The sequence below is a fragment of the Hyla sarda genome, chromosome 7 (genome assembly GCF_029499605.1).
Source record: "Hyla sarda isolate aHylSar1 chromosome 7, aHylSar1.hap1, whole genome shotgun sequence".
NCBI lineage: Eukaryota > Metazoa > Chordata > Amphibia > Anura > Hylidae > Hyla > Hyla sarda.
In genome coordinates, this window is record NC_079195.1 from 56165943 (window position 1) to 56238031 (window position 72089).

The 72089-nt window shown below is 42.6% G+C and overlaps 2 protein-coding genes across 6 annotated transcripts in view; both read right to left on the reverse strand.

Annotated features, from left to right (window-relative positions):
* Positions 1–15294: 15294 nt before the first annotated feature.
* LOC130281729 (short/branched chain specific acyl-CoA dehydrogenase, mitochondrial-like) lies at positions 15295–47212 on the reverse strand. 5 transcript variants are annotated; one of them, XM_056529266.1, is made up of 11 exons: positions 46991–47065; positions 45692–45854; positions 40907–41007; positions 34427–34633; positions 33557–33727; positions 31720–31845; positions 30404–30496; positions 28405–28494; positions 24588–24725; positions 22072–22171; positions 15295–17048 (listed from the first exon to the last, which is right to left on the reverse strand). In XM_056529266.1, exons 2-11 carry the CDS (start codon positions 45705–45707, stop codon positions 16978–16980), a joined length of 1113 nt encoding a protein of 370 aa, XP_056385241.1. In that variant the 5' UTR covers positions 45708–45854; positions 46991–47065; the 3' UTR covers positions 15295–16977. The 5 variants fall into 5 exon arrangements, with proteins under 5 accessions (XP_056385241.1, XP_056385240.1, XP_056385239.1 ...); XM_056529264.1 differs by having other exon boundaries at positions 15296–17048; positions 47002–47132; XM_056529267.1 differs by lacking the exon at positions 46991–47065 and adding an exon at positions 46794–46825 and having other exon boundaries at positions 15296–17048.
* A 5334-nt stretch (positions 47213–52546) lies between these two features.
* LOC130281728 (short/branched chain specific acyl-CoA dehydrogenase, mitochondrial-like) overlaps positions 52547–72089 on the reverse strand; it is a 23938-nt gene continuing 4395 nt past the window's right edge. Inside the window, exons 4-11 of the mRNA XM_056529262.1 lie at positions 68854–69060; positions 65997–66167; positions 61226–61351; positions 60259–60351; positions 59339–59428; positions 57494–57631; positions 55770–55869; positions 52547–53288 (exon numbers count right to left, since the gene is read on the reverse strand). Coding sequence (XP_056385237.1) covers positions 53218–53288; positions 55770–55869; positions 57494–57631; positions 59339–59428; positions 60259–60351; positions 61226–61351; positions 65997–66167; positions 68854–69060 — 996 coding nt within the window. The 3' untranslated portion in view covers positions 52547–53217. The remainder of the gene's footprint in view (positions 53289–55769; positions 55870–57493; positions 57632–59338; positions 59429–60258; positions 60352–61225; positions 61352–65996; positions 66168–68853; positions 69061–72089) is intronic.

The window sequence follows — 72089 nt, forward strand, 5'->3', positions numbered from 1 at the left end:
CTCCGCCCCCAGGTTGTTGTGTTATTGATCAATTTTGGCGATTAAGCACCAGGAGCAACCAAAATGCCGTTTGTGAGGTGAATTTAAATTTGCGCAATATTTATTAACCCCTTAACGACACAGGATGTAAATGTACGTCCTGGTGCGTTGGTACTTAACGCACCAGGATGTACATTTACGTCCTGTACATGACCACAAGCATCGGAGCGATGCCCGGATCATGCGTGGCAGTTCCCGGCTGCTGATAGCAGCCAGGGACCCGACGGTGATGGCCGACATCCGCGATGCCATGATCAATACAGATCACGGCATCTGTGGAAGTGCGGTCAGAAAAATGCATGGTCGGATGGCCCGCAGCGCTGCCTCCGTCCGTCTCCCGGCGTCTTCTGCTCTGGTCTGAGATCGAACAGACCAGAGCAGAAGATAGCCGATAACACTGATCGGTGCTATGTCCTATTCATAGCACTGAACAGTATTAGCAATCAAATGATTGCTATAAATAGTCCCTATGGGGACTAAAAGTGTAAAAATAAAAAATATAAACATTTGGTATTGCCATGTGCGAAAATATCCGAACTATTAAAATACAATGTTAATCATCCCGTATGATGAACAGCATGAACGTTAAAAAAAGAGTCCAAAATTGCTGCTTTTTTTCTAACATTTTATTCCCCCAAAAAATGACAAAAAATGTATTAAAAGTTTTATATATGCAAATATGGTATAAAAAAAAGTACAGATCATGGCGCAAAAAATGAGCCCTCATACCGCCGCTTATACGGAAAAATGTTAAAGTTATAGGTCAGCAAAATAGAGGGGTTTAAAATGCACTAATTTGGTTAAAAACTTAGCGATTTTTTTAAGCAATACAATAATAGAAAAGTATGTAATCATGGGTATCATTTTAATTGTATTAATGCACAGAATAAAGACAACAGGTCTATTTTACCGTAAAGTGTACAGCATGAAAACAAAACCTTCCAAATTTAGCAAAATTGTAGTTTTCTTATCAATTTCCCCACACAAATAGTATTTTTTTGGTTGCGCCATACATTTTATGGTAATATTTGTTATGTCATTACAAAGGACAACTGGTCGCGCAAAAAACAAGCCCTCATACTTGTCTGTGGATGAAAATATAAGAGTTATGATTTTTAGAAGGCGAGGAGGAAAAAACGAAAATGTAAAAATAAAATTGTCCTTAAGGCCCAAATGGGCTGAGTCCTTAAGGGGTTAAGGTCTGTGGGCCTTTTTGACAAATTAGGTGTATAACAGCAAAAAAATGCGCAAAAAAAAAGCACTCAAAAAAGAACTTTGCATAATGATAAATCTCCCCCTTAGGGACAGAAAAACATCAGTGAAAGCCCAAATTTCACCTTGTCGTCACTTTGAAGGGTTAATATAACCGTTTGTGACCTAATGGGAGACATATTAGTGAAGGCGGTGATTGCTGGCAGGTGCTAGAATGCAGATGCTGTAAGAGACCTAGGCTGTTTGTGCTGCAACTATATAATAGTCCTGCCTGACCCAGAAGCATGTTGTACCGGTCTCACTCACCCCTTTACGTTGTCTTTTGTCCTAGAAGTTCACTCCCTCCAAATATGTCAGATATGGAGTAAAACTATATAAGGTGTGCAAGTAGATACATCCTTGATTAATATTTATGGGAATCTGACAGCAGGGTCATCATAACCTGAATATGTACCGCCCCGGTCATGCAGTGAGATTGCCATCTGCTGCTTGGAGTGGAACTGGAGTGGAATTAGGACTGAATTTGACACGGAGTTATAAAGAGATCAGGAGGAGGATTGGAACTACAACCACCAATGGGCTGGCTTGTTGATTTTAATGGGCTGTTGTCCGCGGATTCTGCAAGAAGAAAGGACTTGTTCAATCCTCTAGTGGAATACAATTTTGCATCAGAATTTAATCCGCAAAAATTCCTCAGTATGACTGAAGCGGTGGAAAGACTGTTAAAGTCAACGGAACTTTCATTCAAGGCAGAAATGGAGCAGAATTCTGGCACAAAATTATGCAAGTAAATTCCTCATCAGTTTCTCTGTGTGAACATACCCTAAAGGTAGTGATTTTTATATTCTTGCTTATACCTGCAGGGATGGTGGGTTAACTCTGCTGCCTATACCTACAGGGAAGGGGGGTTAACTCTGCTGCCTATACCTACAGGGAAGGCGGAGTTAACTCTGTTGCCTATACCTACAGGGAAGGGGGGGGGGGCTACATAACTATATACCTGGATGCCTAACTACTTACCTACATACCCAGCTACCTAATTATGTACATACCTGGCCTTCATACATGGCTGCCTAACTACCTAGCTAGCCCTCTACCTACCTGGCTTGTCACCTACATACATATCTGGCTTCCTGATCTACCTCCCTATTATCTGGCTACCTACCTACCTGCCCTTTTACTTTGCAGGACACCAAGGAGGGCATTATTACAGTTTGGGGGCCTAAACATGGAAAGATTGTGTAGAGGAGAGGAGGGCACTGGAAAAATGCAGAGTCTGACATATTTGTCCTGCAGATGTTAAGAGATCCACATGGCGGTCTGATCCGGACGGAGAAGAAAAGGAAAGAGGATGCCGCTGATCAGAAAATACGTAATTGTGAATCCCAAAATGTAACTGTTATCACATCTATGGTGTACAGATCCTGTGTGCAGCTGATATCTACCGCCATATGGTCCTGTATATAATCACTTATATTGTATACAGATCCTGTGTACAGTTGTTACCTGCCTCCATATGGTCCTGTATATAATCACTTATATTGTCTACAGATCCTGCATTCAGCTGTTATCTACCTCCATATGGTCCTGTATATAATCACTTATATTGTATACAGCTGCTATCTACCACCATATGCTCCTGTATATAATCACTTATATTGTATACAGATCCTGTGTACAGCTGTTACCTACCTCCATATGGTCCTGTGTATAATCACTTATATTGTATACAGATCCTGTGTACAGCTGTTATCTACCGCCATATGGTCCTGTATATAATCACTTATATTGTATACAGATCCTGTGTACAGTTGTTACCTACCTCCATATGGTCCTGTATATAATCACTTATATTGTCTACAGCTGCTATCTACCGCCATATGCTCCTGTATATAATCACTTATATTGTATATAGATCCTTTATAGTATACTGGTCTGTGTCTAGTGGTTTTATTCAGTACAGTATGGCGGTATTATCCAGTTATTGTGTGGTGGTATACATTTACTCCTTGTATACCAGTATTATTGGTCATGAAAATGTACCTACATTAAAGTGTTTCTTACATATATCATTTTTAGTTTATTGTGTGTGGGATTTGGGTGGAATAGGGGTGTGGCAGAAGATTGACGAGTTGCAGAGCCTAGCAGGGGCCCTTTCCTTTTTTTGGTCCGGGTGCCCCTGAGTGTTGTCAGTCCGCCCCTGGCACCACACCTGTCCTCAGGTTGTGTGTTATTGTAGCTTAGTTCCATTAAAGGGAAAAGTTGTAATACCACACACAACCTGAGAACAGGAGTGATTCTGTTTTTTGAACACCATAAAGATGAAGGGTGTACCTGTATGCCCTTGTCCTGCTCCCCTTCTATGACGCGGGCTCAGGTCCCAACTGCTGTCATGCAAGTTATTATTTTTTTAATAGAAGTAAAACAAAATCAAACCTATATATAGAATAAAGATAAGGTGTCATTTTTACAGAAAAGTGCACTATGTAAAATCAGAAGCCCCCAAAAGTTACAAAATGGCTTTTTTTTTTTTTTTCAATTTTGCCCCACAAATATGTTTTTTCTGTTTTCGCCGTAGATTTTGTGGTGAAATTATTGAGGTAATTACAAAGTTAATTTTGTGGCGCAAAAAACAAGCCATCATATGGGTCTGTAGGTGGAAAATTGAAAGTGTCATGATTTTTAGAAGGCGAGGAGGGAAAAGAAAAAAACTTGTGATCCTTAAGGGGTTAAGAACTAAACTCTGTTTTTCAAATCCTGGACAAGCCCTTTAAGGCTGGGTTCACACTACGATTTGAACTACGGTTCCCGTATACGGCTGGGAGGAGGGGTGGGCGGGGCTTAATCGCGGTGCCCGCACCGTATAGGGGAACCGTGTTTAATGTATGTCTATAAGCCGACCGGAGTGAACCGCAGCCTCCGATTGGCTGCGTTTTCGGCCGTATGCATTTTCCCGACAGCAGGCAAAAACGTGGTCGACCACGTTTTTGCCTGCGGATGGGAAACCGCATACGGCCGAAAAAGCAGCCGACCAGAGGCTGCGGTTCACACCGGTTGGCTCATAGACAGGCATTAAATACGGTTCCCCTATACGGCTGAGTGTGGGCGCCGCAATTAAGCCCCGCCCACCCCTCCTCCCAGCCGTATACGGGAACCGTAGTTCAAATCGTAGTGTGAACCCAGCCTAAACATAGACAATCCTAGGCCTCAGCCTGTTTTTTTTTTTTTTTGTGAAAATGAAAAGTGTTGAGTATGGTGCATCCTACTGTACTTTCTGGCATGGTAAATGAGGGCTATTGATTTTAGGGGGAACTTTTCAAGGCTCTATGGTAATTTGCAAATTTTTGCCAAAACTACGCTTTTGCATGAAAATTAGCTTTCTTTTTTAGTTTTTTTGTTACCTTTCTGTGCCTCCATGACACTTTTAGGAAAGGTGACTGTGGCACGGCCTGTCATGTATGACAGAAATTGTCATTAGTTATTCCAGAAATCCACTCCAGTTCTTTCATTTTTCAGAGGCCTTTTTAAAAATGAAAGAAGCAATCTGATTGGTTGCTATGGGCAACTGCACCACTCTTCCTCTGCACAGGTTTTGATAAATCTCCCACTAATACTATGCTCACCCGCAATATTTCACTCATCCCACCCGTGTCACATCTATAGTCACCAGGAAGCTGAGATTGGAGGACTGGTTTGTTATAGATTTTATAGATAACAGGTAAAGTCATTTGTATTAAATATTCACTAATCCAGAGCAGATTTTTTTGCATATTAACCCTAAGATTAATATTCTTGGTGGGTTCTTGTTCTTATTATTTTTGTTTTTATACTACCAATGTTTTACCAATCCATCGAAAATCACTGAAGACCACAATATTCCCCCCTTGGCATAGCCAGGCACAGGGATGGCTAAAGAAGACCTACCAGTGCCATCCTCTAGTACCATGTTCCTATACAACAGATACGTGCCAATCCAATCTGGTGGAACATGTATGTGCCAGAGTGGAACCATGAAAAAAAGGTTTTTAGGTCACTTATGTGACTGTACTCAAATCCAATATTGTCCCACACGTCACATCTATAGGAGTCCAGGAAGTTGACACTAGTGGAGTTGTTTGTCTGCATCATCACTGGAGTATCCAAAACCTCTAAACCGTTTTCCCTATTAAGAAAAGAAAGATAGTTTCAGATGGGGGAATGGCTATGATGAAATATGTGGATGGACATGAAATGAGGCATGGGTAATAAAAATGGGAGAAATGGTAATGAAATGGGAGAAAAATTGTCATGAAATGGGGAATTAGATATGAAATGGGAAGAAATTGTCATGAAATGGGGGAATTAGATATTTAATGTTCATGAAATGGGGAATTACCGTAGATATGAATTGTGGGGGGGTGGTCATGAAATGGTGGATTAGATATGAAATGGGGGGAATGGTCATGAAATGGGGGAATTAGATATGAAATGGGAGGAAATTGTCATGAAATGGGGGAATTAGATATGAAATGGGAGGAAATTGTCATGAAATGGGGGAATTAGATATTTAATGTTCATGAAATGGGGAATTAGATATGAATTGAGGGGGGTGGTCATGAAATGGTGGATTAGATATGAAATGGGGGGAATGGTCATGAAATGGGGGAATTAGATATGAAATGGGCAGAATGGTCACAAAATGGAGGGGATGGAATGGGGGGGATTTTATCATTTGTTTATTATATCTCAATTACAATATTTACCTCCATAATTGCAATATGACATTTTCTCCAAATCGTGCCGCCCTATTTGCCATCATGGTCTGGGTTTCTGAACATCATCCCTAGGGCACTATACATATATGGATACTGATTGCAATATGGTGGAATTGGTCTTTCATTTCCAGAGAACACAAATGGAAACCACCAAACCGCCCAACCTGTCATACATGGCTCCCTCCATCCACCCGACTACATAATTACATAACCCAAAATACATGAAAATTAAAGGCCGCTTCTAACAAGCCATCTGAGATCAATCATAAAATGAGATTACTATGAAGACTGCAGGAAGTGCGGTATTATCTCTGACAGTCCCTGATCATGGAGTGGGGGAGCACTGAAGACCCCCCCCCCCCTCTTCCCTTGCTTCAAGATAGCAAATTGTTTGAGTTTTCAGCAGGAAATTAATGTGTAATCTGTGCATTGTTCCCTGCTTGCCTGCACTCTTATTCCTCGCTCCTCCTGACACCCTACGCCATTGTGCGGGGGCCACTTGATAGGAGAATAATTAGAGGCGAGAGGCTCCGTGTTTAAAGAGAAAACCGCTTTGCCACTGTAACGTGTGATCAGAATAATAGTATTTTCATGAAAGACGGCAATTACATTTATTAACTGGGACAGGCCTGGCAGTGAGGAAATTAAGTAAAGGGTGAGTTTATAAAAAGACACAAAAAGAGCCCCCTTCCATATCCACACCGCTCCCACTGGGCTCCTTTCATCTGCCTCTCACGAGCTGCAATGCTCCTGCCGAGACGTAACTGGAACATAAATATCTGCAGCTTACCAATAAAGCCATCTTAACCTTTGGAGATGAAGGATCTGGATATAGGCTCCATTGTGCTCCAGTAACTGGGGGTTCACTTTTTATGCAAAAAGACAAAAATCTCTTTTCCAATTCATTCACCTGAATATTGCTTTCTCTTCACTTGTAAAACCCAGATTCCTAATTGACTGTTTAGAGAATTGTCTCATTGGGATTAACACGTCCCCCTCCAAGTATATTTCAAGGAGGTCTTAGGTGTATTCTTGTCTATGGATCAACAGGAACTTGTCAGAATAAAAATCGGAAACAATATTTTTAATTAACAGTCAGCAGATAAAGGTTTTAAAAATTTTTTTTTTTAATGGTGCACTGAGGTGCGACACAATGTTCTAAACTTAACCCCTTAAAGGGGTACTCCGCTGCTCGAGCTCGTGATGGCATAGCCCCGCCCCCTCAATGCAAGTCTATGGGAGGGGGCAAACTGTTGAAACGCTGGAGCCGGCAGCTCGTGACGTCATAGCCCCACCCCTCGTGATGTCACGCCACGCCCCCTCAATGCAAGTCTATGGGAGGGGGCGTGACGCTGTCACGCCCCCTCCCATAGACTTGCATTGAGGGGGCAGGGCGGGACATCATGAGGAGGCGAGGCTATGATGTCACGAGCTCCCGGCTCGAGCGTTTCAACAGTTTGCCCCCTCCCATAGACTTGCATTGAGGGGGCGGGGCTATGCCATCACGAGCTCCCGATTCCGATTCCAGTGTTCGGAACAGTTTGTTCCAAACGCTGAGCAGCGGACTACCCCTTTAAGGACATCGGTATTTTTTATTGTTTCCTCTTTCATTTTTTCCTCCTTGCCTTCTAATAGCCATAACGCTTTCAATTTCCACCTACAGACCCATAGGAGGCCTTGTTCCCCCCCCCCCCCCCCCCACAAATTTTTCTACGTAATGGCATCACTCATTTCACTATAAAATCTACGATGAACCCAATAAAAAAAAACATATTTTGGGGAACAAAATTGAAATTAAAATATAATTTTGCAACTTTTAGGGCTTTCTAATTTATTTATTTTTTTTTGGGGGGGGGGAGTTTTTTTTTTTTTTTACAAAGTGCACTTTTTAGTAAAAATTACTTATGTTTTTTCATTAGGTCCATATAGTAAAATTATAACCAATTTATATAGTTTTTTTTATTACATTATTACTTTTTTTCGGACACCTCTCTTTCACTTTTCCATATATGGGAGTTCATCTTTTGCACCGTGATCTGTAGTTTTTATCGGTACCATTTTTTTTTTTTTGATGGGACTTTATAAATTTTTTTTCTGGTATATGAAGTGACCAATATACAGCAATTTTAGACTTTGGTATTATTTTACGTTTACGCCATTGACCGCATGGTTTCATTAACCTTATATTTTAATAGTTCCGATATTTACGAATGCGTAGATACTACATATATTTATGTTTGATAATGCTGCCTACTTTTCACTTGAATTCTCTGGCTGAGGGTGTGGCAGTTGATCACTACATCTGGTAAACTCATCAGGCTGCTAGGGCTGGAGCTTACCCAGGTGAACTCAATAGACTCATAAGTGCGTTGAGGTCAGTTCACACAATGTGGAGTCTGATGTATTTTCTTATTCAAAGTGTGTTTATTTTTTTTATTTTTTTAAGAACTATTGCCATCAGGCAAAAAAATGTTGACCTATAATCACGATTAAGGTGTTTTAAGAAGGATGGAAATCTTTAGGCTTTCTTCGCACATTTAATTTTTAAAGCATTTTTCACACATTACTACCACATTTTGTCTGTTTCTGCTGCGATTCTCTTAAAATTGATGTAAAAAAATTAAAATAAAAAATTTCTGTCATTTGCGTAATTGTGGTAAAATAGCATCTTTATTAAAGTGATTTTTTCTGTATCAACTGGCTCCAGAAAGTTAAACAGATTTGTAAAAAAAATCTTAATCCTTTCAGTACTTATGAGCTACTGAAGTTGAGTTGTTCTTTTCTGTCTAAGTGCTCTCTGATGACACGTGTCTTGGGAACCGCCCAGTTTAGAAGCAAATCCCCATAGCAAAACTCTGTGCAGTTCCCGAGACAAGCAGAGATGTCAGCAGAGAGCACTGTTGCCAGACAGAAAAGAACAACTCAACTTCAGCAGCTGATAATTATTGGAAGGATAAAGATTTTTTAATAGAAGTCATTTACAAATCTGTTTATCTTTCTGGAGCCAGTTGATATATAAAAAAAATGTTTTTTCCTGGAATACCCCTTTAACTGATTTGAGAAGAAAAGAAGCTACCAGGAACCCATTATCCTCCAGTGCTGTTCTATTTCAAAACGGTAACCTACCTGGAGTGGCCAAAAGTACAAGGTGTTTAGTTCTCAGGGACATGGCCAAGGTAAGGAAGGGTAAAACCCAAGCACCATTGATCAAGACACATAGGGTGAAATGTAAAGAGGCAGATTTTTCGAAGGTTTTATGGACTGGATCAGTAACAGACACAGAGCTCCAATTCAGTTGAGATACCAGCAAGGTAAAGGTAGGGTACTAGTTAAAAAGACCTTTATTGGGTTGAAGATGGACTCAAAATCAACCTCCAAACCTACTGCCAAGTTTAAGAAGACACTTTCTTAAAGCAGTCTGTATCTTTTAAGACCATTATCTTTATGCACCGGACAATGCTCCATTGCATGCAACAAAGTACTCCACTGCATAACTAGCCAGTAAAGTTCTTAAAGGGGTACTCCGCTGCTCAGCGTTTGGAACAAACTGTTCCGAACGCTGGAGCCGACAGCTTGTGACATCATAGCCCCGCCCCCTCATGACGTCACATCCTGCCCCTTCAATGCAAGTCTATGGGAGGGCGGCTGTCACTCCCCCTCCCATAGACTTGCATTGAAAGGTGGGGCGTGAGGTCATGAGGGGGCAGAGCTATGACGTCACAAGCTCCCGGGGCCGGCTCCAGCGTTTGTTCCAAACGCTGAGCAGCGGAGTACCCCTTTAAAGATAAAAAAAATTATTGTCTACAGGTCAAGAAACTGACAGACTCCATCCAAGGAAGACTTGTGACTGTTACTGAAAAGAAGGGTGGCTACATATATTGGTCACCATTTTGTTTTTTTAATATTCTCAATTTATCGGGAGAAAATAAACCGGTGAGATGGCAAAATTTCAATTTTTCCTTTAGTCGCATAATATTTGTGCACAAAATAGATAATCTATTTAGATTATCTAAATAATAAAGCCAAAACCTCACTTTTAAAACGTGTGTAGGTAGCTACAACCAGACAATAGATACAATAGAATTGTTACCAGACGAGTACTAATGAGAAAAGGTTGTGTATCCCCTACAACCTGCAAATGTATGTAGTGGGGGTACACTTTCCTCAAGTATGGGCTTGATTAAAACCAATGTATCCAAAACCTCACTTTTACTTTCTATAATGTTCAGGTTTAAAGGGGTACTCCGGCCCTAAGACATTTTATCCCCTATGCAAAGGGGCCGGAGTATCGTGACGTCACGACTAAGCCCCGTGTGATGTCACGTCCATGACGTCACGTCATGACGCGGAGTCATGACGTCACGATACTCCGGCCCCATGGTCGGCACCCGGCAGTTTGTGAGCTGGCAGCACGGCGTGCAGCTTAAAGAAGTGGGTGCCGAATGCAATATTGCGGGGGTCCCCAGCGGCGGGACCACAGCGGTCAGACATCTTATCCCCTATCCTTTGGATAGGGGATAAGATGTCTTAGGGCCGGAGTACCCCTTTAAGGTTTATAAACATTTTGGATTGACGGACAGCAAAGTATTTGTTCAATAATAAATGAATATAACAATTATAAAATGAATCTCCAAATATACAACTTACTTAATTACTGTGCATATGCAGTTGATGATACTCCATATTCTCAGAGACACCATCGGGCCCCCGAATGCGGAAAAAGATAACCCCTTCCACTTCTCATGCGGTGGGCCTGCACAGAAACTGAACACTTGCGGTTTTCCCCACAGATTACAGCTGACCGCTGGGGAAGCCTACTAATAAATGGGAATTGCCCAAAGTAGAGAACCCATTTTAGTCATGTCCCTTGGTTCTCAACCTTGCTTTAAGGGAAAGAAAAAGTAAAAACAGAGGACACGCACCCTGTGAAGCCTGTATGGACAGATAGGCAATGAATGAACGTTAGTGATGCACTCACCGGATTGTGTTGTGCTGAGAGAACAACACCTGTAATGGTAAGTGAGAAAATATCCAAACATGATGAAGGGTCCGATCCCTGGACCAGAAGCGCGTTGAAGTGTGCCCAATAGAATCACCTTGTACTTTACCATACCATTGGGTAATTTATTTGGAGGAACAGCGCCTCATCGATCGCATTGTTTGCCCTTTTGGAAGGTTAACCTGGCTTTAAGAGAGCTTTTTAGGTTTTTGGGGCATCACACAATGTCCCAACATCTGACAAGTGAGGAGAACAGCATTCCGACACTGTTCTCCTCAGCTCTATGCGGGAGGGGAAGCGGTAGCTTCCAGTCCCTCTCGCCTCGTTCTCCATCAGATGAGCCCAGACTGACTTGATTGACAGCCAGAGAGCAGAGGTTTTCCCATGTACAGAGCTCACTCTTCCCAAAACTGGATACCAGTCACAGTGGGCCCGGTTTAAAGTTGTTTTATTGCTCTATGCAGCATGGCATAAAGCTCAAGAGAATGGCATTGAAATGCTGTCTTCTCACCGGTCTGGGGCTAAGGCTGGTGCGTGAGGCCCCTGGGACCAGATAGGTTCTTTTTCAATTCCATCACTAATTTGGTCTTCTCCCCTCCCACAATGCATATAAAAGGACTCTCAAACTCCACTCAGAATTTTTTTTATTTCAATTTTCTCATTGTAACAAAGATAAATTAATTAAAATAAAGTGCTAACAATTGTAGAAAGTACTGCCATGCTTACAGTGAGACTGCCCAAAAATGTCCTTTTCTTTTAGTTTTGTTAATATGACAGTAACAGACAAAACCCAGTGGCACTCGTCCTCAGGATGTGTGTGGGATTACAACTTAAATGGAACTGGACTGCAATACCACACACAAAATGAGGAGAAGTGTGGTGCTGTTTTTTGGAAAAAAAAAGTAGCTGTATTTCCATTCCTGGATTATCCTCTTTAAATGTATGCTGCTCAAAAAAAATAAAGGGAACACTTAAACAACACAATGTAACTCCAAGTCAATGACACGTCTGTGAAATCCCACTGTCCAATCAGGAAGCAACACTGATTGACAATCAATTTCACATGCTGTTGTGCAAATGGAACAGACAACAGGTGGAAATTATAGGCAATTAGCAAGACACCCCTAATAAAGGAGTGGTTCTGCAGGTGGTGACCATAGATCACTTCTCAGTTCCTATGCTTACTGGCTGATGTTTTGATCACTTTTGAATGCTGGCGGTGCTTTCACTCTAGTGGTAGCATGAGATGGAGTTTACAACCCACACAAGTGGCTCAGGTAGTGAAGCTCATCCAGGATGGCACATCAATGCGAGCTGTGGCAAGAAGGTTTGCTGTGTCTGTCAGCGTAGTGTCCAGAGCATGGAGGCACTACCAGGAGACAGGCCAGTACATCAGGAGACATGGAGGAGGCTGTAGGAGGGCAACAACCCAGCAGCAGGACCGCTACCTCCACCTTTGTGCAAGGAGGCCTGCAAAATTACCTCCAGCGGGCCAAAAATGTGCATGTGTCCACTCAAACGGTCAGAAACAGACTTCATGAGGGTGGTATGAGGGCCCGACGTCCACAGGTGGGGGTTGTGCTTACAGCCCAACACCGTGCAGGACGTTTGGCATTTGCCAGAGAACACCAAGATTGGCAAATAAGCCACTGGCGCCCTGTGCTCTTCACAGATGCAAGCAGGTTCACACTGAGCACATGTGACAGAGTCTGGAGACGCATGGAGAACATTCTGCTGCCTGCAACAACCTCCAGCATGACCGGTTTGGCGGTGGGTCAGTAATGGTGTGGGGTGGCATTTCTTTGGGGAGCCGCACAGCCCTCCATGTGCTTGCCAGAGGTAGCCTGACTGCCATTAGGTACCGAGATGAGATCCTCAGACCCCTTGTGCTGGTGCGGTTGGCCCTGGGTTCCTCCTAATGCAAGACAATGCTAGACCTCATGTGGCTGGAATGTGTCAGCAGTTCCTGCAAGAGGAAGGCATTGGTGCTATGGACTGTCCCGCCTGTTCCCCAGACCTGAATCCGATTGAGCACATCTGGGACATCATGTCTCGCTCCATCCACCAACGCCACGTTGCAGCACAGACTGTCCAGGAGTTGGGGGATGCTTTAGTCCAGGTCTGGGAGGAGATCCCTCAGGAGACCATCCTCCACCTCATCAGGAGCAAGCCCAGGCATTGTAGGAAGGTCATTCGGGCACGTGGAGGCCACACACACTACTGAGCCTCATTGTGACTTGTTTTAAGGACATTACATCAAAGTTGGATCAGCCTGTAGTGTGGTTTTCTTCTTTGATTTTGAGTGTGACTCCATATCCAGACCTCCAGGGGTTGTTACATTTTATTTCCATTGATAATTTTTGTGTGATTTTGTTGTCAGCAAATTCAACTATGTAAAGACGAAAGTTTTTCATACGATTAGTTCATTCATTCAGATCCAGGGTGTGTTATCTTAGTGTTCCCTTTATTTCTTTGAGAAAAATTTAAATTACTTTTGTCTGTGGATTACTCACCTTTTGCTATATTTAGTGTTAAAAGGAGTTTTTTTCCCCACAAAGACAACTATTTTGTAAAGACACATTGAGGTGCATTTACTAATCTTTTACTATGTAGTCTGGTTTTTACCCTGTTTTTTTCTACTTCATTTTTGACTATGTGCGACAAAATTACTAAATTGTTGCACGGTGTTAATAAATTTGGCACACATAGGCAAAAGTGGGAAATTTACTTCATGTAGTAGAAAAAATAGTCTTGTTCCTTTTTCCTGCTGTCTGAATAGGTTTGGCTGCTAGGTTTCCTTCTGGATCTTTTGTTTTTGAGTTTTTTTTTTAGCTTTTTCACCACATCTAAATAATTCAATAACTAAATTGTAGTCATGGCTCAGAATAGTGGTAAAAGGCGTTTAGTGTGTGTGTGTGTTTATTACATTTTTTTAACACTGTTTTTTCTCCCTAAATGTACTTACTCTTTTTTTTGTTACTTCTTCTACAGATCCTTGTATCCTGTGGACTCCTTCGGATTCGGTGGACTACTTCAACGACCAGCGTTTTTCTTTGCTTGATGTTAATAAAATGGTTAACGAGGGCTTGTTGGGGAGTGTTTTTTTGTAATAAAATTTTTTTTAAACCTGCTTTTTTTTTTTTTTTTTTACTTGACTGGACAGGCTTAGTAGTGGAAGCTGTCTTACAGACGGAGTCCATTACTAAGCCGGGCTTAGTGTTAGCCACAAAAACAACTAGCGCTAACCCCCAATTATTACCCCGGTACCCAACGCCACAGGGGTGCCAGGAAGAGCCGGTACCAACAGGCCCGGAGCGTCAAAAATGGCGCTCCTGGGCCTAGGCGGTAACAGGCTGGCGTTATTTAGGCTGGGGAGGGCCAGTAACAATGGTCCTCGCCCACCCTGGTAATGTCAGGCTGTTACTGTTTGGTTGGTATTTGGCTGAGAATAAAAATAGGGGGGACCCTATGTGTTTTTTTTTCCAATATTTAATCATTAAAAAAAAACAAAAAAAAACGCATAGGGTCCCCCCTATTTTTATTCTCAGCCAAATACCAACCAAACAGTAACAGCCTGACATTACCAGGGTGGACGAGGACCATTGTTACTGGCCCTCCCCAGCCTAAATAACGCCAGCCTGTTACCGCCTAGGCCCAGGAGCACCATTTTTGACGCTCCGAGCCTGTTGGTACCGGCTCTTCCCTGCACCGCTGTGGCGTTGGGTACCGGGTAATAATTGGGGGCTAACGCTAAGCCCAACTTAGTAATGGACTCCGTCTATAAGACAGCTTCCACTACTAAGACTGTCAAGTAAAGTAAGGAAAAAACACAACAGGTTTAAAAAAATTTTTATTACAAAAAACACTCCCCCACAAGCCCTCGTTAACCATTTTATTAAAATCAAACCAAGAAAAACGCTGGACATCGAAGTAGTCCACCGAATCCGAAGGAGTCCACAGGATACACAGATCAGAAATGAGAAGAAAAAAAAATGGGTTAGTACATTTATTATCACCTGCTCACACATCTCACGCCACGCACGACTACAACTGCCAGCATGCCCTTACAGTAAGGACATGCTGGGAGTTGTAGTTGTGTGGTGCAGGAGATGTGTGGGCAAGTGACAAGCTTGTCCGCTGCCCCCAGCTGCAGGACTACAACTCCCAGCATGCCCTTACAGTAAGGTGGGGCGGAGGGCATGCTGGGAGGGGCCAAAGGCTGTCCAGGCATGCTGGGAGTTGTAGTCTTGCAACAGCTGGAGGCACCCTGGTTGGGAAACACTGGCCTAAAACAGTGTTTCCCAACCAGGGTGCCTCCAGATGTTGCAAAACTACAACACCCAGCATGCCCTGACAGCCAAAGCCTTTGGCTGTCAGGGCAGGAGCCCGGGCTGACATTACAGTGCAGCCACCCGAGCTCCTCATACTGCCTCCCCGCTACCCACACTTATGGGGACACTGATATACATCCCCCCCTTGTCTCCCGCCCGCACCGCTCAGCTCCCGCTGCTACAAGACTACAACTCCCAGCGTGTCCTCACTGTAAGGGCATGCTGGAACTTGTAGTCTTGCAACAGTTAGCAGACAGATGGGAGTTGTGTGGCGCTGGCAGGTGAGAGGGGGGGGGGGGATGTAAATCACTGCAGTGTCCCTGTAGTGAAGTGAGGGTAGCGGGGAGAAAGTATGTCGGAGCCCGGGCGGCAGTAGCTTTTCCTGCTCCATGTTGGAGCTGGAGTAAATTTTGTCAATTTTTACAACCGTTGCGACTGTTTACTGCGCAGCTGCGACTGTCGCAGTTAATAAATACCTGACCACTACAAGTCAAAAATGCAAACTAGCGTAAATCAAGCGGGAAAAAAATTTGACTTTCTAGCTCTTGCTAGAGAAAGTCGCACGAAAAATAGGGTAGGCGCAATTGCGACAATTTTGCGCCAAAAATAGTCAGAAAAAAATGACTAAACCCCTTAGTAAATGCCCCTCATTGTCTCTTTGGGAACAGATTTCTGTGCTGGTCATAGTTGGGGTTCTGTGCAGAGAACCCCTCTGTATGATGTCAATAAGCCCTAATGAGGCCATAATGAGACAACCTGTTTATGGTGTCAGAAAGTATAATAAAGCAACTTACTACTATAATGTTATTAGCCATACTGCACAGATCTCTCCATATCAGCTCTGCTCTCTCCCTTGTAGCTGTGACATCACATCCTACAGAGCTACCGGCCCTGCTCCCCCCTCCCCTTCTGTCTGCTGAGGACCAGGCGAGTGATGTGAAGGAGGGGAACTCATATTACTGCCGAGTAGGAAGCCTTTTTCAGTCACAGTAGTTTCAGTCAGAACAGGCTAACTGCTGTCTTATTTACAATGCTTCCTGTTGCCCTAAAATCTAATAAGCAGTAATAGGAGTTTCCATCTTCACATCAATGGTCTTGTCCTGAGCACACAGGAGGGGTGTAAGGAACAGGGACGGGAGCGGTATGTGATGTCACAGCCACAAGCCAGACAGCTCAGCTGATAATGGATCCGTATAACTAACAACATTATATTATCAAGTCGCTTTCTTATACTTTTTGACACCATACACCGGTTGTTTCTTTTCCTGGACAACCCCTTTAGGGTCTAGACATGTAACATTAAAAGGATTTGTGTAAAAATTTCCTTAACAGGAATAACTTGAAAAAAATAAAATCTAAAAGTAGGAGAGGAGGATAGAGGTTGCAGTAGAAAGAAGACACTGATGAGGATATTTCTGTTCATCCAAGGTTTACGGGGTAATTGGTAGAGAATTCCTTAAAGTGCAGCAATAGCTGTAGATTGTACTGACTAGGACTTTCAATTATCATCTACAGCAGATCACAGAATGAATCACTGAGGAGGAGGCAATGATCAGATGCGTTGGTAGATTGTGATGATTTTTCATTGATAAAGATGTGGACATTCATGGTTGAGATGGATCAGATGCTGCAGCGCTGCTTTTCAGTTCTCCTTATCTATCATCCTGGCGATTGTGTTCAGCTGGATGATGGAGGTTCCTTCATATATTGCACCTGGAATTTTTTTACACAATTTAACAGGGTTATTAAAGGGGTACTCCACTGGCTAGTGTTTAGAAGTAAATGTTCGGGACGCTGTTTTCGTGCTGTGGGTGTTGGCCATGCCCACGCCCCCTCAATGCAAGTCTATGAGAGGGAGCGTGCCGGTGTGAGGTGGTTTTTTGCGCCCCCGTAGATCCATGCGTCCGCTCCTCCCCCAGCTCTCCGAACATTTCCGAAGCTAGAACTGGGGGAGGGCAGAGCAAGGGGAGAGAGATGGTCCACGCCCCCTCCCTCATCTCCCCTCCATGAGCTCGGCTGCTCGGCTGGACGCAGATCTCTACGGCACGCCCCCTCCCTGAGGACATAGATCTCCACGGCAGGTCCCTCCCTCATCTCCCCGAGCTGAGGACGTAAATCTCCACGGCAGGTCCCCTCCCCGAGGACGTAGAGCAGTGCCCCCAATGAGCTCTATGTGTAAAGGGGGACATACTGTACAGGCTAAAGGGGGACATACTGTACAGGCTAAAGGGGGACATACTGCAGGGGCTAAAGGGGGACATACTGCAGGGGCTAAAGGGGGACATACTGCAGGGGCTAAAGGGGGACATACTGCAGGGGCTAAAGGGGGACATACTGCAGGGGCTAAAGGGGGACATACTGCAGGGGCTAAAGGGGGACATACTGCAGGGGCTAAAGGGGGACATACTGCAGGGGCTAAAGGGGGACATACTGCAGGAGCTAAAGGGGGACATACTGCAGGGGCTAAAGGGGGACATTTAGCCCGTGCAGTATGTCCCCTTTAGCCCGTACAGTATGTCCCCCTTTAGCCTGTACAGTATGTCCCCCTTTAGCCCGTGCAGTATGTCCCCCTTTAGCCCCTGCAGTATGTCCCCCCTTAGCCCCTGCAGTATGTCCCCCTTTAGCCCGTGCAGTATGTCCCCCTTTACACAGAGAGCTCATTGGGAGCACTGCTCTACGTCCTCGGGGAGATGAGGGAAGGGGCGTGTACTTCTCCCTCCCCTTGCTCTGCCCTCCCCCAGTTCTAGCTTCGGAAATGTTCGGAGAGCTGGGGGAGGAGCGGACGCATGGATCTACGGGGGCGCAAAAAACCACCTCACACCGGCCGTCACGCCCCCTCCCAAAGACTTGCATTGAGGGGGTGTGGTGGCCGAGATGTCACGAGGGGGCGTGACCGACCCCCACAGCGCGAAAACAGTGTTCGGAACATTTACTTCCGAACGCTGGCCAGTGGAGTACCCCTTTTTGAAAGTGAAATACAAAACATTTCCATATACTAGAAGGTAGCATATATACAAGAAACATGACTGTACAATGGCAATGGCTCAGTGGTTCATATGAAGGGAATCTCAGTGTTCCCCAATCTTTGGCCCTCTAGCCTCCAGCTTTCTGTAAATATTGTTTAGCAATAGCTGGAGAGCGACAGGTTGGGGAACACAACAGACATCAGCTATACAATAAGATTTAATAAAGAAAAAGCACCTGTCAATCTTAAAGCACAACCCCTATGTTGGTCCGGCGGTAGGATAAATGTTTACATCTGTCGGCAACATTGAAGCCCAAGACGGAAGTTCCTTAGACTTGCATGGGACTTCCGAGCAACACGTATCCTGCTCACTTTAGTCTTGGGCTATAAAAAGTTACCTGTAGATTTGAACATATACTGTATCCTGCCATCAGACCAACATCGGAATTGCACTTTAAAGGGGTACTCCACTGGCCAGCGTGGAACTAAATGTTCCGAGCGCTGTTTTCACGCTGCGGGGGTCGGCCACGTCCCCTCGTGATGTCAGGGCCACACCCCCTCCATGAAAGTCTATAGGACATAAACTTGCATTGAGGGGGTGTGGCTGTGATGCCGTGAGGTGGGCATGGCCGACCCCCGTAGCGTGAAAACAGCGCTCGGAACATTTAGTTCCACGCTGGCCAGTGGAGTACCCCTTTAAGGGTGTATTCACACAGGAGCACATCTGCAGTGTATTTGACGCTGTGGATGCGCTGCCGGGACACAGCGTTACGGCAGAGCAATTGCCCTGCTGCTGCCGTAGCTCTGTGTTTGTCCGCTCGTATTTGTGGATTTCCCGCCGGCAGTCACTAGCGGACACAGAGAGCTATGGCAGCAGTAGCAGAGAGCTTGCTCTGCCGTATCTCTGTGTGCCGGCAGCGCATCCGCGAAGTCAAATACGCTGCGGGTGCGCTCCTGTGGGAACGCACCCTTAAGGGGTATTCTTACTTTAGTAAATTATCCCCTATGCAGCCTGTGAATGTAAACACAAGTCCTTATTCACTGACAGCTAAGTAACATCTTGAAGTGTAAAACATTCTATACAGTGATTAAAGAGGTTTCTCTCATAAGTCAGTCAGAATAGGTGACAAACGTGAGATCCATTTTTAGAGCTTTTTAAAAAAATCTGAATTACTAGAATACACAGGCATAGTATACAGACAGCTCAAAACCCAGTCAAAAAAGGGATAGCCCCTTAAATGCAGCAATTAAATGGTTAAACCTTCTGTGAGCCCGCCTGATAGAAAATCTTGGCTAAACCAAGTCCCACTTATTCTATAGCGCTGGGGAATAGGGCCTTATAATAGCTGCCATTAAAAGGAGTATTGGTGCTTATTAAGGGGCTACTGCAACACTGAATATATGGAATATAAAAGATCAGCTATACCTTCCTTCATCCCATCCTTTTCATTGATCATATTCTGCATCTTAAAGGGGTACTCCGATGAAAAACTTTTTTTTTATCAACTGGTGCCAGAAAGTTAAACAGATTTGTAAATTACTTCTATAAAAAAAAATCTTAATCCTTCCAGTACTTATTAGCTGCTCAATACTACAGAGGAAATTATTTTCTTTTTGGAACACAGAGCTCTCTGCTGACATCATGAGCACAGTGCTCTCTGCTGACATCATGACCACAGTGCTCCGTGCTGACATCTCAGTCCATTTTAAGATTTGTCCAGAGTAGGAGAAAATCCCCATAGAAAACATATGCTGCTCTGGACAGTTCCTAAAATGGACAGAGATGTCAGCAGAGAGCACTGTGTTCCAAAAATGAAAATAATTTTCTGTTACAACTACAGTGCTCTTTGCTGACACCTTCGTCCATTTTAGGAACTGTCCAGAGCAGCATATGTTTGCTATGGGGATTTTCTCCTGCTCTGGACAGTTCCCGACATGGACAGAGGTGTCAGCAGAGAGCACTGTGGTTGTGACAGAAAAGAAATCCAAAAAGAAAATAATTTCCTCTGTAGTATACAGCCGCTGATAAGTACTGGAAGGATTAAGATTTTTTTAATAGAAGTAATTTACAAATCTCTTTAACTTTCTGGCACCAGTTCATTTACAAAAAAAAAAAAAAAAAGTTTTCCACCGGAGTACCCATTTGAAGGGACATTCTAGCATCATACATTTGTATGTATTATGCTGGGGGCTGGGGGCTGGGGGCTTGGTAAAAAAAAAAATAATAATAATAATTTAACTTACCAGCCCGGTCCCTTGAAATTCAGTCCCCTCTCATGGCTACTTTTGAGACAAGTGGTGTCAGCAGGACCTGTCTGCTCAGTCAGTGATTGGCTGAAAAGGCAGGTCCTACACACAAGCCTTGTCTCAAAAGTAGCAATGAGAAGAGAGTGGATTTTGCTGGAATGGGAGCTGCAGGGACAAGGGTAGGTATTATCTTTTAAAGCACCCCCAGCATAATTTAAAAAAATTATGATGCTAAAATACCCCTTAAAGGGGTTATCCAGGAAATAACTTTTTTTTAAAGGAAATCTGTCATCAGAATCACCCGCACTAAACCTGTTACACAAGCTTGTAGTGCGGGTGATCCTGATTAAAACGCTCCTTACCTGGTTAGAAATGGTTCAGCGGTTCTTCTGATATCTATATCTTTAGTTTTCTGTTAATCCCTGGCTTGGGACTCAGTGGGAGGAGTTATCATCTGGGACTCGGCCACACGTCATTCTAGCTGGGCGGAGCTGCCGCCCGGCTCATGAATATTCATGAACTTATCCTCCTGGTCTAATTCTTCTTTCTCGGTCTGTTTGTGAATAAATACACCTTCCGTCCCTCCCTTCCTCCCACCCCCAGCTTTTCACTCATGCAGCCTGTCTTCTTACTTGTATAGGGCCGCAGCTTGAGTGAAGCCGGGGGGAGAACGCCGCTTCCGGGTGTACGGAACGCGGTGCATGCGCGGCCCTCCACACCAGACCGAGAAAGAAGAATTAGACCAGGAGGATACGTTCATGAATATTCATGAGCCGGGCGGCAGCTCCGCCCAGCTAGAATGACGTGTGGCCGAGTCCGAGGTGATAACACCTCCCACTGAGTCACAAGCCAGGGAATAACAGAAAACTAAAAATATAGATATCTGAAGAAGCGCTGAACCATTTTTAACCAGGTAAGAAGCATTATAATCAGGATCACCCGCTATACAAGCTTGTGTAACAGGTTTAGTGCGGGTGATTCTGATGACAGATTTCCTTTAAATATATCAACTGGCTCCAGAAAGTTAAACAGATTTGTAAATTACTTCTATTACAAAATCTTAATCCTTTCAGTACTTATGAGCTTCTGAAGTTAAGGTTTTTCTTTTCTGTCTAAGTGCTCTCTGATGACACGTGTCTCGGGAACCGCCCAGTTTAGAAGCAAATCCCCATAGCAAACCTCTTCTACTCTGTGCAGTTCCCGAGACAAGTAGAGATGTCAGCAGAGAGCACTATGGCCAGACAGAAAACAACAACTCAACTTCAGCAGCTGATAATTATTGAAAGGATTACATTTTTTTAATAGAAGTCATTTACAAATCTGTTTAACTTTCTGGAGCCAAAAAAAGTTTTTTCCTGGAATACCCCTTTAATTTCTAAATTTTGTTTTTCTTTTAATATCTGAAATATTTGGCAGCTGCATTAGAAAGACACACTGGTAGCGCACACACCTACCGGACTGAAACTTCACACATACCACTACGGCAATCTATTCTAATGCTTTCTATATCCCACCACCTCTTACCTATCTTTGCATCTCTGTAATATTTTTCAATTGGATAGTCTTTAGTAAATCCGACTCCTCCCATCCACTCTATACATTTACTAGTTGTCAGTCCGGCCACCTAAGAGAAGACAATATAAAATTATTTTGCTTTATACAAGTTGTGAAGGTAAGAACATATAAAAGGTTATGACAGAACAATAAAATGAATAGTGAAGTTGACTTCCGGTCCACACAATAGACGTTGCAACAGCCTGGCCAATGGGGCTCCTAGCTCGAAAATGATACGGCAGGTAAAAAAAACATAAATAAATTCTTGGCACTGTTGCTTTAAAGGAGTACTATGCTTTTAAACATCTTATTCCCTAACCAAAGCTCCCCAGTGGCTGGACCCCCACAATCTCCGGTGCAGTACCCCAGTTATCCGGTGCACTGAGCGAACTCTGCTCTGCTTCGGATGACTGGCGACCACAGCCGCCATGCTCCCTCCATTCGTGTCTATGGCAGGAGGTGTGACACCTATGTACTAGTTCTCACGCCCCCTCCTGTAGACATGAATGAAGGGGCGTGGCTACACAAACACGGAAGCTTCCGTGTTCAGAATGCTGCCGCGCCAGCCTAGAGATCGCAGGGGTCCCAGCAGCCGGACCCACTGCAATCAGACATCTTATCCCCTTATACTTTGGAGAGGGGGTAAGATGTTTTGAGCCAGAGTACCCCTTTAAAGGGTAACACTCATTAAAAACATTTTTGGTATTGCACTCCTTTGTTTAAAAAAAAAAAAAGTTTTCTATGTTTTATTTGTGCTTAAAAAAGCTCAAGAGCACATTTTTCCCCCCCATCTTATACACAGACTTTGGACTGAAGCCCAAACACAGAAAGTCTGGAGTGTTGAGGGGGTGTGTCCAGCCTCATCCAATCATAGCTCCTCTCACACTTAACTGCCATATGCTGTTGGTTGGACACACCCCCTCAGCACTCCAGGCTGCACTTCCTGTGTTTGGGCTTCGGTCCAAAGTCTGTGTATGAGATGGGGGGGGGGGGGGGGATGTGCTCTTCAGCTTTTTTAATCACAAATAAAACATAGAAAACTTCATTTTTTTTAAACAAAGTATATTAGAAATATTTTTTATTTACCATAAGGAGCTCAATAGCAAAAAAATTTGCAATGAGAGTTACCATTTAAGGCTTCACTTATGGTCTTGTAACCTGGCTGACTGACGGCAGTAACTGAGCGCCAATCTCAGAGGTTGGCAATCATTCACTGAGCCTTTTCAAGGCTCGATCAACCAGCTACATGACAAGACTGTTCATGCAGCCCTTTAATTTCATCATTATCGGTGCCCATCACCTGTTTACCCAGGGCGATGTGTGGCCAGTAACAATGATTTTATTGGTCGCACAAAAGATGTAATCACCTGACAAATGTTTCCTCGATCATTGCCTGATTGCTGGATCTTTTACACTGACCGATTATTGGAAGTTAGTGGTCATAGGAACGTTCTTTCACCTGCCTGTGTAAAAGGGTCTTTATCAAACGAGCCCTACAGTTGACTAAAGATGTATAAATACAAATACTGTTCGGTGGGCTGTTAAAAATATAACGTTATATCAATGTTAATTCACAAAATTCCAACTGCAACCCTGTAGTGCCACCTGTTGGTGATTAAATACATTTATCATAATCATGTAGAATAGAAAGTTTTAAATGTTTTCTCTTTCTGAAGGGGTTTTACCATAATCAAAACTTACTTCCTATCCCCAGGTCGAGCATTTACACTGCTGATCTCTCTGGCTATCTGTGGCAGTAATACAGAGCCTGAATGGAGCAGCAACACGCATGCTCACCTCTGCTTCAGTCAAACAGGGGTATGTGGGATTCCTGTTCTCAGCGGGGGTCCCAGCAGGCAAACATCCATCAGACACTTATTACTTATCCTGCGGATGGACCATAAGGTGTGGTTATGGGAAAACTTCACCGGAACACTCCAGGTAGAACTGGTGAACAATAAGTTATGCCTAGGCCTGAGGAGGGGCGAGTGAATGACACAAAGATTCACATCCTTGTGTTATGCATATTTCACTTAAAGGGGTTGTCTTGGGAAAAAATAAAAAAATTTTATATGTCAGGGGGGGTTTGCTATAAAATTAAAAAAGTAGTGATACTCACCTACTCTGACCCGCAGCTGCCGATCTTATGCTCCCAGTCCCAGCTTGCCACCGCTCCTACCTTGTTCCTGTAATGCATCTCCCACACTGGAAATACCTAGCTCAGCCAGCCACAGCCGTGTCCTGCCTAGTCAGCGACTGGCTGAGCGGAGTATTTCCTGTAGGGATGACACGTCACAAGAACTTAGAAGGAGAGGTGACGAGCTGAGACTGGGAGCATCAGACTGGGAGCTGCAGGGAATTGGAGAAGGTAAGTATCACCTTTTTATTCTTATAGTTATACATACTCCTCATTTATTATGTCCAGATTCAGAAAATGGTAAAAGTGTTTTAGTAATTAAAGCGATAAAACTGAAGAATATAATTACCTCAGCTGCAAAGTATTTAGCCATGCTTGCCTCCTTCTTAAAAGGTCTCCCTGCTTCCTTCAGTCTGGCAGCATTGTATGTTAGTAGTCGTGCAGCTTCCAGTTGGGTGGCTACATGTGAGATTTGGTGCTGCATACCCTGCAGAGAAACGAACCAAAAAAATTTGAGAGAGTGGTTTATACTACTACCTTTCTAGGGATATAATTTTTCTAACCAGGGCAACGTCTGCATTAAAGGGGTATTCCAGTAAAAAAAATATTTTATATCAACTGGCTCCAGAAAGGTAAACAGGTTTGTAAATTACTTCTATTAAAAAATATTAATCCCACCAGTAATTATCAGTTGCTGAAGTTGAGTTGTTCTTTTCTGCCTGACCACAGTGCTCTCTGCTCACTCCTCTGTCTCAGGAACTGTCCAGAGCAGGAGCAAATCCCCATAGCAAACCTCTCCTGCTCTGGAAATTTCCTATGACAGACAGAGATGTCAGTAGACAGCACTGTGGTCAGGCAGAAAAGAACAACTCAACTTCAGCAGCTGATAATTACTGGAAGGATTAAGATTTTAGAAGTAATTTACAAATCTGTTTAACTTTCTGGATCCAGTTGATATGAAAAAAATGTTTTTCTACTGGAATACCCCTTTAAGTCTATGCATTCTTCCAGTATCCAGTATCTCTAGCTTTTCTCCACAACCTTAAAAAGATAAAGTTAAACTCTTAGGGACGCAGCCAATTTTTTTTTGTTTCCTTTCCTTTTAAGAAATATTGCTCTTATTTTTACATCCACAGGCGTATATAAAGCTTGTATTTTTGCCAATTATACTTTGTAGTGACACCTCATTTTACCAGTGAACTTTACAGTAAGAAAGACCGGTTCTCTTTATGTTTACATGCTTTTCTATTATTGTACTACTTTTTCAAAAAGTCTAACTTTTTTTTGGACAGAATCAGTGTGCCTAAAAAATCGCTCTATTCTCACCTCTGTGACTTTTTGATTTCTCCATTTACAGTGTTACTGCGAGTACATGGCTGCTGACATCAGCTGTCACTCACTTCCACTGACAACTGCTACACTCACTTCATAGGACATTAAAGGGGTATTCCAGGAAAAAAAAAACTATATATATATATATATATATATATATATATATATATTAACTGGCTCCAGAAAGTTAAACATATTTGTCATTTACTTCTATTAAAAAATCTTAATCCTTTCAATAATTATCAGCTGCTGAAGTTGAGTTGTTGTTTTCTGTCTGGCAACAGTGCTCTCTGCTGACATCTCTGCTTGTCTCGGGAACTGCACAGAGTAGAAGAGGTTTGCTATGGGGATTTGCTTCTAAACTGGGCAGTTCCTGAGACAGTTGTCATCAGAGAGCACTTAAACAGAAAAGAACAACTCAACTTCAGCAGCTCATAAGTACTGAAAGGATTGAGATTTTTTAATATAAGTAATTTACAAATCTGTTTAACTTTCTGGAGCCAGTTGATATATATATATAAAAAAGTTATTTCCTGGAATACCCCTTTAAACACTCCAGGGTGTACATGTACGCCATGGTGTGTTTAGGACTAATTGGCCAGGATGTACAGGTACGCCCTGTGTCACCTATGGGGTGTTGTTTAGCTTGGCCATTGTTTAGACCAGTGTTTCCCAACCAGCCTTTGGCTGTCCGTGCATGCTGGGAGTTGTAATTTTGCAACAGCTGGAGGCACCCTGGTTGGGAAACACTAGTTTAGACACAGTATAATCTTCCTTACCACTAAAAATGTTCTGTGTGAATGCAGTAGTGCTGTGTGGAAAGCAAACCACTGAAGAGAACCATTGATTTCAATAGGCGTTCATAGCTTTCTATGGGCACCGCTCTGAGCTGGCTAACAGAGGGGAACCCAATGGAGTTACCACCTCTCCCCAATAATTAGAAATAACTGTTAAGTCCAGAAAACTCTTTTTAGGAAATGTTCACACGTACATGATCTGCTGCATATTTTTGTTGCATATTTTCTGCAGCTGATTTCGCTACCCATTGAAGTGAATGGGTAGCAAAATCAGCTGCACAAAATATGCAGTAGATCCTGTATGTGTGAATGTACCCTGAGGGTCTATTCACATGTAAAGTATCCTGCACATATTTGATGCGCAGGATTTGAAGCTGTGTTCAGTCATTTAGTTTACATTGAAATCTGCAGCAGAAAATCATCCAATATGCGCAGGATACTGTAAGTGTGAATACATAATTAAAAGGGATTATCAAGGCTGTTAAAGGGGTTATCCAGGAAAACACTTTTTATATATATCAACTGGCTCCAGAAAGTTAAACAAATTTGTAAATTACTTCTATTAAAAAATCTTAATTCTTTCATTACTTATGTGCTGCTGAAGTTGAGTTGTTCTTTTCTGTCTAAGTGCTCTCTGATGACACGTGTCTCGGGAACTGTCCAGAGAAGAAGCGAATCCCCACAGCAAACCTCTTCTACTCTGTGCAGTTCCCGAGACAAGCAGAGATGTCAGTAGAGAGCACTGTTGCCAGACAGAAAAGAACAACTCAACTTCAGCAGCTGATAATTATTGAAAGGATTAAGATTTTTTAACAGAAGTAATTTACAAATCTGTTTAACTTTCTGGAGCCAGTTAATAGGAAAAAAATAATTTTTTTCCTGGAATTCCCCTTTAAAACTGATGAAATAGGACATCAATATTAGATCAGTGGGGGTACAAACTGCTGAACAGCTATTTGTTGGGGCTGCAGTCTCTTTACTGTTTACATGGGGTCTTACACTACTTGTATGCCCTCAACTTTTCACATAGGTTGTGCTAGTTATGGCAGCTATGTCCGGCTCACTTGAATGGGACAAAGCTGCAATAACTAGCACAGTTGCTATAAAAAGTACAGTGACCCCTCGACCTACGATGGCCCCGACATACGATCATTTCAACATGCGATGGCCTCTCAGAGGCAGCATCAACATACAATGCTTTTTTATGTCGGGGCCATCGCATAAACGACTATCCGGCAGCACAGACTGCTTCAGCTGCCACCGGATAGCCGTTTACGGTGCCCCGTGTGGTCCACTGACGATCACTTACCTGTCCTCGGGGCTCCGGAGTGTCCTCTTCGGGATCCTCTGCATCGTTGGCGCTCTCCATCGTCGTCATCACGTCGCTGCGCACGCCGTCCCGTCATCCAATAGGAGCGGCGTGCGTAGCGACGTGATGGCGGCGACGGAGAACGAGGATGCCGGGGAAGCAGAGGCCTTGCCGGAGCGTCGGGGACGCGGCGACAGAGATGGACGGCGACATCCCGGGCAGCGGTGACGAGCGGTGACGGTCCGGAGCGGCGGGGACAGGTGAGTATAACCTCCAATACCAGTGGTCTTCAACCTGCGGACCTCCAGATGTTGCAAAACTACAACACCCAGCATGCCCGGACAGCCAACGGCTGTCCGGGCATTCTGGGTGTTGTAGTTTTGCAACATCTGGAGGTCCGCAGGTTGTAGACCACTGTCCTATACTTTACATTGCACGGATCCCTCAACATACGATGGTCCGTTTGGAACGGATTACCATCGTATGTTGAGGGACCACTGTACTGCACATACAAGTATGAACAGTGCTGCTGCCCCTTCAAAGAAGTGAGTAAGACCCCCACCGATCTGATTTTAATAGAACTAGAATAGACTATAAAGTTTAAAAGCCTTGATAAACATGTTATTGTTTTACTTTTTAGAATATAGATAGAGAAATACACACATACACATTTTTTTATATGCCGGAAATGAGAAAAGACTAAAAAAGTGAAAACAACAGGCACAAACCTGAAAGTCAAATATTCTCTTCCCAAACTGTATCCTCTGTTTGGTGTATGGGACTGTGTGGTCGAAGCATCCCTGAGCCAAGCCCACCATCTACAGACCAAGCACAATGAATGAGTTAAAGGGATTATCCAGGAAAAAAACTTTGTTTTATATATCAACTGGCTCCAGAAAGTTAAACAGGTATATAGATTACTTCTATTAAAAAATCTTAATCCTTTCAGTACTTATGAGCTGCTGAAGTTGAGTTGTTCTTTTTCTTTCTAAGTGCTCTCTGATGACACGTGTCTCGGGAACTGTCCAGAGTAGAAGCAAATCCCCATAGCAAACCTCTTCTACTCTGTGCAGTTCCCAAGACAAGCAGAGATGTCCGCAGAGAGCACTGTTGTCAGACAGAAAACGAACAACTCAACTTCAGCAGCTGATAATTATTGGAAGGATTAAGATTTTTTAAATATAAGTAATTTACAAAATCTGTTTAACTTTCTGGAGCCAGTTGTTATATAAAAATTTTTTTTTTCCTGGAATACCCCTTTAATTGTATACAATATTGGTAAAGCATACAAAGCGGTTATCTCTGAGAGAGACTGTGTGCGGCTGCTCCTTACAAGCCATATTAGGTCCTATTTACATCATGTTTTATTGCATACACCATGGCAATCATTTACTATTTCAAACCCGACAGGTCTTGTCGAGTTGTGCGCCAGATTTGATTAAAACCCGACTACTGAGAAAACCCGAAACAAGGGCGTGGCCGTCGGGAAAAGGGGGCGTGGTCACTGAAACGAGGTGTGCTCCCGGCATTTTAACAAAAAACTACATATTTACTAATATTTACATATTTTCCATAGAAAATGCGGTGGATTTCAGAGGAAAACAAGACAGAGATTGTGTAAAAAAAAAAAAAAAAAAAAATGTAGGGAAAAATGCAAGATTTAGGGAAACCTTAGTAAATACAGTGGAAAAAAAATTGTAGGGATTAAAAACCCACAAAGAAACCTACACTCAATTCTTAGTTAAAGGGGTATTCCAGGCAAAACCTTTTTTTTATATATCAACTGGCTCCGGAAAGTTAAACAGATTTGTAAATTACTTCTATTAAAAAATCTTAATCCTTCCAATAGTTATTAGCTTCTGAAGTTTTCTGTCTAACTGCTCAATGATGATGTCACGTCCCGGGAGCTGTGCATGATGGGAAAATATCCCTTGCATGATGGGAGAATATCCCCATAGGAGCTGGACAGCTCCCGGGATGTGAGTCATCAGAAAGCAGTTAGACAGAAAACAGCAACTCAACTTCAGAAGCTAATAACTATTGGAAGGATTAAGATTTTTTTAATAGAAGTAATTTACAAATCTGTTTAACTTTCCGGAGCCAGTTGCTATATAAAAAAAAGTTTTTGCCTGGAATACCCCTTTAATCAGGGTCCATGTCTAATTGTAAAAACATATGTTTTTTTGTTCACTGTTTAATATATATATATATATATATATATATATATATATATATATATAAATAAATGAATTCGTGTCTATTTGCATTTGTTTTTGTGTTATGTATATGTTTTTTTAACTCCGTTTTCCAATTGTAGTCAATAAGGTTGTAGACAGTGTGTAAAAACAGTGAATGCCGTTTGCAGCCTTGCTTGTTGCTCTTGCTGTCAGATGTTTCCTGTCTTTTTCGGTAAAACACATTTTTCGCTAAATTTATGCAAACACATTGCTTCAAGTTTGTCTGCATTTTCTATAGACTTCAATGTAATAAATGTACTATGATGTCCTATAAATGTGTTTATTTTTATAGAGCGCCATAAATGTACTATAATGTCCTATAAATGTGTTTATTTTTATAGAGCGCAGGCAAATGAGGAAGTTATTTTAATATGTTAACCCAGTGTTCTTCAATCCACTCCAGTGTGTGAATTCATCCAACGAGCAAAAGATCTCAGGATTTATAAAACATAAAGACACGTGAACATGAGGCGGCACCCGATCCCATCACCTGGGCTGCAATTCCAATCCGGCCTTCATTCAGCATTCCTATGGCGTATTTATAGCCATGTCCAAGCTTACCAAGTACATTGTTTTCTGGAACCTGCACAAAAAAAATGAGATGGACTAGAAATCAGAGACATGCAACAAGTTCTGCTCTGGCTCTCAGCGAATACCGAACACTAAACCCAAAAACTTCTGCTCCTTGCAGACTGTTAGGGCCCCTGATGAAGTGGCGTCCATAGTGACAATACATTCCTAGACTGCACCGGTCAATCACAGAGAAATCACTATAGACTAGTCCAATGTTTCCCAACCAGGGTGCCCCCAGCTGTTGCAAAACTACAACTCCCAGCATGCCCGGACAGCCAAAGGCTGTCCGGACATGCTGGGAGTTGTAGTTTTGCAACAGCTGGGGGCACCCTGGTTGGGAAACACTGGACTAGTCATTGTCCATCACAGTAAATAACAAATGACTCTACGGATAGCTGATTTCATGCCACATATTCGTCAGCCATTATTTATCATGGTCATGTTACATTTTGTCACTATGGACAATGGGGAGATTTATCAAAACCTGTGCAGAGGAAAAGTTGCCCAGTTGCCCATAGCAACCAATCAGGTCGCTTCTTTCATTTCACAGAGGCCTTGTTAAAAATGAAAGAAGCGATCTGATTGGTTGCTATGGGTAACTCAGCAACTTTTTTCTGAACAGGTTTTGATAAATCTGCCCCAATGTGTTTCCATTTAGGATTCTTAAAGGGGTACTCTGCCTCTAGACATCTTATCCCCTATCCAAAGGATAGGGGATAAGATGTCTGATCGTGGGGGTTCTGCTGCTGGGGACCCCCGCAATCTCTCCTGCAGCCCCCCGAGTCATCACTGCACGGAGCTAAGTTTGCTCCGTGGGTAATAGCTCACGATACAGGGGCTGGAGTATCGTGATGTCACACTCCGCCCCCTCAATAGAAGCCTATGGGAGGGGGCGTGGTGGCAGTCATGCCCCCTCCCATAGACTTGTATTGAGGGGGCGGAGCTTGAATCATGCATGACTCGGCGGGCTGAAGGAGAGATTGCAGGGGTCCACAGCAGCGGGACCCCCGTGATCAGACATCATAGGGGATAAGATGTCTAGGGTGGAGTACCCCTTTAACAGAGAGCAGCAGAGGACCAAGCAGACAGACAATAAAAGGAACAATGTGGATTTGTCATGTAAGAATATCAAAATATTTATTCTGATTCCAAAGAAACTAACTTTATTAATTCAGAAAATCCCAATAATATACACCGTCTACCCCCCTATCCTATCTGTACCCTCTATCATACCTTAACATTGTCAAAAGTCAGCCCGCATGTTGAAGACGCTCTGAGTCCTAGTTTATTCTCCTTTTTCCCTATGTGGAATCCTTCTGTATCCTTGGGAACAATGAAACACGTGATTCCTCGGTATCCCTGACAGATATAAAAAGAAAGTGAAGTTACCGATCCAGAGTGCACATCCAGGTCTGAACAGGAGAGTGAAATAAGACCTTGGCAGCAGGCGCTCAATAATCCGATTAGAAGTATCACACTCAGCTCGCGGAGTAGGAAAGTTCAGCAACTGTATTGATGTACAGCAATGACGCGTTTCGGGGTTAATCTACCCCTTCTTCAGATTGACAAAGTACATGCACAGTATAAAACATGAGGGGTTTAAATAGCCATAGTAATGAACACACAAAATGGAGGATAGTGCAAAGGTGAAAGGTCATAATCATACACAACAATGTAAAATTGTTCAAATATGCATAACATAACCGGCCAGAGTACTGGAGGGAAAGCCAGACATAAGTCATATAGCCATCAAAAAGAAAGAACCATAAGAAGCTCAATATGGCCAAAGTAATTAATGTATGAGGTGGATTTTTTAAACCCATGCAAACTTCGGGGAGCGGAGGGAAGGAGCGGTCCGACTTTTGCATGGGTTTGAAAAATCGCAGGAACGTTGCAGTCACGTGATCCAAGCCTCATTCTCATACCATCAATGTGCATGTGTCCACTCAAATGGTCAGAAACAGACTCCATGAGGGTGGTATGAGGGCCCGACGTCCACAAGTGGGGGTTGTGCTTAGAGCCCAACACTGTGCAGGACGTTTGGCATTTGCCAGAGAACACCAAGATTGGAAAATTCGCCACTGGCGCCCGGTGCTCTTCACAGATGAAAGCAGGTTCACACTGAACACATGTGACAGACGTAACCGAGTCTGGAGATGCTGTGGAGAACGTTCTGCTGCCTGCAACATCCTCCAGCATGACCGGTTTGGTGGTTGGTCAGTAATGGTGTGGGGTGGCATTTCTTTGGGGGCCGCACAGCCCTCCATGTGCTTGCCAGAGGTAGCCTGACTGCCATTAGGTACAGAGATGAGATTCTCAGACCCCTTGTGAGACCATGTGCTGGTGCGGTTGGCCCTGGGTTTCTCCTAATGCAAGACAATGCTAGACCTCATGTGGATGGAGTGTGTCAGCAGTTCCTGCAAGAGGAAGGCATTGATGCTATGGACTGGCCCGCCCGTTCCCCAGACCTGAATCCGACTGAGCACATCTGGGACATCGTGTCTCGCTCCATCCACATCACATTGCACCACAGTCCAGGAGTTGGCGGATGTTTTAGTCCAGGTCTGGGAGGAGATCCCTCAGGAGACCATCCTCCACCTCATCAGGAGCATGCCCAGGCATTGTAAGGAGGTCATACGGGCATGTGGAGGCCACACACACACTACTTTGGTGCAAATAGTCAAAGAGGCATTTCCCAGCCGCTAAGGAGCTGAGGACCAGAACTCCTCCCGGCTCCTACCCAATCTTCACTTGATTGACAGACAACTGGAGCCGAACCCTGTATTTAATACTTATAACCTAAGCACATGTTGTATACACCGAGCACGTCACAACTGATGCTTAAAATGAAGTTTTCATCCAGCCTTTTTACACTTTTTTCCAGCTGGAAAACTCTTCAAGACACGTTCTCCTATGCGGCATCTTAGCTGGTGTTATAACTGACACCCCAGATGCCAAGAACAACCCAATTGACAGCAATGGGAGAGAAACTGAGCGGAACCGCTATATGGGAACAAGTAACCTAAATAAAAGCAAACCAACAGCCCAGAGATCACAGAACAGAACTTACAGCGGACACATCTGCATTTGCCATTACAAGGAAGACCCCAGCCTGCTCTGAGCTGCTGATCCACATCTTGGAGCCGTTGATGACATAATAATCCTTGTGCTTCTGAGCTGTGGTCTTTAGGGAGAACGCATCGCTGCCAGAACCAGCCTCCGAAAGACAGAAACTTCCCACCTGCACAGGAGGAACAAACAGAAGATTCCTATACACAGTTCTTCAAATAGGGACAAAGCCAGTCCTGAATGTATTTAAAGGGGTTATATGAGAACAGAAAACATACTTACAGTACATTCTTATAGAAACAGTGCCCCTTTTGTCCATGGGCTGTGTTTGGTATTGCAACTCCATTAAAAGTTTAATCTAAGGTATACTAGACACAGCCTGTTGGGTCAAGAAGTTGGCAACCGTGTTTTTCTATTCTCATGGAAATCCTTCAATATACAGTATTGGCGCCATTGGTGGTTGGGAGGGGCATATTTAATGTAGGGGGAACGGTCACACTAAGACTGGAACTCCTGAGAGCACGGTTGCACACCTTCAATAAATATGCACGCTCCCCGCTACAGTCACCTTACGGAACACAGCACACATGATCAAGGTTCCCTACGTTTTGACAGATTGCCTTGATAGCCAGAGGAGACTACAAAGCCCTACAACTGACTGCCTTGCTGTAAACAGGTATGTGATCAGCCCCCTAAACTATATACAGGTTAGTGCCACTCCTATTTGACCACAGGTCCTCTTTAATGTCTGCATCAAAGTTGTCATTATTTATAAAGCTATTTATTGCCTTTATATGTATTATTGGCTGTTGACCTAAAGGTCTGTTTCCATTGCATATCTAGTTTTTCAGATTATTTCACCTTCTCTCACCATGTCTTTGCACAGTCTGGGCAGGTAGGTCTCTTTCTGTTCCTCGGTGCCTAGTCGCTGGAACATTGCCGCAATGATGGTGTTCTGAAGGTCACAAAACACTGACACAGATGGATCCACCTTGGCCAACTCTTCAACAACAAGAATTATGGAAAAAAAAGATGCCCCCGTGCCACCATACTTGGGGTCCACCTCTATAGCCATCAGCTGAAAAGAGAGGAAAAGAGTTTAAGGTCAAGCACAAGAGAACTCCATAGGGACAGATTATTACAGAAAAAACATGCAAGGCTTTCCCTTAAAAAAGTTGTACTGACCTTAAGTTACAACCTGTTATATACTCCAGAGCTGTATTCACAATTCTGGCTTCAGAGCTGATATATCTCAGCTTTCAATGCTGGCTCGATGTCTATACAGAGCTTTCACTGGTGACTTGTATTCTGAGAATTTCTATTTACAATTGATTACTAAGTGATCACGGATACCCTAAATTTACCATCCATTAATGATTAGAAACATAAAATATAACTTTTATTTTGACAAAAAAAAGTTAAAACCACAGCCGGTAGGTCACAAATCCGATATCTCAATATTATTTCAGTAAATGTACATGTCACTGCATGCCTCTTGACCATACAGTGGTCCCTCAAGTTACAATATTAATTGATTCTGGGACAACCATTGTATGTTGAAACCATTGTATGTTGAGACCAGAACTCTATGGAAACCTGGTAATTGGTTCTGAAGACCCAAAATGGCATTCAAAAATAGGAACAAGTGAGGATTAAACAATAAGAAGTAGATAACTAATACAGATAAAGCAAATCCTTATATATAAACGTAATAAAGATCTGCTGGGAGCTGTAATGACTGTCTATGTCCGTGTTTCCACAGCAGGGAGCCTACAGCTGTTGCAAAACTACAACTCCCAGCATGCTGGGATTTGTAGTTTTGCTACAGCTGGGGGTGCCCTGCTTGGGAAACACTGGTCTATGTAGAGGACAGGAGCTTCTTCAGGTCCTGTACAGTACACACAATGTCCTGAAAAAGTAACATGGGGTCGCCCTCACCTGGTGTCCAAAGGAGCAGCTAACCCTGGCACAGGTAAAGTGTACAGAACATGTAGTACCTCCCTGTACTGTAGGGGGCGCTACCAGACAGGAATTCAGTGCATGCACTTCAGTAATACAGGTGTTTTACCAGTAAATTGCCCATTCTGATTGGCCAGATCTTCCGGGTATTGACACATTTCACAGATCTGGACTGTCTGTACATTGTACGTTGAGTTTGGTTTCAAGTTACAATGGTCCAGAAAAGAACATTGTATGTTGAAACTATTGTATGTTGAGGCCATTGTTATTGCTGCAGTCTGCAACAATTGGAAACGATATCCCTTGGACCCTGCTGCTGAACTGTTAAAACCTTAAACACATCACCCCCCCCCTCGATGTTTCGCCACAAATAACTGGCTTTATCAAAGGCTATGGGGCAAATGGCATGTGTTTGAGCTGTGCTAGGGTTTATATAACCTCCTATGCATGACGTCATCCACAGGAAATGACCTCAATCATATTGTTTATACTCCCATTGGTAAAATGATAGATGGACAGATACATTGCCCAATCAGTAATCAGCTTCCAACACCACATATAATTCCTATAATGACCAATAAGATACATACCTGTCCACAGGATTGCTTCAGATTGGTTATCCACCATACCTGCGTAGATGCGCAACAACACCTGCGCCGGAAGATAGTCGCCACTACGAACGCGATCTCCTCCGATTTGTGCACGCTCACATGTCCTTGTTTGCTAAGTACCTAGGATACACTTCCGTACACCACCGTGGGTGCTTCATTCTGCGCACGCGCACTCATTGTTTAAATTGGTAGTCATTGGTCCATTACTCTACTGACGTGGCAGTATCCTATTGGTCCTCGCACTGTCATAGACGCGCAAGATGTCCTGCGCTGATAGAAGTTCTTGCAATAATATAACTATATTAACAGCCCCTGAATGGGACTTATATTAATAGGTGGTTGTATATAATAGGCTAGAACTTACAGGTAAGTATTAAGTTCATCTTTTTGAATTATGTGAAATGATTTTGCTGTTTCTCTAAAAAAAAAAGAACTCAATATTTATGGTGTTTTATTCAAAACATGGGCTATAATTCCGAAGGACCATTTCCTTCCATCCAATTATAACAGATTAACCAATTCATGAACATGTGGTATTTAAAACCACTAAGTTGGTTTCAAAATTTTATGAGGTTAATTTCCAAAGGTGACTTTTACATTCGGCTCAAAATTTTTGGCAGATTCAATAGTATTAAAAATTGTTTAGGACTGTAGGTCCATGAAATAAATAACCCATCTGCATTATAAATATGCTGAAAAGGTAAACCCTTCATTCAAACCAATAGGGCTTTTGGTTTGTAGACGGTATATCCACTGCGCTTCCTCTCGCAGTAGTTACTTATTAAGATTTCCATGTCTAGGTCCCAACTTACAATGGGCAATTCCCCAAAACTGTAATTCTAGAGGGTTATCAACATGTACTTCTCTCATGTGCCTAGAGATAGGCGTATCAGCTCTAGTGTTTATAGTACTGATATTGTTGGGTCTATAATATTCTGATATATTGATCGCTATATCTATACTCATATGCCTTTGCTAAATGCTATTGCTAAAATATTGCAGAAGAACTTTGTTTTCCTTAATTCAAAACATTTCAGCTGCTCTTTGCCTGTAATTAAGAGGAGAACCTTGGGATGGAGCCTGAAGATACAAGAAGTTAGCAGTTGAAGTCTAAACATTGGGCTTTTGTGGAAGGATGGAAAAATCTCAAGATAGAGAAGTTGCAACATAAGTGACCTATGCTACGCCATGCTCAAATGACCAATCAGCATATAAAACGATGATTTGATGCGATAGTTTTACCCTCCCCTTTTTGTCAATTTTAAAAGCTAATGTGATTTTCTAATAAAGGGCAGAACTCCTTGGGAGTCAGGGCTGAGTAGGGGATTTATACCAACATTGTCTGGTGTGAATTTGCTTATGTCGGCAAAATAGCACAGCGGTAGTCACTCACAGTTTAAGGCATCCTTGACAATATGTTTTGAGATTCGCCTCCGTAGCTCTTGGACAGTCTTGCCAATATACAGCTTGGGACAGGGGCGTTGTGCTGCATAAATAACTCCCATAGTACAGCAATTTATAAAACCCTTGATTGTATGTGTCTGATTGTCCACAGAATTAAGAAACTGTTTTTTCTGAGGCATATAACAACAAAAACCACATCTTCCACAGGGATGGGAACCTTTTATTGATGACTGAAGCCATGCTGTTGTTCCTGAATATTACGTCCTCTACGGTAGGTAATAGATGGTGTGAAAGTAAATACCTCCTTCATATCAGTGTCAGATGTCAATGTAGGCCAAAATCTTCTCAGGATACCAAGTATCTTCTGATTATTTTGGTCAAATGTCCCGATACACCTGATTGTTCCATCTTCAGTGCTTTTAGGTTTCTCTTGCAACAAAACTTCACGAGGAGTTGCCCTGGCGTAAGCCTTATGTAACACTTTTTATGGGTAACCCCGTGAAATAAAACAACGGTACAAGAGATCGCATTCCTCCTGGAATTTACTGGTATCTGAACAATTTCTTCTGGCTCTAAAACACTGGCCAGTAGGTATTCACTTTTTAGGGATTTCGGATGGTAACTTTGTCAGTTAAAAAAATTTGTGTATGTACTTGTCCAAAAGTAACCAAAGAAATGGTCAAATCCAGAAAGTGCAAGTAACAGGACAGAGATAATATACACAGTGATGTCACAGTACAGGTATAATACACAGTGATGTCACAGTACAGGGATAATACACAGTGATGTCATAGTGCAGGGATAATACACACAGTGATGTTACAGTACAGGGATAATACACAGTGATGTCATAGTGCAGGGATAATACACACAGTGATGTTACAGTACAGGGAATTATATACACAGTGATGTCATAGTGCAGGGATAATACACACAGTGATGTTACAGTACAGGGATAATACACACAGTGATGTCACAGTACAGGGATAATACACACAGTGATGTCACAGTACAGGCATAATACACACAGTGATGTCACAATACAGGGATAATATACACAGTGATGTCACAGTACAGGGATAATACACACAGTGATGTCACAGTACAGGGATAATACACACAGTGATGTCACAATACAGGGATAATATACACAGTGATTTCACAGTACAGGAATAATACACACAGTGATGTCACAATACAGGGAAAATATACACAGTGATGTCACAGTACAGGGATAATATACACCGTGATGTCACAGTACAGGGATAATACACACAGTGATGTCACAGTACAGGGATAATACACAGTGATGTCACAATACAGGGATAATATACACAGTGATTTCACAGTACGGGTATAATACACAGTGATGTCACAGTACAGGGATAATACACACAGTGATGTCACAGTACAGGGATAATACACACAGTGATGTCACAGTACAGGGATAATACACACAGTGATGTCACAGTACAGGGATAATACACGCAGTGATGTCACAGTACAGGAATAATAGACACAGTGATGTCACAGTGCAGGGATAATACACACAGTGATGTCACAGTAGAGGGATAATACACACAGTGATGTCACAGTACATGAATTATAAACTAAGTGATGTCACAGTTTAGGAATAAGGTACACAGTAAAGATGTACCCAATGATGTTACAGTGCAAAGATAATTCAGGCAGTAAATACTTACAACAGGTATATGGTAATGTCACACAATGTACACATCATGCACAATTGTTAACACACACAATGATGTCACAAAACCTGGATAAAAAAAGGCACACACGCTAATATACTAAAGGAAGTGATGTTACATTACAAAAATACTGACAACTGGGGTATTGGCCCAGGAATAAAAAAGGATAAGGGTCTCACAGCCAAAAGATCATACTCGCAGTCATGTGACAGCACAGGGGACATAACACACTGTACAGAATCATCAATAACGTCACAGCAATGGAGAAATGATCAGAAAAGTGCATTGTATAGATGTGTTTAAAGGAAATCTGTATTATTATGGAGGTTGAATTCCAGATTTCTAGTCTGTCCTCCTTTGTCTTATGTGTAACAGGAATTCGCCTGATGGTGAAACCAGTGCGGTTCACTTTCTATTCGCTGCTAATAATCCCAGAAATCCAAGTATTAGGTTGACAAATCTAGTAATATCATAGCACTGCCACATACTTGACTCTGCGCCACTTGGTGAATAAATGCTATTTGTAGTGTCAAAGTCCTCAGATGGTCCAGCTGAATATTAAACAGGGTCCTTCCAACTCTGCCAATGGTTTTTTAGCAATCTGATCATTTTCATGGGTGACGGCTTTTTACTTTGTACTTGATTTTACAAATAACGCTCACTGTATACAGCAGTATTTCCCCATTCTGAGTGCCTCCAGCTGTTGCAAAACTACAACTCCCAGCATGCCCGGACAGCCTTTGGCTGTCCGGGCATGCTGGGAGTTGTAGTTTTGCAACAGCTGGAGGCACACTGGCTGGGAAAAACTAGTATACTCTTTAAGGGGTTATCCATTATAAGGTGATTTTAGTATGTACCTGGCAGACAGTAATGGACATGCTTAGGAAGGATCTGCGCTTGTCTTGGGGCTAAATGGCTATGCTGTGAGATTACCATAACATTGTGGCTAGCTTTTTGTGAACTGGTATTTCCTGTTTGATTTTTCTTTTTTTGACTACAAATCCCATAATTCCATTTTCCTCCCTCCCACACATCAGCCACCCCACCCATTGAAACATAAATGAGCTGCATCCATTCAAAAGACCTGTGGTTTTCAATCAGGGTGCCTACAGCTTTTGCATTAGTTGCAGATTGATCTCTCACCCACCAAGCGATCGCTCCACCAATTGAAGCAGACAGGCTCCCTGTCATCAGCTGACTAGTGAGTCAGGTCTCGGCCGCACTGCAAACTGGGAAAAATCTGAGACAACAGTCATTTTGTATGCTGTTAAAAATAAATCCTGGGGTGAAAATCACAGAAGAATTGTGAGAAAACCGTCACACACAGGTACAGACACTATATTATGAACTACATTAACTTTACAGCCCCTGTAGCATGGTCAAGTAAAAAAAATTCATGGAATACCCCTTTAACTTTCTCTGTACGCAGATCCCATAAGGAATGAACAAGTTCATTCTTTTTGCAGAATTCTGCCGGACTGCACTGCCGTCTATGAAGATGGCAATGTCCACGCGGTCCTGCTGCTGAACGTTAGGCTGCGCCCCTTGCAAGCGGATATTTAGCCACCGTAATTTCATAGCGTGGATGAGCCCTAAAAGCGCTCCTATATTCTGTCAGCTACAGATACAGAGGGTTAACATTCAGTTAATAGTAAAAAAAATACCAACCCCGAGATCAAATAGTCCTTGAATGACCGATTTGTCCATTTTTGACTCGGCGTCCATGGTTTTCACAAGTGGGGCGATCCGCTCCTGGGCAAATTTTCGTACTGAGAGGGAAAAAAAAAAAAAGAAAAAAAGAGATTGGCACATACGATATCACCAGCAAATATAACAGGGGGTCAGTCCACTAAGAAGTGGCTGAGAATTTTACCTGATTTATTAAAGGGAATCTGCCATCAGTATCCCTGGCACTAACCTGCAGAGGCTTGTAGTGCAGGTGACAGCGATGAAAATTATAGCTGCCACTCTTCACTCTGTGCCTCTTTTCTTCGGTAATGCCTGGTTCTTCGGTATATGCAAATGTGGAGCTTGGTGCACAGGAGGCATTCCCAAGCCACTGGTGCACAGTGACATCTAACCAGCATCCTCAATGTAAAGCCCCCTCCCCTGTGCTAAGCCTCTGGAGGATGTCACCGTGCACCAGGGAACACCCCCTGTGCACCAAGCTCCACATTTGCATATACCGAAGAACAGAGGCATTGAGCGGGGATCGGTAAGCATCTTTATAAGTGTCACCCGCACTGCACAACTGTACAACATAAGAGTGCGGGTGATACTGATGACAGAGTCCCTTTAATTTGCACCTGTCCCCTATTAATTCTAAATTCAGAACCGTCTGATTGGAAGAATTTATTTTTTTACAATTTTTCAACCAATATACACCCTGTTCCAAATTATTATGCAAAAGATATTTTTCTCCTTTACCCAAATAATTGATGTAAATAACAGTCAGCATAATTCTCATGTAATCAACTATTAAGAGTACAATTAAAATTTTATTGAACAAACCTCCTAATGATAACAGTATTTTTTTTGACATAAAACCTTACAATGCACTGCTCCAAATTATTACGCACAGTAAGTTTCAAAAAACTTTTTATAGGTTGTAAAGAACTGAAAATTGTCATTTGTTGTGATATTTACTGAAAGCAAAAGCTATTTCAATCAAACTTTTAACATTTTAACTTTTTAAACATTTTAACAGGTCACATTACATTTTAACATAGAATCCCTTATTTGATAGCAGACTCATAAGTCTTGCATCTATTGAACTTGTGAGATTTTGGACAGTTTCTGCTTGAATTTGTTTACAAGATGTCAGAAAAGCCTCCCAGAGCTGCTGTTTGGATGTAAACTGCCTCCTGCCCTCATAGGTCTTTTGCTTGAGGATACTCCAAAGGTTCTCAATACAATTGAGGTCAGGGGAGGATGGAGGCCACACCATTACTTTTTCTCCTTTTAACCCCATAGCAGCAATTGATGCAGAGGTATTCTTTGCAGCATGAGATGGTGCATTGTCATGCATGAAGAAGATTTTATTACAGAAAGCATAGTTCTTTCTTCTGTACCAGGGAAGAAAGTGGTCAGTCAGAAACTCCACATACTTTGCAGAGGTCATCTTTGCACCTTCGGGGACCCTAAAGGGGCCGAACTAGCTCTCTTCTCACGATTTCGGCCAAAAACATGACTCCACCACTGCCTTGCTGACGTTGCAGCCTTGTTGGAACAGGGTGGCCGTTCACCAACCATCCACTACTCCATCCATCTGGACCATCCAGGGTTGCACGGCACAATTAGAAAATTAGTCTTCATGTATTATTCTGCCCAATGCTGCCGTTTCTGCTTGTGAGCATTGGTTAGTGGTGGCTGAATAGAAGGTTTATGCACAGTTGCAAGACTCTGGAGGACTCTACACCTTGATGTCTGTGGGACTCCAGAGGCACCAGCAGCTTCAAATATCTGTTTGCTGCTATGTAATGGTATTTTAGCAGCTGCTCTCTTGACCTGATGCATGGATCTGACAGAAATCTTTCTCAATGTGCCTTTATCTGCCCAAACCCGTCTGTGCTCTGAATCAGCCACAAATCTCTTAATAGTGCGATGATCACGCTTAGGTTTTTGTGAAATATCTAACGTTTTCTTACCTCGTCCAAGGCATTAAACTATTTCACTCTTTTTGGCAGCAGAGAGATCCTTATTCTTCCCATATTGATTGAAAATGATGCCCTGCTTAAAGGGGTTCTCCACTGCCCTGTCTTCAGGAGCTCCGCTCGCAGCGTCCGGAAGTTTATTACTCGTGACGTCACGCCCGCCCCCTCAACGCAAGTCTATGGGAAGGGGGTGTGACAGCGGTCGTGCCCCCTTCCCATAGACTTTCGTTGAGGGGGCGGGCATGACGTCACGAGGGGGCGGCCTCGAACACGGAAGCCCGCACACAGCGTCCGGAGTAATAAACTTCTGGACGCTGCGAGCGGAGCTCCGGAAGACAGGGCAGTGGAGAACCCCTTTAATAATGTGGAACATTAAATTGGGCTCTCCTGGCAATCTAATTATCACAGGTGTCCGAGATTGTTTTCAGTGATCAAAGGAGCCCTGAGATACAATGCCATCCATGAGTCACACTGAAAAACAATTAATCTTTGTGACTCTTAAATAGAATTTGCATAATAATTTGGAACAGGGTATATATATATATATATATATATATATATATATACGGTATATATATATATATATATATATATATATATATATATATATATATTATATATTTATATATATATATTATATATTTATTTATATTTATTTATTATATAATTTTTTTTTTCCAGAATATAAACCAAACACCACGTACAGCTGAACATCACAACAGAGCAGAAAGCAAGATTTGGCAAAAAGCGTGAAGGAGTGGTGTACCAGTCATTAGCAAAAACTGTTTATATAATGTAGAAAATAACATTATATGTATATTTGAAATATTCATTGGTTAGAAAAAGTGTATATTTTTGTCCCTACAGCTATTGCCTGTGTGTCAAATACAGGAAATGTGTGAAAAACTGCTGCCCCCCTCACCCGCAATCTCCTGTATGGAGCCCTGGCTCTCCCCCAGAGCGGCACGTCACAACCCGCACCCGAAGCGGGAGCTGCCACCCCCCCCCCCCCCTTCATATAGCTCTATGGGAGAGCCGAAGATAGCCGAATGGCTCTCCGATAGAGATATATGGGGGGGGGGGGGGGGGGGCGTGATGGCCCCTGCTTCGTGTGTGGGTCATGATGCTTCGCTCCCGGGGAGAGCTAGGGCTCCGTACAAGAGATCGCGGCATGCCCCAGCAGTCGGAACTTGCACGATCTAAAATCTATCATCTAATCCAGCGTACAGGAGAATAGTTTTTCACCATGAGACTTCTCCTTTAAAGAGTACCTATCATGATCTAAACTCTCTCTTATCCCCCCCCCCCTCATCTGTCCCTGACACTATCCCTGTGTTTTGTTTATTTTCATTCAAAACCCCCTCTTTCTACCTGATTTATTGTCTTCTTGGCTGTTCATTCAGCAGTCCTAGTGTGAGAGAGGAAGGGGACGTGGCCCAGCACAGAGACTGTGAACACAGCAGCCGGCAGCTTTGATCTTCTCCTCTCTGTTTACAACTGCATGTGCAGAAAGAAGAAAGATCGGAGCTCAGATAGTAAAATGAATGAGGGCATGCAGTAAGGCAGAGTCAGGAGTATGCTCTGCTGTGCTAAGAGCACAGTACTGGCTCCTGTCTGTCTGATTGACAGGCAGGAAGCAGTGCTGAGCTTGTCTGTGTCCCGGCTGCAGTCAGAGATTTAGGACTCCAGCTTGAGTATGAAATCTATAAAAAAAAGGGCTTACGGCCAGGACTGGTAGGGAGACCCCCAGTGGTCATTTTTTCAAAGTGGAAAATTAAAAAGAAAGAAGCATATTTTTTTTAATAACATGCTATAGGAAAGTTATTCTGCATACATTAATCTATAATACATCGAAAGTTTTTTTTTTGATGAAAGGTACCCTTTAAGAGAAGCAGGGCTCTGTGCAGTGAGGTTCTGTGAGGAGAATGCACAGAGCCCTGCTTGTCCTGCCCTCACTTTCTGTATTTGGACTCCTCATAGAGACACACAGACAATAGCTGCAGGGACAGCATTTTGTCACCCAAAAATATACACATTTTTTAACCAATGTATATTACACACTCCAGCCCCCCACCTTTTCAGACGAGCGCAAGTGATGACAAGTTCAGTCATTCACCGGCATGCAGAATCCGTGCAGAATACATTGCCATTTATGGGGACCGGCAATGTCTACAAAATCTTAATGCTGACTGATTCAGCCCGTGCTGTCCCTCCTCGGAATCTCCAGACGGAAATTGCTCATTATGAACCCTGCCTTAAAATGGTTATCCAGAAATAGGAAAACAGAGCTGATTTATTCCAAAAAAGCACCAGACCTGTCCTCAGGTTGTGTAAGGTATCACAGCTTGGCTCCATTAACTTTGTAAGGTGATTACAGTGTGTTTCTCGGGGGTGAGGGTTTCCTCTTCCTCATATATGTGTCAGCCCCTTCGGGTGCTCCAATTCTCTCATATTATCATCAAAGGGGTTATTCGGGATTAGAAAAACACAGAGCCAATTTCTTCCAACATCTGTTCTCAGGTTGTGTGTGGTAATACAACTTTGCTCCATTCTCATCAATAGAATTGAGCTAAAATACCACACATAACCCGAGGACAGGTGTGGTGCTGTTTGTGGAAGAAATTAGCTCTGTGATTTTTCTAATCCTGTATAACCCCATTAAACAGTCCAGCAGTGGGATCCGGCAGCTGCAGCATGACCTGAATAGTCCATAAATGCCTATAACACGATTACCCCTCATGGAGCCCATCTTGCCCATGGGTGATGGTGGACGGCAGTGAGGTAGCTGGACTCCACTCACCCATATCTCTCAGCATGCCTTCCTCCTCAGTGAACGTCCCCAGAGGGGCATATACAGCTCCTTCCTTGGGTTCTGCAGCCAACACATCGGCTTTAGAAGATCTGAAGCGACATTGGAGATTGTGGGATGTAACCGAGCCCGGCCGCAACCCTCTGCCCAGTAACTAAAACAGAATAAAAGGAAGAATATTAATAAAAAGTGACTTGTGTGTCCAAAAAAAAAACTATTGATAATAAAACACTACAAGAGTTTTTATTCGTGATGAACATTCAAAGACATAGGGGGGAGATTTCTCAAAATCTGTGCAGAGGAAAAGTGGAGCAGTTGCCCATAGCAACCAATCTTTCTTTCATTTCTCAGAGGTCTTAAAATAAAAGAGTTGCAGAGGTTTCTATCATATAAAGCGGCCAAGAAGCTGCAGAAGTCGCATGAAGGCGCAATCTTCACCAAATGCCACGTGACAAGCCTGTTCACACACACACATATATATATATATATATACACACATACATACAGTATGGTGCAGCCTACCTTGGCTTCATTTAGGACAGGGTTTCAAATCAGTGTTCCTCCTGCTGTTGCAAAACTACAACTCTCAGCGTGCTCGAACAGCCAACAACTGGGAGTTGTAGTTTCGCAACAGCTGTTGGCACTGATTTAGGAGCCTTATAGGGCAAGAATCCGCAACCCCAATCCATGGAACCTGTGGCTCACAGGTTCCATGGATTCCTATATACAACAGCCAAAAGTTTTGTGAAGGTGCAATCGTCATCAGATTCCAAGTGGTAAGCCTGATTACATTGAAGCCTACATTAGCTTTGTATGAATAGGCTGACTACGTGGCATTTGGTGAAGATTGCGCCTTTGTGCAACTTTTCCAGCTGTATATAGAAATTCTTGCTCATAAATCAGTGTTTCCCAACCAGGGTGCCTCCAGCTGTTGCCAAACTACAACTCCTAGCATGTCCGGACAGCCGTTGGCTGTCCGGACATGCTGGGAGTTGTAGTTTGGCAACAGGTTAGTAATAACCAAAGTAAATATTTCCTAAATGCTGCTCCCACAATCCACGGTCCCCCTCCGTTTTAACGCTATCATCTCTACACTGCAGGTTATAGTAGCTGAGAAACAGATTGGTGCAGATCCGGCGTAAAGGAGAATTTGAACAGTGATTGCCCATAGCAACCAGATTACAGGACCCTGATTGGTTGCTACGGGCAACTGCTCAACTTTTGCACCTGTTTTCTGACATATCTCTATGCACCAGGATACAAGTTTCTCTCAAAACAGTCCTTAGTCACCTGACCCACACCATAAAATACACAGCCACCAGCCCTGACTCCCGACAGTCCTCGTCCTTCTCACCCGGGCGCTACAGCGCAGGACTCCAGCCATTTGCCCAGCAAACAAAACACACAGCTCAAATCTCACAAGAGAGTGTCATAATAACCACAAGAGGTGTCTGGCTGCAGAGTGGAGCTCCTGTCTACACAGGAAACATGTGACCTCCACTACAACTTTTTTTTTCTTCAATTCAACTAAACTTTAATGTAACAAACAACCCTTCTCTTGTCCCAGGATCATCATCACAGGTCCTTGAGCTACTATCTCTAGACAATCTATACTAGAGATTACTATGGGGGGAGATTTATCAAAAACTGTCCAGAGGAAAAGTTGCTGAGTTGCCCATAGCAACCAATCAGATCGCTTCTTTCATTATATAGAGGCTTTTTCAAAAATGCAAGCAGTGATTTGATTGGTTGCTATGGGCAACTCAGCACGCTGCTGTGACAAATACAAAGTATACAAAACAGAAGGTGGCAGCAGCACTCGATAAAAAAAAATGGAGGCTCTTTTGATCAAAACGTTTCCCCCATCCACCACGCGGAGGTGGACACATTTCGGATGGGACCCTAACACGCTTAATCCACTCACCTCTGCTGGGCATATGGCCTCTGACTGGGTGACATGCAGGATCCACTATCCATTTAAAACACCTCTTGTGAAACAGGGAGGGGTGCACGGCTACAGAGGGTGCCAGTCCCCCTAACTTGCATAGCAAAAACACAAAAAAGAAAAATAGCCAGCACAACTAATACACGGGTGCACGCTGCTGTGGCAAACCTTTTTTATGTACCACAGCATCATGCACCCGTGTATTAGGTAGTTGTGCTGGCTATTTTTCTTTTTTGTGTTTTTGCTGTGCAAGTTAGGGGGACTGGCACCCTCTGTAGCCGTGCACCCCTCCCTATTTCACAGGAGGTTTTTAAATTGATAGTGGATCCTGCATGTCACCCAGTCAGAGGCCATATGCCCAGCAGAGGTGAGTGGAATAAGTGTTAGGGTCCCATCCGAAATGAAGCCACCTCCGCGTGGTGGATGGGGGACACGTTTTGATCAAAAAGTGCGCTAAGAGCCTCCATTTTTTGACCAAGAGTGCTGCTACAACCTTCTTTTTTGTATACTTTGTATTTGCCACAGCAGCGTGCACCCATGTATTAGGTAGTTGTGCTGGCTATTTTTCTTTTTTGTGTTTTTGATAGATAAATCTCCCCCACTATCGCTCTATCCTACAGAGCTCCGCCCACACATGTACTGATCACATGATTGTGACATTATCACAGGTCCTACACCTCCAGCATGTAGCAGATACAGTGCAGGTCCTGGTTGTAGTGTGTGTGGAGATCACTGCTCCTCAGTGTGTCAACCCAGTAGTAAGGTGATTACATGAGGAGCGGGTTTGTTACAGTGTGTTATTCGGGAGTGAGGGTTCCCCTATTCTTCACATAGAGGTTGGCCTCCTCCAGCTGATCCAGATCTCTCATATTATTAAAACTCAAAAATGGAAGAGAAAAAGCAAGAGAAAGGGGGCGCTCCCTTTGTAAGAAGAAAAGACTTTGTGGGTCCCTCCACCACACCTAGGTGATTATACTCACCCGTTGGTGCAAATGTCTGTTGAGAGTTGGTGGGTAGAGGTAATAGGAGACTGCTGCACTCTGACAGGGACTGGACTCTTGGCAGAAGAGCCAGTTAAATGACACGAATAACCCAAAAAAAGAGGCAAAAACGGTCTTAAGAGGCACTGCTTTTAGAGGTCACAAATCTGAGAGACTCAGGCCAGCACAGGACAAGTAATTTTTATTTGCAAAAAGGACAACGCGTTTCGGCACATACAGAGTACCTTCCTCAGGTTTAAACGTATACAGCTAAAAAAAACAATAATAGTAAAGGGAAGGGGATAGTACCATGATGTCAGTAGACAATATATTGGACATTTGTATTGTGTGACAGATGAGTATACAAAAAACCATTAGGTTATGTGTGGTGGATATTGTAAGGAGCTAAAAGACATGCGTTGTTGGTAAAAGGCGACAAAGAGCTGATAGTGTGATATAAAATATGCATGGGCAGATAAGGTAAACATGTGTCTTGGACGCATAAAATTTATGTATAAAATTCATTTATAAAATGCTGGAAAAACATATATAAAGGGAAAAACATATAATGCTAAGAATATATGGGGAGATAAAGGTAGGTATACGACGGCAATAACACATTACATGTGACCATACCAAAATTTTTAAAACATAAGGGTAAAACAGAGTTTGTATAATTATACTGTAAAAATAAAAAGGCCAAAAGATAACACATCACTTGTATATATCATCTGTATAAACCCTTACGACATAATATGTTCAGCTGTGGCCCTTTTATACAGATGATATATACAAGTGATGTGTTCTCTCTTTGCCTTTTTATTTTTACAGTATAATTATACAAACTCTGTTTTACCCTTATGTTTTACAAATTTTGGTATGGTCACATGTAATGTGTTATTGCCGTCGTATACCTACCTTTATCTCCCCACATATTCTTAGCATTATATGTTTTTCCCGTTATATATGTTTTTTCAGCATTTTATAAATGAATTTTATACATACATTTTATGCGTCACGCATGTGTCGCCTTTTACCAACAACGCATGTCTTTTAGCTCCTTACAATATCTACCACACATAACCTAATGGTTTTTTGTATACTCATCTGTCACATAATACAAATGTACAATATACTGTTACGCTGACCGCATCTCTCTACCCCCACCTTAACATATTTTAGCAAGCATCTAATAAAGAAAACGTTTTATCTCCGACGGGTGAGTGCAATCTTCTTCTTCCTACTACTGTGTTGCAGAGGTCAAGTTTCCTGTGTAGACCAAAGCTCCACTCTGCAGCAAGACCATTCAAGCTAGAACCCCTTGAAATCCTGAGGTAATGCTTTGTTTTTGGTTTCTATCCTCTTTGGCAATAATGCACTCTATTTTGTAAGCTAAAAATAAGATCAGGTGCAGGATTTGCTTACAGTAGTTATATGCAGTGTTGGTTTATTTGGTAAAATTAAAATTTGAAGAAAAAAAAAACAAAAAAAAAAACAGAACTACCATAACCAGCACGCAACTTGGCAAGCAAGCAGTCACGTTCCGTACTCCTGGTATCAGCGCTCAGAGATGGGAGAAATAATGCCATGATTATAGAACATTGAGCAGTCATGTGACATCCACTCCTAAAGAAAGACGGAGGTACCAGATCGGAGAGCAAATAAGTGTTCCGTGGGAGATCACAGAGGTAGGTAGTTTGTTCGTTTTTAATGCATTTGGGGATTTTTACAAAACATGGATAACCCCTCTAAGGTCTCAATGTATATAAAAGAACTTCAAAAATATACTTAGAACTTTTTTTATTAAAATTTCTCCATGAACTAAACATACAATATTAATTAAAAGAAAGTGCTAACAATTGTAACAAGTACTGCCATGTTTACAGTAAGACCCTCATCCCGGAGGGTTTAGTACAGTCCCAACTTTCAAAAAGTTTGCAAATATTGAAAGGAAACTCCGCCTAAAAATGTCCTGTCCCCTGAGTTTTGTTAGTTTTACGGCACATAACACAAATCTTTATAACATTTTCCATACTAACAGCAATATGTAATTCATCAGAAAGTGAATTTGCCTTTCTCGTCGGCTCGATCTCAACTGTAATTGTTACTGTTCCATCTTACAACCCTATCACTGCGGAAGTCCATGAAAATGATAGACGTGGCAGGTACAGGCAAGAGATAGCGGGGTCATTCTGTTAACAAACTGTGCTGGGGGTGACAGAGAGCTATGCTGCATATGTAGCAGAGCAGAGCCAGCGCCATGCCTTCCAGACATTTTTGGAGGTACTTCCTTGCTGCGCTAGCAGTAGCAGGTTGTGTATGCAGTTGTGAACTGCAGGAGGGCCTGGACCTGCCACTGTTTAAATTGGCAAGTCCAAGCTCCTCTGGAAGTTCACAAACACATGTGCTAGCTGTGGCCACTTGCAGCGCAGGAAGAGTGCCTTTGTCTTTCTCTCTCTTTTCTTGGTTTTCAGATACCTCCATGCAGAGGACTACATTGTATTCAGGGGGCTACATCGATGACCGATGGATATTTTTCTTTCTCAATAAAATGTTTAATGAGGGGTGTGACAGTGATTTTTAGCTCAATTAAAATGTTGTTTTTCAGTGGTGTTTTTTAATCACTCTACAGACTTATTAGTCTGAAAAATGGCATCAATTACTAAATTGGGCTTTAGTGTTTACCTGTAAAATGGCTAACACTAACCCCACATTATTACCCCAATACCTAAAAGGAATACTGGGAACAGCTGGGTATTATCAGGCCTAGAGAGCATCATATAATGGAGCTCCAGGTCGCAGAAGCAGACTGGTATCATTAGCATGGGAAATGCCAAAATACATGCCCATTCCCACCCTGGTAATGCCAGGCTAATACGGTTTGGTTTTTGCCTGGCTGGTTATGGAAATAGGGAGGATCTCAATTTTTTTTTTTTATAATATATATATATAAATATATATATATTATATATATATTATATATAAATATATATATATATATATATATATATATATATATATATATATATATATATACATATATATATATAAATATATACATATTGTAGGGTCCTGCCGATTTTCCATAACCAGCCAGATTAAAATCAAACAGAAGTCAGTAGCGGCCTGGCAATCTCATGGTGGAAAACACTATTTAAGCCTGCTATCGCCGCAGACCTGTAATGCCAATTATTTGATGCTCCAGGCCTGACGATACCCGTCTCTTCCTAGTTACCCAGTGGTAGTGGGTACTGTTTACGGGCTAACACTAAGCCCAAGTCTATTAGACAGCTCCACTACTAAGCCTGTAAAGTGATAAAATAAAAACAAGAGACCAGTGAAATATTTATATATTTTTTTTATTCTCATTGAGAAAAATAATCTGCTGGTCATCAACAAAGACCACAAGATGCAACATAGTCCTCTGCATTCCGTGGTCTTTGTTGATGACCAGCAGAATATATAACACACACAGGATCAGAAAAACAAAAACAGCACCATATTGTGTGTGGTACAAATTAGCTCCAAAAGCTTCAATGGAACTTAAGGGGGTTATCCACCACAGAATTTCCTGTTGCATTTTGTTCTCTAAACTACACATCCCACAGTTCCATGCTTGCAAGTATGGGGTCACTTTCCTTCCTCCCACACATCAGCCACACCACCCATTAAAACAGTGTTTTCTAACCAGGTAAAAAAAGCTATTGCAAAATTGAAGCAGACAGGCTCCCTTTGATCACCTGACTAGTGATGTCAGGTCTCGATGCACTGCAACCTGGAAAATCCGAGACATGAGTAATTTTGTATGTTGTTAAAAATAAATATTGGGGCGATAATCACATAACAATTGTGAGAAAACAGTCACTCATAGGTACAGACACTATATTATGATCTACACTAACTTTACAGCCCTTTAACTACAGGAATACCCCTTTAACTACAGTTGCCACAAAAAAGGACAAAATTGGTGCTGTTCTTTGGATAACTTTTTTAATGGACCAGAAGTAATTACCTCTCTGGGTTTAAAAAAGCTCACAGATGGACAAACAGGTCGGCCTTTTCTTTCTTTTTATTACTTACCTGCTTTATTTAGTGTTTAAGGGAGTTTGTCTTTATTTTTTCCCTCAGAAAGACAACCATGTAATATGGTCCAGCTTGCTGGGCTGGAACCCAAAAATCAACACCTTTTAAGGTCCAGACATGTAACAGTAACACTAACATGATAAATCCAAGAGTCTGCTTTGTGTAAATGATTCCTTATCAGGAATACATAAAAAAAAAAATCAGAAAAGAGTAGAGAAGGTTACAATTCGCACCTTAAGAAAAAATAATTAAGGATATTCCTGTAATTTTCCCCAAGCCCCTTTTATGGCGTAATTTGTAGAGTAGAGAGATCCTTAATGGAGAACTGCAGCAGTAGCTGTAGATTGTACTAACTATGACTTCCAAAGGCAATGATCAGACGTATTGGTCCATTCATGATGACTTTGCATTGATACAGATGTGGATATTCATGGTTGAGAACCAAGTATTTTCTCTTAAGTGATCAGCCTAAGAGCCTGAGAATAGATCAGATGCCGCAGCGCTGCTTTTCAGTATTCCAGATCAAGGAACTTGGCAATTGTGCTCAGCTGGATGTTGGAGGTTCCTTCATATATTGTACCTGGAGAAAACAATGTTTTATTTTAACTTAGCAAGGTTATTGTTAAGAAAGACAAAATATTTCTATATACTAGGAGGTAGCAGATATACAAGAAACATGATTGTAGCTGAAATGAAAAGGAGACGCAGCTTCGCACATAATGCGGGTGCTGCAGGGAGATCGCGGGCCCCCCGCAATCAGACATCTTATCCCCTATCCATTGATAGGGGATAAAATGTCTAAAGCCGGAAAACCCCTTTAACAAAATCTCTATAGATGAATTTATATACACGTCACATGAAATCTCATACATCCGGAGATAGGTGGAACTATACAGGGAGACGGCGTTCTCATATAGCAGGGCTTGATCCAAACACTTCAGCATCCTAACTAGTTATTGGTTGTGAATTGTATACTATTCACCATCACTTGCCTTACATCTCCCTTGGATAAAGTGGTCAGCGGAGTACATGTCAGGGGTCCTGTGGAGTCAACTGTATTGTGTTCCTTTACTTTGCTGAATAAAATGTTCCTGGCTCTTGTTACTGGGATGACACTTGGTAAAGTATATTTTAATTGGAGACACTTTATTGGGATTTATTTCCTGTTCTGATCTGCCTGGGACTACAATGACAACTAACAGTGTCTGCATGTATACCTCCAGCATGTTTACTTTATAGACCACTCCACATAATTCTGTAATATATACCATTATTATCCTATATATTTATCATTCTATTTGTTTTTATTATACAGGGTGGGCCATTTATATGGATACACCTTAATACAATGGGAATGGTTGGTGATATTAACTTCCTGTTTGTGGCACATTAGTATATGTGAGGGGGGAAACTTTTCAAGATGGGTGGTGACCATGGCGGCCATTTTGAAGTCGGACATTTTTAATCCAACTTTTGTTTTTTCAATAGGAAGAGGGTCATGTGACACATCAAACTTATTGGGAATTTCACAAGAAAAACAATGATGTGCTTAGGTTTAACGTAACTTTATTCTTTCATGAGTTATTTACAAGTTTCTGACCACTTATAAAATGTGTTCAATGTGCTGCCCATTGTGTTGGATTGTCAATGCAACCCTCTTCTCCCACTCTTCACACACTGATAGCAACACCGCAGGAGAAATGCTAGCACAGGCTTCCAGTATCCGTATACACTGCTATATACTACTATATACACCGCAGGAGAAATGCTAGCACAGGCTTCCAGTATCCGTATACACTGCTATATACTACTATATACACCGCAGGAGAAATGCTAGCACAGGCTTCCAGTATCCGTAGTTTCAGGTGCTGCAGAATGGGCAAAACAAAAATTGGAACAGGACCCTCAGTTTATGCAGAAGATTTTGTTCAGTGATGAGGTAAACTTTTATGTGAATGGTGAAGTTAACAAACAAAACCACCGCTATTGGTCTGACACTAACCCACATTGGATAGATCCCTCCAAGACTGTTGGAACACAAAAATTGATGGTATGGTGTGGTATATGGGGTACAACGATAGTGGGGCCATTCTTCATCAATGGAAACCTCAAGGCCACTGGATATGTGAAATTGCTACATGATGATGTGTTTCCCTCTTTATGCACTGAACCTGACACCCATAATGTGCACCACCACATTATGGGTGTCAGGTCCGAGCATTTCTAGATGAACAGTTTCCTGGAAAGTGGATTGGTCGTTGTGGGCCAGTTGAATGGCCCCCAAGGTCTCCCGATCTGACCCCCTGAGACATTTATCTTTGGGGTCATCTGAAGGCAATTGTCTATGCTGTGAAGATATGAGATGTGCAGCACCTGAAACTACGGATACTGGAAGCCTGTGCTAGCATTTCTCCTGCGGTGTATATAGTAGTATATAGCAGTGTATACGGATACTGGAAGCCTGTGCTAGCATTTCTCCTGTGGTGTATATAGTAGTATATAGCAGTGTATACGGATACTGGAAGCCTGTGCTAGCATTTCTCCTGCAGTGTTGCTATCAGTGTGTGAAGAGTGGGAGAAGAGGGTTACATTGACAATCCAACACAATGGGCAGCACATTGAACACATTTACAGAAACTTGTAAATAACTCATGAAAGAATAAAGTTAAGTTAAAACCAAGCACAGCATTGTTTTTCTTGTGAAATTCCCAATAAGTTTGATGCGTCACATGACCCTCTTCCTATTGAAAAAAAAAGTTGGATTCAAAATGTCCGACTTCAAAATGGCCGCCATGGTCACCACCCATCTTGAAAAGTCCCCCCCCCCCCTCACAGATACTAATGTGCCACAAACAGGAAGTTAATATCACCAACCATTCCCATTTTATTAAGGTGTATCCATATAAATGGCCCCCCCTGTATAACAAAATCAGGGTTTTATACAGCATAGCAAATGTAAGATTATATTTGTGGCATTCTATCTAATTTGAGGTTATATCTTATAGTGATATATTTATAAAAGTTCACATTCTAATGCTTTCTATATCCCACCACCTCTTACCTATCTTTGCATCTCTGTAATATTTTTCAATTGGATAGTCTTTAGTAAATCCGACGCCTCCCATCCACTCTATACATTTACTAGTTGTCAGTCCGGCCACCTAAGAGAAGACAATGTAAAATGATTTTACTAATTTATAAAAGTGAAGCTTTAAAAAAAATAAAAATAAAATAAAAATTATGAAAGGTTAGGACAGAACAATAAAAATAAAAAGTCCACACAACAAATGTAGTGGGATTTGGCAAGTTAGACTAATCTTGACCACGTCTACATGCCTAAATGCATTGAGTTGCTGGCATGTGATTGGCTGATTAGCTATTTGTGTTTACATTAAAATGAATAGGTGTATGTATAAAAAGTGGATTACCAGCAAAGCTATCGAGCTTGTTCATAATACTCTCAGGGAGTGAGGAAAAAAAAATCTTTGGAATGTTGCTTAAAGGAGTATTCCACTGCTAGACATCTTATCCCCTATCCAAATGATAGTGGATAAGATGTCTGATCGTGGGGGTGCATCCACTGGGACCCCGGCAATCTCTGCGCAGCACCTGGCGTTCTGAACAAATACAGGGTTCCGGCGACAGTGGTAGCGACGTCATGCCATGTCCCCTCCCTTCATGTCTATGGGAGGGGGCGTGACGGGTACAGGAGCTGACTGGGTGCAGGAATCAAGCTCCAATCCCCATGATCGACCATAGTTTGCAGAGTCTTAACAAGCGTGCATCCAGACCGCATGAATTATCCCTTCAAATGTATCATTGCACATCACATGTTTACACAGGGCGATGTGAGGCTGGTAACAATGATTTGATTGGCTGTACAAGGCTGTGTTCACACTTTGTGGCTAATTAGCGGTACTGCAACTAATTACAGCATTCATTTTTGCCACAAAATGGTTGCATAGTCGTGTAAAAGAGAAGGTTTTAAATATTTTCCAATCTCTTTCTCCATAACAGAGTTTTCCCATAATCTATCCAAAGATCAAGCATATACACTAGTAATCTACTCAAAGACAATGGGACTGACAGAGCTAGTGACGTACAGCGCCCATCTCTGCCAGTGATATAGCGCTTATTTGGAGCAGCATTCATTTAAACAAGGATACATAAGGCTCCTGTTTTTGGTGGGGTGCTCAACAGTCCAACATCCATCCATCAGACACTTATTACTTATCGTGCAGAAGGACTATAACTTTTGGTTTTGGGAACACTTCCTGTATTAGAACACTGTAGGAAAAACTGCCCCCCTATGCCTAGCCCTGAGGGGGGGAGGTGCATGACACAAAGATTCACATCTATATGTTATGCACAATCCTCTTCAAATGGGTTGTATGGGACATACACACTTTTTTATGTAGAGCCCCCAGCTAGGTATCTAACAAATAAAAAAATAATAAAGAACTGATACTTTACCCTACCCTAATCCCACGCAGCTCATGTGTCACAGAAACAAGAAATAAAAAGGTCATGAGCTGGGACCAGGAGCCATCAGGCGACTGCAGAAGGTGAGAATCACTTATTTTATAGCCATAACCCCTTTAACCCCTTAAAGCCCAGCACACTGTACTGTACACTTTACTCAGCTCTTTCCATAACTCCAGGATACTGCATGCATGTTTACGAATTTACATCTCTGAAGCGAAAAGCAGTTTCCTAGGAATACTTCCTTATTTATTATGTCCAGATTCAGAAAATTGAACTGATAAAACTGAAGAATATTATTACCTCAGATGCAAAGTATTTAGCCATGCATGCCTCCTTCTTGAAAGGTCTCCCTGCTTCCTTCAGTCGGGCAGCATTGTATGTTAGTAGTCGTGCAGCTTCCAGTTGGGTGGCTACATGTGAGATCTGGTGCTGCATACCCTGCAGAGAACAGAACCAAAAATATATGAGTAATACACAGTGGGCGGCTTATACTACTACTGTGCTAGGGATATAAGATTCTATCCAACCAGGGCAACAGCTGTACATTCTTCCAATATCTGTTACTTTTCTCCACAACCTTAAAACATTTAGGTTAAAGGGCTGTCCAGCTTAGTCATTGCTTAGACACAGTATAATCTTCCTTACCAGTAGAAAAGTCCTGTGTGAATGCAGTAGTTCTGAGGGGAAAGCAAACCCCTGTAGAGAACCATTGATTTCAATAGGCGTTCATAGCTTTCTATGGGCACCGCTCTGAGCTGGCTAACAGAGGGGAACCCAATGGAGCTACCACCTCTCCCAAATAATTAGAAAGGACTGTTAAGTCCAGAAAACCCATTTAAAAGGGGTTATCCAGGTTGTTGAAACTATCCCCAAGATAGACCATAAATATTAGTTCAGTGGGGGTCCGAGTCTTGGTGTAACCCGCTGATCGGCTATTTGATGGGGCTGTAGAGTACTGCAGTCTATTCACATCACTTTTTACACTACTTGTACGCGCTTAACATTTCACATTGGTTGTGCTAGGTATTGCTGCAGTAAATAAAAACAACACCTGAAAGGAAAGTAGCACACTAATAAAGTGCACAACTCATAATTCATAATAAAGTTTAGCAATCTTTATTATACACTACATACACATATTGCTAGACATGCATATAAAAACACCTAAAAAGGTATTGAATGAGCTTTATTCATCATTCAGTCGTTATTACAAGTCGTACAATAAATTACAATCACACAAAGCATGACAGTACAATATACAGCACAGGTTCCCTAAGCTATACACAGTACCACATGCTACACTAACGCTCCGCTCCATCACTCAATATCGAAGAATCAAATTCGAAAAAACAACAACATATTACAGTCTGTGATCGGGGGAGGGGCGACCACAGGGTCAAACCACTGGGCAAACGTATGGGGAGGTAAGGGAAGCAGAGGGGCGTTAATCCTCCTCTTCAGTGACGTCTGGACACCTAACAAGTTTCTAACCGAACCTACACCACAACAAGGGCGGACCCATAGACCCCACCTAAGACACCTGCCTACATCTATGGGCCCGCCCTAGTAGTGGTGTAGGTTTGATTAGAACTCTTGCGTTTTTGTATGTCTAGCAATATGTGTATGTAGTGTATAATAAAGATAGCTAAACTTTCTTCTTGCAAGTTAGGAGTTGTGCACCTTGTTAATGTGCTACTTTCCTGGTGTCTTTTGTCCAGGCTTTGGTACACTTGGCAGCACCCCCCTTTTTTATATTCAGGCTGAGCCTACAATTAGCGTTTGTTGCTCGTAGGTATTTCTGTCCAGCTCACTTGAGTGGGTCAAAGTTGCGATAACTAGCACAGCCGCTATAAAAAGTACTGCACATACAAGTAGGAACAGTGTAAAACCTATGTAAACAATGAAGATACAGCATGGCTTGGCAGGAGTGCTGCTATCTCTACAAATGAGAGGGCAGGTCAGACCCCCACCCATCTGATTTTGATAGGACTAGAATAAGCTGTAAAATTTAAAAGCCTAAACAAGAATGTTATTAGATGGCTACCTATAATACAGGCAAATACATACACACACTTTTTGTTATATATCTATATGTCAGAAATAAGAAAAGACTGAAAGCAATAATACAAAAACACAAGCACAAACCTGAAAGTCAAATATTCTCTTTCCAAACTGTATCCTCTGTTTGGTGTATGGGACTGTGTGGTCGAAGCATCCCTGAGCCAAGCCCACCATCTACAGACCAAGCACAATGAATGAGTTAATTGTATACGATAATGGTAAAGCATACAAAGCGGTTATCTCTCAGAGAGATTGTGTGTGGCTGCTCACACAGTCCCTTTTAGGCTCCATTACCATGTTTTTTTGCATACAGTAAAAGAATGCTTTTTTTTAAGTTCTCAGTCAACTTTATTTAACAACTGCATCAATCAATAAGCTTCCGTTTGTAACCGTTTTTTGTGGGTTTTTTTTTCCCTGTAAAACATATTAAACATGTGCACACATATACCTTCAATGGGCACAGTCACAAACTTTTTATTTTTTTATATGTTGTAGTATTTATGTACTACAAAATATCTCTAATATACATCAATTACTTTTTTTGTGTTTAAAATATTTTATTTTCCATTTGAAATCCGGCCACTAGAGGTCTCCCTCCTAGTGGCCGTCAGCAGCCTGATGTAACGTCACTGCTGAATTCGGACCAATCCCGGCTGGGCAATTGGTCCAAATTCAGCCAGCCTGCGTTCGCTCCCTGCCAGTCAATCAGGCAGGCGGGAGCGAGCGCTGTGAATGCTGGGGCTGCACGCATTGGCTCACTGGCCTCACGCGTCGCCCGTCCCCAGCATGTACAGTCTGGAGGCAGTGTGCGCACAGAATATCAGTGCTGCGGTGATGCGCCAGGACTGTACATGTCCTTTTAAATGCACCAGATTGATCCCATTGGCTCAGGCTGTTTGATAAACCTGGAGCATCTGTAGCCTGTCTAGCCTAAGTTTAGATCTCAGTATTTAAAAAAAGAAACAAAAACACATAAAACATGTAGCGGCACCCGATCCCATCACCTGGGCTGCAATTCCAATCCGGCCTTCATTCAGCATTCCTATGGCGTATTTATAGCCATGTCCAAGCTTGCCAAGTACATTGTTTTCTGGAACCTGCACAAAAAAAAAAAAAAATAAATAAAATGAGATGGACTAGAAATCTGAGACATGCAACAAGTTCTGCACTGGCTCTCAGCGAATACCAAACACTAAACCCAAAAACTTCTGCACCTTGCAGACTGTTAGGGCCCCTGATGAAGTGACGTCCATAATGACAATACATTTCTAGACTGCACCGGTCAATCACAGAGAAATCACTATAGACTAGTCCAATGTTTCCCAGGCAGGGTGCCCCCAGCTGTTGCAAAACTACAACTCCCAGCATGCCCGGACAGCCATTGGCTACATCACTAGAGATGAGCGAACTTACAGTAAATTCGATTCGTCACAAACTTCTCGGCTCGGCAGTTGATGACTTTTCCTGCATAAATGAGTTCATCTTTCAGGTGCTCCGGTGGGTGGGAAAAGCTGGATACATTCCTAGGAGACTCTTTCCTAGGACTGTATCCACCTTTTCCAGCCCACCGCAGCACCTGAAGGCTGAACTAATTCACGCAGGATAAGTCATCAACTGCCGAGCCGAGAAGTTTGTGACGAATCGAATGTACTGTAAGTTCGCTCATCTCTATCCATCACCGTAAATAACAAATGACTCTACGGATAGCTGATTTCATGCCACATATTAGTCAGCCATTATCCTTCATGTTACATTTTGTCACTATGGACAATGCGTCTCCATTGGGGATTCTCAACGGAGAGCAGCAGAGGACCAAGCAGACAGAAAGTAAAAGGAAACAGTGTGGATTTGTGATGCAAGTATATAAAAATGTTTATTCTAATCCCAAAGAAACCAACTTTAATTACTCTGAAAACCCCAATAATATACACCCTCTACAACCCCTCCCCCATTATATCAGTACTGTTATACCTTAACATTGTCAAAAGTCAGCGTGCATGTTGAAGACGCTCTGAGTCCTAGTTTATCCTCCTTTTTCCCTATGTGGAATCCTTCTGTATCCTTGGGAACAATGAAACACGTGATTCCTCGGTATCCCTGACAGATATAAAAAGAAAGTAAAGTTACCGATCCAGAGTCTACTTGTCCATGACCAGGTCTGAGGCTATTAATATAGCGTTTATTAGATACCAAGCTGTAAAAAGATTATTAAAGGGGTATTCCAGGCAAAAACGTTTTATTTATATATATCTCAACTGGCTCCGGAAAGTTAAACAGATTTGTAAATTACTTCTATTAAAAAATCTTAATCCTTCCAATAGTTATTAGCTTCTGAAGTTTTCTGTCTAACTGTTCAATGAAGATGTCACGTCCCGGGAGCTGTGCATGATGGGAGAATATCCCCATAGGAGCTGGACAGCTCCCGGGACGTGAGTCATCAGAGAGCAGTTAGACAGAAAACAACAACTCAATTTCAGAAGCTAATAACTATTGGAAGGATTAAGATTTTTTTAATAGAAGTAATTTACAAATCTGTTTAACTTTCCGGAGCCAGTTGATATATAAAAAAAAAGTTTTGGCCTGGAATACCCATTTAATTTATCAGGCAATATCCATAAATATAGCTCTAAGGTGCCTAACAGGAAGGTTACTCCTTTACCTTCTCCAGCCTGCTCATTCATGGGGGAATGAACACAGTTATTTTTCCTGAGAAGCTTGTATGATTTCACCACAAGGGTTTTCTATGACTGGTCCCACATGCTTAAAGGGGTACTCCAGAGGAAAACTTTATTTATTTATTTTTAAATCAACTGGTGCCTGAAAGTTAAACAGATTTGTAAATTACTTCTATTAAAAAAATCTTAATCATTCCAGTACTTATTAGCTGCTGAATACTACAGAGGAAATTCTTTTCTTTTTGGAACACAGAGCTCTCTGCTGACATCATGAGCACAGTGCTCTCTGCTGACATCTCTGTCCATTTTAGGAACGTCCAGAGCAGAGTACCCCTTTAAACCTTATAAGTGTAAAAGGTTTGTCTGGGAGTATTAGAAAATGTATTGTATTGCAGGGCTGTACACTATCTGATAGGGCATATGGACATCATAAAAGGGGGCTCCTGCTTGGCCTGTCCCTCTATTAGCCAGAATAGAGAGCCCCTGAAAACAGAAAGCTGAATAGAAATCATGTATTCCATTCAATAGTTGTATAATTTTTCTAAATTACTTTCACTTATAAATTTGGCTTCTAAATAGATGTATGGACCGGGAGCTGTCCATGCTTCTGGCTGCTTATAACTGGGCATTAGAAGACATTTCCTAGGCATCTGTATCCAGCACAAGATAAAAAATGATTATTTAGAAATCAGCTGAATCCTCAAACGTGATTTGGGTGGTTTTTGCAGGATTCACCCCTGATGGAAAGTTGTGTAGTCCTCTCATTATCAGTGTGGTGTTGTCTCATGAGCTTTTTAGCTTCTTTTTTGCACATGATGACTCTTCATCTTCTGCTGCCTCTGGAGGCTTGGCAGGATCTTGTCTCTGAGCTCAAGCTCCACCTCCTGACTGATGACATCACCTCTGACCAGCTCCTACAGCCTACATCACCATATCCTTGTTGTAACATAGTAACATAGTTCGTAAGGTTGAAAAAAAGACCAGAGTCCATCAAGTTCAACCTATAACCCTAATGAGTCCCTACTCAGTTGATCCAGAGGAAGGCAAAAAAACCCTCATACTAGAGGTAAAAATTCCTTCCCAACTCCAAATATGGCATCAGAATAAATCCCCGGATCAACGTTCTGTCCCTATAAATCTAGAATCCATAACCAGCGATGTTATTATTCTCCAAAAATGCATCCAGACCCCTTTTTGAACTCTTTTACAGAATTCAGCATGACCACCCTGTTTGGGAATCACTGGCGTAGAATACCCCTATGTCCACCCCTATTCAAATCCATAATTTAGGCCTCAAATGCGCATGGTGCTCTCACTTTGGAGCCCTGTCGTATTTCAAGGCAACAGTTTAGGGCGACATATGGGGTATCGCCGTACTCGGGAGAAATTGCGTTACAAGGTTTGGGGCGCTTTTTCTTCTTTAACCCTTCATGAAAAGGAAATGTTGGGGTCTACACCAGAATGTTAGTGTAAAAAATTTAATTTTTTACACTAACATGCTGATGTTGCCCTATACTTTACATTTTCACAAGAGGTAAAAGGGAAAAAAGCCCCCCAAAATTTGTAACGCAATTTCTCCCGACTACAGAGATACCCCATATGTGAGCGCAAAGTGCTCTGGGGGCGCACAACAAGGCCCAGAAGGGAGAGTGCGCCATGTACATTTGAGGTGATTTGCACAGGGGTGGCGGTTTTGACAAACGCAAAAAAAACAAAACCCCACATGTGACCCCATTTCGGAAACTACACCCCTCACGGAATGTAATGAGGGGTGCAGTGAGAATTTACCCCCCACAGGTGTCTGACGGATCTTTGGAACAGTGGTCCGTGAAAATGAAAACTTGTACAGCCCACTGTTCCAAAGATCTGTCAGACACCAGTGGGGGGCAAATGCTCACTGTATCCCTTGTTACGTTCCTCAAGGGGTCTCGTTTCCAAAATGGTATGCCATGTGTTTTTTTTTTGCTGTTCTGGCACCATAGGGGCTTCCTAAATGCGATATGCCCCCTAAGCAAAATTTGCTCTCAAAAAGCCAAATATGACTCCTTCTCTTCTGAGCATTGTAGTTCGCCCATAGTGCACTTCAGGTCCACTTATGGGGTACCTTCATACTCAGAAGAGAAGGGGTTACAAATATTGGGGAGTATTTCCTGCTATTAACCCTTGGAAAAATGTGAAATTTGGGGGGAAACACACATTTTAGTGAAAAAAAATTATTTTTTTTACATATGCCAAAGTCGTGAAACACCTGTGGGGTATTAAGGCTCACTTTATTCCTTGTTATGTTCCTCAAGGGGTCTAGTTTCCAAAATGGTATGCCATGTGAGGGTTTTTTGCTGTTCTGGCACCATAGGGGCTTCCTAAATGCAACATGCCCCCCAAAAACCATTTCAGAAAAACGTACTCTCCAAAATCCCCTTGTCGCTCTTTCCCTTCTGAGACCTCTACTGCGCCCGCCGAACAATTTACATAGACATATGAGGTATGTGCTTACTCGAGAGAAATTGGGCTACAAATATAAGTATACATTTTCTCCTTTTACCCCTTGTAAAAATTCAAAAATTGGGTCTACAAGAACATGCGAGTGTAAAAAATGAAGATTGTGAATTTTCTCCTTCACTTTGCTTCTATTCCTGTGAAACACCTAAAGGGTTAAAATGATGACTGAATGTCATTTTGAATACTTTGGGGGGTGCAGTTTTTATAATGGGGTCTTTTGTGGGGTATTTCTAATATGAAGACCCTTCAAATCCACTTCAAACCTGAACTGGTCCCTGAAAAATAGTGAGTTTGAAAATTTTGTGAAAAATTGGAAAATTGCTGCTGAACTTTGAAGCCCTCTGGTGTCTTCCAAAAGTAAAAACTCGTCACTTTTATGATGCAAACATAAAGTAGACATATTGTATATGTGAATAAAATTTTTTTTTATTTGTAATATACATTTTCCTTACAAGCAGAGAGCTTCAAAGTTAGAAAAATGCAAAATTTTCAAATTTTTCATCAAATTTTAGGATTTTTCACAAGGAAAGGATGCAAGTTACCACAAAAATTTACCACCATGTTAAAGTAGAATATGTCACGAAAAAACAATCTCGGAATCAGAATGATAACTAAAAGCATTCCAGAGTTATTAATGTTTAAAGTGACAGTGGTCAGATGTGCAAAAAACGCTCTGGTCCTTAAGGCCAAAATGGGCTTGGTCCTGAAGGGGTTAAACAAAATTGTAGTACTGAAAACTATTTGACCAGAAGTACAAGCAGGAAATTCAGGACTAAGACCCACAAAAAAATTGATTTTTGGTGGTTTCAAAACTGGTAAGACAAGTAAGCAAGGCCATATACTTCTGCAGCATTATCTTTTTTATTTTACCTGACAGAGTACCCCTTAAATGTCTGCATATTCCTTAAATATACCATGCCCTCTCTGGAATGGGGGGGGATAAATATACTATAAACAGGTATGTGATCAGCCCCCTCAGCTATCTATACCTAATAATGTATTTTTCTCGCGAGCACCGGTCCTCTTTAAAGTGCACCTTCAATTTTAAGCATAAAAATATTATAGTGCAAGTGCTCTGCACTATAATAATTTTACTAATTTACTTTCACTTGTAATTTGGCTTCTAAATAGGTGTATGGACCGGGAGCTGTCCATGCTTCTGTCTGCTTATAACTAGGCATTAGAAGACATTTCCTAGGCATCTGTATCCAGCACAAGACCCAGCGCTGTAAAATGTAATGTGATTTTCCAGCGCAGAGTCTTGATCTGGACATGGTGCCTAGGAGACACAGCAGGATGCTCCGTTTCCTAATGTTTAGTTATGAGAAGCCAAAAGCATGGACCACAGCTGGTCCATACATCTATGTAAAAGCCAAATTGAAAGTGAAAATTATCTAGTTTATTATAGTGAAGGATTGTGCACTATAATCATTTTTTGGTTTACAAATGGAGGTATAGTTTAAAGGAATTGTCTGGTGAAAAAAATTAAAATAAAAAAAAGGAATCTTGATGTGAGCTCCTAAATGAAAATAAACCAAACCACCCAGAGATCACAGAACAGAACTTACAGCGGACACATCAGCATTTGCCATTACAAGGAAGACCCCAGCCTGCTCTGAGTTGCTGATCCACATTTTGGAGCCGTTGATGACATAATAATCCTTGTTCTTCTGAGCTGTGGTCTTTAGGGAAAACGCATCGCTGCCAGAACCAGCCTCCGAAAGACAGAAACTTCCCACCTGCACAGGAGGAACAAACAAGAGATTTCAATTCACAGTTCTTTAAAAAGGGACAAAGCCAGTCCTGAGTGTATTTAAGGCCGTGTTTTCCAACTACCTTGACTCCAGCAGTTGCAAAACTACAACTCCTATATATAATGGTTTATCATAATCCAATGAAAATAACATTTATCACAATTACCACCACTGACCAGTGCAAATAAATAGAGAAACATACAGTAAGTCAATTACTTCAAGTCATGATTTCAAACGTTTTCCTGATTATTACAGATTAAATCAGCTGTATCCTCAAATGTGATTTGTGTGGTTTTTGCAGTATTCACCCCTTACGGAAAGTTGTGTAGTCCTCTCATTATCAGTGTGGTGTTGTCTCATGAGCAATTTAGCTGCTCTCTTGCTCATAATGACTCTTCATATTCTGCTGCCTCTGGAGGCTTGGCAGGATCTGGTCTCCAAGTGATGTCACCACCTCTAACCAGCTCCTACAGCTTACATCACCATGTCCTTGTCATATACATATAGATCTTTACCCCTTAAGGACTCAGGGTTTTTCCGTTTTTGCACTTTTGTTTTTTCCCCTCCCATAGGGAGCTATAACACTGCACACTGATCTTTTACATTGATCATTGTTATCCCAAAGGATACCATTGATAAATGATTCTGCCGCTTGACAGCTTATGCCTGGATCTCAGGCACGGAGCAGTCATCCCGCGATTGGACAGCGAGGAGGTAGGTAGGGACCCTCCTTGTGTCCTCCAGCTGTTGGGGACGCTGTGATTTCGCAGAGGTGGTCCTGAACATCCGACTGAGCTATCCAGGAGTAGTTTACTTTCACTTAAGACGCTGCGTCTAAAGGGTTAATAGCGCCTGGCACCGCAATCAGTGCCGCGCTATTAGCCACGGCCCGACCCGCTATAGAAAGGGACTGGACTCAGGGCGTACAGGTATGCCCTGAGTCCTTAAGTGGTTAATAGGACATTTAGAGACAGATAAGGTGTGTTTCCAGTATGCTGCATTGTGCTAAACATTGTCACAGGCCAAGGCGCAAACAGGGAAGGATTAGGAGATGCGATAGTCTGATGTGAAAAGGAGATTTTTTGTACACATTGTAAAATCTCTTTCTTGTAGCCTTCATTGGGGGACACCTATACTGATGGGTATTCACCACAAAGAAATGCAGCTAGCACTGCTCCGTACAATCCCCCTGCCCATGACTGTAATAGGAAAATACACACTGAACCTCCAGGTGTCGGCGGCAGAGACCTCCGGTGAACCCAACCAAACGCAGGACAGACTTCAACAAGTAGCAAGGAAGAACACAGCGCTGAGGTACACGGATCCCGGTCAAAGGATTTATTGCAGGTGAAAATGCTCGGCAACAATTGTTTCGCCACTCGCAGGTCACTTTTTCACAGCCTAATTAAACCAGAGATCCCCACCCCCTGGTTGCAGAGTTCGGTTCCTATGGGCAACCACCCTTGTGGCAGCTGCCGCTTCTGCAACCAGTTTCATAAAACATTTTTTGTCCGATTAGGCCAACATGAGATTCGGATTGAGCAGTTTTTCACATGTCGCACATGTTTTGTAGTGTATGCAGTTATATGCGACTGCGGTCGCTACTACATTGGGAAAACTATCCAATCCCTGTTCAGACGATTTGGTGAACATGTGCATTCACTGAGGACAGGGTTGGGATCACCCAGATTAATACAGGGAACCTGTAGAACTTGTGGAAAGATGCGGCTGCTCCCTCACCTGGCCGCATGAATGGCAACAGCAACAGGGCTGGGGGACTGGTTGAAGGACGCGGCCGGTTCCTCCCTCATCAGGGAAGTGCCTGGCCGCCTGGGGACGGAGCAGTAAGCAGGCTGGTGCCCGCATTGAGGAGTGGTCGGCCACGTGGGACAGGAGACCCGCTGCCTGCAGCTGAAGGTCGCCGGTCAGCCTATAAAGAACGCGGCCAGGGTATTGCGCCTGGCCGCAGCAAAATAGCAGTGAGCAAGCTGGTGTGCCCACACTGAGGAAATGAGCAGCCACGTGGGACCTGAGACCCGCTGCCTACAGCTGTAGGTCTCCGGTCAGCCTAATAAAGAACGCGGCCAGGACATAGCGTCTGGCCGCACAAAAAAGGTAGCAAATATGGTTACGCCTCCTCCTGACACTAGCTAAAACTGATCACCTCACTTCCAGTGGGCGGGTATATCCTGCCAGGGAGGAGCAGACTTTTTTTTCCTAGTGTCAGGGCCTCCTAGTGGCAAGAGCATATGAACAATCAAGGAAGGAGAAGTTCTGCAACAATTCTGGGTGAGGAACTGGCAGGAGTGTTGTGGGAGGGGAGCAGGTAGGACGGGAGGGCTGTGATGAAGAACTGATGGAAAGGAATGCATTTTGGAAATTGTAGTAATAAGCAACTACTTAACCAGAAGTATACAACCAGGAAGTACTAAGACCTTTTTCAGAACTGTGACAGAAAAGTAGGCAGCGCTATATACTTCTGCAGCACCATTATTATTATTTTTTTTACCTGACCTCGGAGTACCCCTTAAATGTCTGCATCTGACATGATGCATGGTCATCATTATTTTTAAAGCTAATATATATATATATGCATATTTCTCTTTATATGGGTGTTGACCTGACAGCCGGTTTCCATGTCATGCTTTTTCCGATGTTAACCTTCTCTCACCATGTCTGTGCACAGTCTGGGCAGGTAGGTCTCTTTCTGTTCCTCAGTGCCAAGCTGCTGGAACAATGATGTGATGAGGGTATTCTGAATGTCACATAATACTGACACAGATGGATCCACCTTGGCTAACTCTTCAATCACAAGAATAGAGGAAAAAAAAGATGCTCCCGTGCCGCCATATTTGGGGTCCACCTCTACACCCATCAGCTGAAAAGAGAGGAAAAGAGTTTAAGGTGAAGTCAAAGAAAAACATATACACATAGATTAATGCAAATGTGAGAGCTTGTCCCTCAGGCTAAGCCAAAAAAAGTTTTATCAATCCTGAGTTATGACCTGTTTTATAATTCAAAACTATACTGATGTCTGATCAAAGTGTTCACTGGTGGTCTGCATTGAGGAAAGAGTCATTTGTACATCAGGCACTGGGCAAAACTGATAAAGAAATATGTAGTTTGCATGATATAATACAGACAGCACATCAGGATCATAACAAAATAAGCAAAGGCCCCTTTTCAAACCACCAGAATCCATTTTCTAAACTGTTTATTTTTAATTTTACAAAGGAAACATTACAACACCATGAAGAAGTTAAACAAAAAAAAAACTATAAACAAAACAAAAACAATTACATTAAAGGGAATGTGTCATCAGAAAATAACTATTGTTTAAATCAAGTTTTTATGTTAAAGGGGAAGTTAAGAAAATGAAAAATGCCCCAAAGCCACCACAATACCCGTTCGGTGTCCCCTGTAGTTATCCATGTAATTTTACCAGCTCCTGTGGCCCCTGTTGTCTCCTGAATATTCTTTTTTTCCCTTGCTTGCAGACCAGACTACAACTCCCAGCAGTCAGTGTGGCCCTGGGTAATGGCTGCCAGCCAACTGCTCTTACTATCTGTGTGCATGCCATGTTGTTGTAAACAGTGAGCAGCACACACTGTACAAGTCTTTTCTTTTAAACTATCCCCCCCAGCAATAAATCATGCTATGCTCTGAATTGCAGCAGTCAGTGATTAGATCTACAAAGGCAAAGAGCAGCATTATGTGCTGAGGAGACGCTGGGCTGTTTCTCTACCGATAAAATCCTCACATAGGGAGGGGAGGTGTGGCTGTGAAGCCAGACAAGACAAACATCACATGGTGTTTGTCTTCCAGGAGGGTGGGGGCTAGTCTCAGTGAGGGCTTTGCACAAAGACAAGGTGTATCTGATAATGACGTCTTTCTCTCACTCCCTGCATGTCCGTGACAGCTAAAAAAGGGAAACTGTTTTATATAACCGATTAATGATATTTAGACAAATACATAGGTTGGTGAGAGGGAAAGAATGGGCTATGGGTTTAGTTCCCTGGAGTATCCTTTTAACCCCTTAATGACCAAGGACGTATATTTACGTCCTTGGCTGGCTCCCGTGATATCACCCGGGGTCACGCGGTGACCCCGTGTCATATCGGGTCGGTCCCGGGATCCGGGGCTAATAACGCGCAGCAGCGATCGCGGTGCCGCACGCTATTAACCCTTTAGACGTGGCGTTCAAAGTTGAGCGCCGCGTCTAAAACAAAAGTTTAAGCTTCCCGGCTGCTCAGGACAAACGCAGTGAAAATGTGGTGTCCCGATCAGCTGGGACGCGAGCGGAGGTCCTCTTATCTGACTGAGACAGGTCCTGTCTACTGTTGCTCATGTCCATGGGCCCTGCTGTACAGCATATCGCTAAATTTGCGCCAGAATTAAAAAAAAAAAAAACCCTGACTAACTCTCTATTTTGCTAAAAAAATCTGAAAAAGGAGTGTAGCTGTCGGGAAAAGAGGGCATGGTCACCAAAAAGGGGCGTGTTCCCGACATTTTCACAAAAACCCAACATATTTACTAAGGTTTCCACAGAAAATGTGACTGGATTTCAGCTGAGGAAAACCAGACAGATCAGAGCAGGTGAGTAAAATGTAGGGAAACCTTAGTAAATAATGTGGAAAATAAATTGTAGGGGAATCAAAACCCACAAAGAAACCTACACTCCACTCTTAGTAAATAAAGGCCAATCCCTTTAAGTAAGAGACACTTGGCTTCTGACTTCAAACCACAAACACAAAGGCATATCAGGGTAAACCATAAGAAAGTCCTCAGGCACAGTTCAAACAGGATGAGGCTCAAGAGCTTTCGTAAAACTCTGAATGACATAACAGTGGTATTCAGAATCAACTTAAAGGGGTACTCCGCTGCTAGACATCTTATCCCCTATCCAAAGGATAGGGGATAAGATGTCAGATCGCCGGGGTCCCGCTGCTGGGGACCCCCGGGATCTACCATGCGGCACTCACCTTTAGCAGCTTCGGGAACCGCTGGAGGTCCTCAGGCTGAGTTCATCTCGACGTCACGACTCCGCCCCGTGTGACGTCACACCCTGCCCCTCAATGCAAGTCTATGGGAGGGGGTGTGTCACGCCCCCTCCCATAGACTTGCATTGAGGGGCGGGGTGTGACGTCACACGGGGGCGGAGTCGTGACGTCACCATCTTCCGTACCCGTGGTCGAGATGGACTCAGCCTGAGGACTTCCAGCGGTTCCCGAAGCCGCTAAAGGTGGGTGCCGCATGGTAGATCCCGGGGGTCCCCAGCAGCGGGACCCCGGCGATCTGACATCTTTATCCCCTATCCTTTGGATAGGGGACAAGATGTCTAGGGGCGGAGTACCCCTTTAAGACAAAGGAAAAGAGAAAAAGAAGAAAAAATCCACAAGAAGCAGAAGAAGAAAAAAATTTATAAATAAAGAAGACCATCTCATCTGTGACTTTAGACTCCTAACAACTCCACCAGAATTAACTGGTAGGAATCCAATGGGGACCATATCACATGGAGGTGATCAATCCAATTCTCAGTGCAAGCTGAGAGATAATCCATGCGGCAGACTTCAGGGATCTGTTCTACCAACACTAGAGTCATAAGAACACCCATATGCTTCTACCAGGTTGCTACCAAGAACAGCAGTTCCAATCTGGCAGAGACCTTCCTAAATGTCTTCAACAAAATGGCCGTACCTGTTCCACCTCCAGGCGATTTCTTTTTTCTACTCTGTCAGCGGCATTTTGGAATGGATCAACAAACAAAAATTATGTTTTAATTTGGTGAAGGATGAAGCTACTTTAACTGTATTGCATTACTTTTTTTTTTGTTAACATTTAGCACCCCAATTTAGCTTTCTAGTCCTGTCGTCACTATGCTGAGGTGTTGCTACTGTAGCAATGGTG

Excerpts from the sequence above, each read along its gene's own strand:
- LOC130281729 (XM_056529263.1), bottom strand. The coding sequence starts at position 47,084 with ATGGCTGGAGTCCTGCGCTGTAGCGCCCGG. Across the intron at positions 34,634-40,906 it reads AAGGACTATTTGATCTCGGG|CTGATGGCTATAGAGGTGGA; the intron begins GTTGGTATTTTT and ends CTCTCTTTTCAG. Across the intron at positions 17,049-22,071 it reads TTACAGAGATGCAAAGATAG|GTGCAATATATGAAGGAACC; the intron begins GTAAGAGGTGGT and ends AAAAAATTCCAG.